The following is a 72,089-nucleotide window of genomic DNA, read 5'->3' as shown; positions in this document are numbered from 1 at the left end:
ATGAATTGTTCACCCCATAAATCACATATTTTCTTCCACTTGTAAACTCCAAGAATCACCTTAAAAATATTCCTCAACTGCTCTTGTGAATCTTACATATCTTCTTGCTTCAATACACTTGAAACGAACTCATACATACTTTAATTATAGTTTTCCTACATTCACTTATGGGGCCAACTTGTAAAACTAGTTGGTTTTGTCTACTTGTACTTTCTGGTTGGTTCATTTTGATGAAATCTTTCATATCTCATCATTCTTATGGAGTTAGAGGGAGTGAACATGTAACAACCCTAGTGAAACGTTCATGTAATAAAAGTTAATAAACACAAAAATAAGACCATGAGTAAGGGATAAGTATTCAAAGTTGAATGTTGGGCAAATATATCCTAGTGGGCATCACTAGATGTGTGTTTTGGCTAAGGAAAATTGGTAAAGGCTAAGGCAAAGGCATTAAAAGGCAAAAAGGCATTTTTGGCAGATTTATTTATGAAAACTAAAGAAATTAGGAGAAAAGTAAGGTGAAATGTCACAGGTTGCATGTGAGGAGGAAATTGAAGGAAATTAATGGAAAATGAAGAAATTAGAGGCCTCATGCATGAAAAGGCTTTTGAAGATCAGTTCATGGCTTTTGTCAAGTTCAAGTTTGGAGCTCTCTCATTATTTTCTCTCTCTCTTAGTCTCTTGGTTACTTAGATTTTTCTTGGAGCACTCTAGTTTGGAGCAAGGAAAGGAAAAAGAAAGCAAAGGAAACGAAAAGAAATCAAGGATCAAGGAAACGAAAGCAAGATCAAACAACTTCAGTAGGAATACTCGCAGGTAACCTTTTTCATGTGTGATTTCCTAGCTGGTTTGAACATGCATGGCTTTGCATGTTTGTGTATGGTTCTCTTGCTATCGGTGGCATGGTATTGTCAAGTTATGACAGTGGATTTCAGCCTAGCCTAGCCTTTTTCCAGATACCATGGTATGTTGGGATGTTATTTCAGTTTTTGAGCTTTGGTTTGCTCGATGGATTTCGGAATCCGAGGTAGAGGTGGTCTCAAGGTTCATTCCCAAAGACCTAGGAATCCCTTGACTATTTTAGCGGGATACATGGTAAATCCTAAGGGAGATGTCTCGATTTAGGGCCTAGTGATCCGGGTTTGGATTGTGGTAAAGCCTGAGAGACAGGGAGATGAAAAATTCCTCAAGGATAGTGATGGATTTTGGATGGAATTCCAAGTTCTGTTTGGTTGTGATTGGAGCATCGGTTTTGGTGTGATCACAGTTTTGTGAGGGTGGAGGTGGTTTAACCTTTGGATTCCCTTGGTTGTTCTTGGATTGGTTGTTCTATGAGATCCCACATTCATGCTTGGAATATGGCATGAGGGTGACTGGCTGAAAGAGAGATTTGGTTAAGCCATGTCTATGGCTGGGTGGTATGTGGAAGTCTGAAACTTGGTCGGATTTGCCTATGATTAATAAAAGCTAATTTATCTTACTTTTTCACTGATTTATATGTGGATTTAATGGTTGTCATATCTCTGATATTTATATGGTTTATGTTGGTTATAAGCATGGTTGAATGATTGGTTCATGTCACAGTTATTTCATTTATTTACATGTAATTGTTAAATGGATGGATGCAAGACCTAATTGATGATGTTGTAGTTCAATGGAGAAGGAGGTTCTCCTTATGGTTATGTTTGAAAAGTTGTTTTATTTGTTTGTGCTCTATCTTGTATCCTAGACCTATAGGTTGCATTGATGCCAAGTGTTTGATAGAATTTCAGTCTCAGTTAGCAATGCTCAGGTCTAGTGTTGAGGGTGATTTTTGTTTGATCAAAATATTTATTATGTTTTTAATGAATTTTGGAAGTTACAAAAAGTTATGGGCAAAGGCTAGGATTTTGGGCTAGAAAAGTGGCTTAAATCCCAAGGTCGTTGGCACAAAACTGGAAATTTTGGTCCACAGTCAATGGCAGGCAAGCCTATGAGAGTGACTTTGGGTTTCTAGCAACTCCCTTTCCCATAACATGAGAGTGGCTATGGCCTAAGAGCTGCAGAATAGCAGTGGGACCCAGGGATAGGCTGTTTGAGTGCCTGACTTATCTCCTGAAGGTTATGTTGATGATGTTGGATGACTGTATGTGATGTTCTGTCAATTCCACTTCCTTAAGGTGACATAGGAGGTCGAATCTTATTGTAGTAGTATCTCTCCTCATGTTTACCCCGGTTGGCATGGTTACTTTGGGTAGCCATGGGAGGGGGTGTTACATATTGGTATCAGAGCATGGTTATGCTCTCTTTGGGTTATATCAGGTGCTACAGAAATGGGTGAATGTGTTGGTCATGCATGCATGTCAGTTGCGTGTGTGGCTCTTACACTTGCATTCCATGTGATTATTGCACAGCATCATATTGATTGTGTTAGTAGTAAGGTTATCATGAGGAACTTGATTTCGGTTTTATGGAATGCATCGACATGAGTATATGACTAGTTATACAATTATATGTAGCATGATTACATCCTTATACGTTGGGTTGCATTCTTGGTTATTTAATTACATGCATCAGAGTTGTAGGTTGATTACAAGAAATGATCACTTATTCTCGACTACATGTGGTTATGCATATGTGTAGTTGATTAGATATTTCTTATGCAGGTGGATAGTTACATGAGGAAATGTGTATACTGGAGTAATGGTTGTTGTCATGCATGAGGTCATAACATGCATTGTTGATATGGCCTTGAATTGACAACTGGACCCTAGTTAGTATGATGGTTATGTGTTGATGCCCTTATTGGTATATATCTATATGTTAGTATGGTTATGTTGTACATGCATCATGCTGATTTGATGATCTTTGAGACAACGTATCCTCCCTAAGTATGCTAAGGTATGTTGATTTATTGTGATTTCGTTTAGCTAACATAGTATTCCTAGCAGGAAAGAGATCAGATGGCTAGAAAGGTGGTAGACTACATATAATCTCCCTATGCATCAGATGGGCAATGTGGAGTGGGGCTCTTATGTCTTGGAAGACACATGTATTGCTCTAGTTATGGTTCTAATAGACATCATGATTGTCATCATTATCATCTGCACATGAGGAACGATAGGGGATAATTGTCGGAAGAGTACAAGAAGGCAAAGCTACCTACCTTTGATGGAGAGATGAAGAAATCACAAGATGCGGAGGCTTCGTTGCTTTGCATGAGGAAATTCTTTAGATTGCATGATTACTCAGAAAACATGAAAGCAAGGATATCCCTTTTCAGTCTCAAAGGTAAAGCAAATATTTGATGGGAAGACGTGAAGAAATCCAAGGACATACATGAGGATGATTTGACTTGGCATGCATTTGAAAGGCTCTTCAAGAAGAAATACTTGTTTGAGAGGTATTATGATGACATAGCTAAGGATTTTTATGAGTTGCGGATGGGTTCTATGACAGATGAGGAGTATACTAGCAGATTTTTGGATTTGTTGTGATATGTGCCTTACCTCAGAGAGGAGAAGGCAATAGTTCAGAGATTCATCAGTGGATTTCTAGTTGCATACAGAGACTGGATTGAGTTCGATGATCCTAGATCGTTGGAGGAGGCCATCCAAAATTTGAAGCATTGTTATGAGCAGTCGAAGCGCAAAGTTGAGCCAAAACATGACTTGAAGAGAAATTACAAAGCTAAAGGAAAATGGTCTCCAAAGAGAGGAAGACCTCAAAATGCAAGTGAGAAAATAATGCAGTTCCTTACAAGAGATTCAATACAACTGAGAAGGGACATGGAGAGCAGCAGGCTAGAGGCGGTGGTAGGGAACCATTGTAGTGTTGGATATGTTGTAAGGATCATTGTAAGGTGGATTTTCCATAGTATCAGAGTGGTGGTAGATTGAAGATCTACAGTGCTCAGGAGGCACATACGGTTGGTGATGTTGTTCATAGCATTCCTTGGATTTATGCAGTTGTGGAAAACAAGAAGGAAAATCATCAAGCATCGATCATTAAGATGGACGGTAAGATTTCTGATCAAGTTGTTTCTATTTTGATTGATCCTAGATCTAACTATAGTTATATTAATCTTGACCTGGTGGATAATGTGGTTTGAGAAAAGAAGTGCATGTAGAATCTTGGTTGGTACAGTTGGCTACAAGTAATAAGAAGCAAGTTCACCTTTGGGTAAGAGCTTGTGCATTTGATTTAAATGGTATGCCTACAACAACGCATTTGAATGTATTTCCATTTGGATCATATAGTATGATTTTGGGAATGGATTGGCTATACCTTCACAGAACCAAAGTGGATTGCTTCGACAAGGCCATTGAGTGTGTGGATGATAGTGGGGAAAAGAGGACCTTGCAAGGAAAGAAGAAGCCTACATCAATGAGGATGGTTACCGCTATGCATTCTAAGCATAGTTATAGAAAATTTTGTGTGATTTTTACAATACATATCTCCAATGACAAGGGTAAGGAGGTTGAGGATGCGGATGTGTTGAGTAGGTACCCAATATTACAGCAGTTTTGGGATGTATTTCCTAAGGAAATTTCAAAGTTGCCACCTCACAGGGAGGTAGACTTTTATATTGAGTTAGTGCCAGGGGTAGCTCCAGCATCGAAAGCACCTTACAGGATGAGCACACCTAATTTGGTAGAGTTGAAGTTGCAGCTAAAGGAAATGTTGGACAAAGGATACATCAGACCCAGTGTGTCACCTTGGGATGCACCAGTGTTGTTCGTAAAGAAGAAATATGGTACTCTCAAATTGTGCATTGATTACATGCAGCTAAAAAAGGTAACAATCAAGAAATAGTACCCTTTGCCAAGGATTGATGATTTGTTTGATCAGCTAAAGGGAGAATCAGTGTTCTCTAAGATCGACTTGAGATCGGGATACCATCAGTTACGCATCAAGGAAGAGGATATCTTCAAGACTGCGTTTAGGACCATGTATGGGAATTATGAATTTGTTGTTGTCCATTCGGTTTGACTAATGCTTTAGGTACATTCATGTGTTTGATGCATAGGTGTTGCATCATACTGGTATATTCTAAGAATGAGGAAGAACATACCGAACATTTAGCAATAGTATAGAGATTTCTAAGAGAGCATTAGTTGTATGCTAATCTTATCAACTACATCTTCTTTCAAACTTAGGTACACTACTTGGGACATGTTGTCTCCAAGGAAGGCATAGCAGTAGATCCAGAAAAGATAAGGGCCATAACGGAATGGTCATCTCCTAAGAATGTGGATGAGATGAGATCATTCATGGGATTGGCAGGTTACTACAAGATGTTCATCAAGAAATTCTCACGCATTTCATATCCTATCACATCATTGCATCAAAAAGGTAAGAATTTTGAATGGACGGCAAAATGTGAAGATAGTTTTGAGTAGCTTAAGCAGTTGTTGTCACATGCACCAATGCAGTGTGTACATATGCTTGCAAGATGGGACTTGGTGGAGTTCTCATGCAAGAAGGGTAGGTAGTGTGTTATGAGTCATGGAAAATTAATGAGCACAAGTAGAACTATCTGACCCATGATCTTGAGATAGCAGTGATTATACATGCATTGAAGATGTGGAGACATTATCTTCTGGCCAGGAGGTTTACATTGATGAGAAATCACAGTGGGTTGAGGTATTTGTTTGATCAACCAAATCTAAATGCCAGGAAATCTAGATGGTTGGCTACCCTTAGCGAGTTTGACTTCAAGATTAGATACATCAAAGGGAAGGAGAACTGGGTTGCAAATGCTCATAGCAGGAAGGTATAGGTAAAGCATATGGCATCTATATGCTCCTATGGGACAGAGTTATAGGATAGGATCTTGCAAACAGGATAGCGAGATGAAAAATACATGGAGATTATTCATAGGTTACAGCAGAGCACAGGTACGGGTACAAGAACAGGTATAGGTGCAGGTACATGTATATGGGATTAGGATGCAAACTATCGTCTCACAGTAGATGGCTTGGTGAGGTTCCATGATAGGATCTAGGTTCCGAATTACGGTTAGCTTAGGAAGCTTATCTTGAGGGATTTTCATGTGAAACTATATTCGGGGCACCCAAGATATCAGAAGACATTGATGACAATGAAGAAGTTTTACTTTTGGCCGAATCTAAATAAGGAAGTGGTAGAGTTTGTGGCTAGATGTTTAGATTGTGAGTAGGTAAAGGCGATATGCAAGCATCCATGTGGTCTACTACATCCTATTATGATTGCGGAATGGAAATGGGAGGTCATTTCCATGGATTTCATCACAGGACTTCCATGGACAGTGAAGCAGCATGATTCTATTATTGTTGTGGTTGAGAGGTTGAGTAAGGTAGACCACTTCATTCCGGTGAAGACTACATATTCAGCCAGTGAGTTAGCACAGGTGTTCATCAGAGAGATAGTGAGACTACATGGTGTGCCAAAGAAGATTGTGTCAGACAGGGATGAAAAGTTCACTTCCAAGTTTTGGAAGGAGCTATTTGAAGGCTTGGGTACAGAGTTGGACTTCAGTACAACTTATCATCCACAGACAGATGATCAGATAGAGAGGATCAATAGGATCTTGGAAGATATGTTGAGGATGTAAGTGATGCACCAACAAAGGAAATGGGAAGAGTATCTACGATTGGTTGAGTTCGCATACAATAATTGTTATCAAGAGTCATTAAGGATGAGTCCTTTCGAGGCATTGTATGGACAGAGTTGTAACACTCCCATCAGCTGGAGTGATCCAGTGAACAAGATACTTATTGGACTAGACATGTTGACAGACATGGAGCAATAAATGCAGGTTATAAAGAAGAATCTAAATGCAGCACAGGATAGACAAAAGAGTTATGCAGATCAACACAGGGTGTTCAAAGAGTTTCAAGTTGAGGAGCATGTGTATTTGTGCATCAAGCCCAAGAAAATCTCTTTGAGGATTGGTTCATGTGCCAAGTTGGCACCATGGTATTGCGGACCTTTCAAGATCCTTGAGAGGATTGGACCAGTGGCATATCAACTTGCATTGCCTCCAATAGTGAAATTCCATGATGTTTTCTATATTTCATTACTTAAGAAGTATATAAAGGATGTTGATCATGTTATTGATTGGTTTGTATTGCAGGTGGAGAAAGAAGGAGAATTCCAGCCAAATCCTCAGTGCATATTGCAGCGGAAACATCTCATGCTCAGGAACATAGCAATAGAGCAAGTTAAAGTGAAGTGGAATCACTTTAGTTCTAAAGAAGCTACATGGGAGATGGAAGATTAGATGTGAGCCCTATATCCTTCATTGTTTGTCGGTTGAGGCAAAGTAGTTTTGGTTTGATGTTGGTTTATGTTTGGCATATGTTTTTCTTATGTTTTGATATTTGTATATGTATATGTATATGTATATGGGTATAAATACCACCATGAGCTAAGTTATAAATCTCCAATAAGCAGTATGGTTATTATCTTTTCATGTTGTCATGATGTTTTTATTTTGAGCAAGTTCTTCATTATAAATACTGCAACGAGCTAAGTCATAAAGATCCATAGGTAGTATGTTTGATTTTCAATGGTTTTGTTGAGGTCCTAGTGTGGTTTAACACCAAGGATGGTGTTCCCCAAGGGGGAGGGTTCTGTAACAGCCTTGGTGAAAATTTCATGTAATAAAATTTAATAAAGGCAAAAATAAGACCATGGGTAAGGGACATGTATTCCAAGCTGAATGTTAGGCAAATATATCCTAGTGGGCATCACTAGATGTGTGTTTTTGCTAAGGAAAATTGGCAAAGGATAAGGCAAAGGAATTAAAAGGAAAAAAGGAATTTTTGGCACATTTATTTATGAAAATAAAGGAAATTAGGAGAAAAGAAAGGTGAAAGGTCACACATTGCATGTGAGGAGGAAATTGAAGGAAAATAATGTAAAATGAAGAAATTAGAGGCCTCGTGCATAAAAAGGTTTTTGAGGATAAGTTCATGGCTTTTGTCTAGTTCAAGTTTGGAGTTCTCTCATTGTTTTCTCTCTCTCTCACTCTCTTGGTCACTTAGAGTTTTCTTAGAGCACTCTAGTTTAGAGCAAGGAAAGGAAAAAGTAAGGAAAGGAAAGGAAAATAAAGCAAGGATCAAGGAAAGGAAAGAAGGCTCAGGCAGCTTCATTATGAATACGCGGAGGTAACCTTTTGCATGTGTGATTTCCTAGCTGGTTTGGACATGCATGGCTTTGTATATTGGCGTATGGTTCTCTTGTTGTTGGTGGCATGGTCTTTCCAGGTTATGACAATGGATTTCAGCCTAGCCTAGCCTTTTTCCGGATGCCATGGTATGTTGGGATGTTATTTCATTTTTTGAGTTTTGGTTTTCCAAATGGATTTCGGAATCTAAGGCAGAGGTGGTCTTAAGGTTCATTCCCAAAGGCCTAGGAATCCCTAGGCCATTTTGGCAGGATACACAGTAAAGCCTAAGGGAGATGTATCGATTTATGGCCTAGTGATCCAAGTTTGGATTGTGGTAAATCCTAAAAGATAGGGAGACAGAAAACTCCTCAAGGATAGTGATGGATTCTGGATGGCATTCTAAGTATTATTTGGTTGTGATCGAAGCACCAGTTTTGGTGTGATCATGGTTTGGTGAGGGTGGAGGTGGTTTAACCTCTGGATTCCCTTAGTTGTTCTTGGATTGGTTGTTCTATGAGATCCCACATTCATGCTTGGAATATGGCACAGGGAGTGACTAGCTAAAAGAGAGATTTGGTTCAACCATGTCTATGGTTGATATGTGGAAGTCACGAACCTAGTCGAATTTTCCTATGACTAATAAAAGTTGTGTTCTCTTAAATTTTCACTTATTTATATGTGGATTTAATGGTTTTCATATCTCCGATATTTATATGGTTTTATGTTGGTTACAAGCATGGTTGAATGACAGGCTCATGTGATGGTTATTTCATGTATTTACTTATAACTATTAAATTGATAGATGAAAGACCTAATTGATGATGTAGTAGTCCAATGGAGAAGGAGGTGATCCTTCTAGTTATGTTTCACAAGTTGTTTCAGTCATTTATGCTCTGCCTTGTATCCTAGTAGGGTAGCTTTCATTTACGCCAAGTGTTTGATAGAATGCCAGTCCCGGTTGGGGACGTTCAGGTCTAGTCCTAAGGGTGATTTTTGTTTGATCAACATTTTTATTATGTTTTTAATGAATTCTAGAAGTTACAATAAGTTTTGGGCAAAGGCCAGGATTCTGGGCTAGAAAAGTGGCTTAAATCCCAAGGTCATTGGCACAGAACTGTCAATCTTGTTCCACAGTCGCTGGAAGGCAGGCCTATGAGAGCAAATTTGGGTTTCTGGCCACTCCCTTGCAGATAGCATGAGAGAGAATATGGCCTAAGAGCTGCAAAATAGAAGTGGGACCCAGGGACAAGTTATCTGAGTGGCTGACTTGTCTCCTGAAGGTTTTGTTGATGATGTTGGATGACTGTATGTGATGTTCCATTGATTCCACTTCCCTAAGGTGACATAGGAGGTCGAAACTAATTACAGTAGCATCTCTCCTCATGTTTTCCCCGGTTGGCATGGTTACTTTGGGTAAACATGGGATTGGGTGTTACAGAACATATGCTTCTTCTCATCTATAATTTTCATTATCCACAACCATTCCTCTTGTTTGGAATTTCTCCTCATTTTTCATATCAAGGGAAAATTGTTGTTCCCCTTGAACTTATGCATTGGTGTTAATTGAAATACATCATTTACTTTATTTTCTTCACACATCATCTGTTATCCGCATGTTATAGACTTTCCAAATCATCATTCCTCTCTTGCATCTTACATTCTAATGCTTCCATATTCTTGATGAGACTTGTTTCCTCTTCCTTCACTTGAAGTTATACTCTCTTTTTTTATGATGCCACCAATCTTGTTGAACCTTATTTTGTTATTTCGCACCCTTTAGAATGGAATTTGATATCACACCCTTGATAATCCATTTGACTTACACTCAGTACATTATGCTTTAAACCTTAATCAAGCTAAACATTTTGAGTTTTTTTCCCTTCTATCATCGAGATTGATTGAGCATTTTCCAATTATACGTCTTGAATTATTATTTCCAAGAGTGAAATTTCCCCCTTTTACCTCCATTAGAGAGATGAATTTTATTTTATCTACTATCATATGACTTGAACATCCACTTTCTATATACCATTGGCTTTCCTTATTTTTAACAAATAGAGTTGGACCACATTTTTCCTACTTCTCTTGCTTCCTTATCCATACCTTTGTTCTTTGATTTCTACTTTTGATAATATCTTCCTCTACTTTGATTTGGAGGCCTCAATGTATTGCTTCTACAATCATGAGCTTTGTGCCCAAAATTATTGCACTTGAAACATTCAACAATATCTAATAAATGGGCAAATGAATTGTAATTTTTGACAGAATTCTCATTAAAACTTCTAGGATTTCTACTCACACAATCATTTCCTTAAGATATTGTATGATCCCGTGCTCCTATTCATTATAGAATATTTTCTTACATTAGCTCTAAATCTATTTCTTTGTGACCAAAATTATTACTTTAAAAGAAATAGACATAAAAGAGATTTTGATCTTCTTCGTGGAGAAAATCTTTTGAATCCATACTTAGGTATATGTTCATATTTGTTTTTTTGTATACTGCTACTTATATTTCCAATGATATCGTCTCTCTATTGATCCTCACATTTTTTCCTATTGTTATTTTCATTGATAAATCTTATGAGCAAATTAACACACCTCTCAAGTTCATGTTTACATTTCTTTTTTGATGTCATTGAGCTTGATTCTCCCTTTGCATTTCATGATAACTAATACCTGTTTTAATAAAATGAAATCTTTGGAAACTAATAACATAATCTAAGATTTCATTACTCTTTCCAAACTTAGAAGTTTGATTCAACTGATCATTGGATTTTTATAAATCCTTTCTCAAGGAAACAATCTCAACTTCTAGTTTCTCACAATGTCCTTCCTTTCCTTCGAGTTGGATTAGCAACATTTCTTCTCTTTCCTTTCCCTTTTCTATTTGTAACTTCATGAGAGAGATTATTTATTCATCAAGATCATGATTCTTTTCTTTCTCATGTGCTCGCAACATCTCCTTATACTCTTTATTTCTTCTTCTGAGTCTTTCTATTTCTTCTAACACTTAGATATGTTCTCCCTTAATAGCATCAACATATTTTTCCTTTGAATATGACTTCTCCTGATCAAAGTATTGATCCTCCACGGTCATGAGTAGGAATCCATTTTTTTCATTATTTGATGTATATACATTACTTTCTTCTAATGAGCCACATCCTTCCCTTTTACACTCATAATATTATCTCTTATCCTCATGTTCTTCTTCATCGTGATTATTTTTCAAAATAACATGTGGAAATCTAGAAGAAATGTAACTTCTTCTACTAATAATATGACAGAGTATCATCTTACCTGTGGATCAAGGAAAAATTTTGGGGATAATACTCAAATATGGGTTAATTTCCATGCTTTTTCAGACAAACAAAAAAAGATACACTCATTTCCATTTTTTCTAAAAAATATTCACCCAAATTTTATAGGATAAACTTATTTTACTTTAAATATCGCGAAAATTTGATATATACTACTTAAAATCATAAGAAATTTGAATATTTTTACAAAAGGATCATAAAACATTTTACAATTTTGTGTATTAGGGATTGGTATGATTCAGCAAAGTTTGTAAACTTTCAAGATAAATTTTCATCCTTAATATTTTCCCTGTTGTGGATTTCACTTCTTTTGCATATTCTTCACCTTCAACTTCTTCATCTAAGTATGAATATTCATTTTGATGATCAACAACTTGAGAATTCATGGCTAGGAAACCTCCTTCATCATCATTATCTTCCAATTTTTAATATGGACATTCAAAAGCATAATGACATATCTAACACACTTAAAAAATTTCGATAACAACTAACCTTTGAATTTTCCAGATCCTCTTATCAGTTTTTTTTTTTAATTTAGCTTCTTCATCATCAAATTGATAACTGGATCAATCATAGGCTTTTAGATTTTTTGTCTTCTTGGAATATTTCAAATCTTCTTCCATCTTGAGATTATTATTTTTCTTTGATTTCTTCAACTTTGCCTCCTTTATAAGTGTTTTTAAAATTATCCCATATTTCTTTTGTTGTTTTACAAACTATCAACTTATCAAACTCTAATTTTTATAGGCCACTCAAGATGGCACTCATTACTTTTGCATTATGCTTATTTTCATTCCTTCCATCTACTACATATTTCCAAGCATTGACACCATAATACATTAGATATATCCTCATCCTCTTATTCCAAAAGGAATAGTTTGATCCATCAAACATAGGAGATTTAATTGAACCTTCATGAATATCCATGGTCCCTCTTGGATCTTTCTTATATTGGCTAGATTGCTTCTGAAGGAACTTTATCTTATATTAATTGTTGGATTCACACTTATACAAAGAGTGGGGTGAATTAGTATAATGAAAATTTTCACTTATTTAAACATTCAAACATCATAAAACAACATTCTCATAAATTGAAAAAATAACACAATATATACATGGGAACCCTTACGAGAGAAAACCACAAAAATTATTTATATGCAAGATCTTGTAGGAACAAACCTACTATCACATCAATTTGTAAGCACCAACCTCTAGGATACACCAATCCCCTTTGCTACATTAAAGGCACCAACCTACAGTAGATACGAATACCATTTTCTACTTTACAGGAACCAACCTACAAGAGAAACCAATCCCTCCACTTATTTGTAGGCACCAGCCTACAGGAGACACTAATTCCCTGCGTTGCTCCTACTTTCACCAAGTCTTCTTGCTACTTCTACCTTCACTAGGTATACTTGTTGCTTCTTCCTTCACTAGGTCTACTTCTCTCAAAACATTTATTTTAGATTATTCCCAAGAATAAACTTGAAAAACATGCCACATATTCAATTTTACAAATATGGATCTGAAGTTTCTATTACAGATACCTAGATATCTCTTCTATGTCCCCTCCATATTTCACAGTTTGAAAAATATGAGAAGAAAATTATATCAAAAATGCAAAGCTGGCCTATTTAAAGCATGTTCCAAAAGCATTCAGGAACACTAACTTCGTCCTATTATATATCTGAAATTATAGTGAAACAATATATGAAATTTATGTCACATGTACCATGATCTATGGTATGAAAAATATTATAAAGAAAATAGCCAAAATTCCAAGCTGGCTCATTTGAAACATGTTTCAATAAAATTTAGGGACACTAACTTTCTCATATAATATATCCAAAATTATAACAAAATAAAGTCTAAAATTATACATGTACCTTAAGATTTATTCTTTTACTCCTTCACATTTGACAGCCAAGAATATCACAGAAAGAAAACTATGGTGAAAATACCAAGCTAACTTTTTGAAGCATGTTTAAAGAGCATTCAGGAAGCCTAACTTTCTCAAATCATATCTCTGAAATTGTAGCAAGCCAAGATCTGAAATTTTTACCACAAGTACATGATTATATTTATCTATATCCTCCAAGTTTCACGGTCTGGAAAATACCAGAAGGAATGTTGTAGTGAAAATTCCAAGCTAGCTTATTTGAAGCAGATTTCAGAAGCATTCATGAAGCTTAACTTCCTCAAAGAATAACTCTTGAATTATAATGAATCAACATATGAAATTTGATCCAGAGGTATGTTGTTGTTGTTTTTGTTGTTGTTGTTGTTGTTGTTGTTATTATTATTATTATTATTATTATTATTATTATTATAATATATCCTTCAGGTTTCATGGTCTAAAATATCTTAGAAGAAAATTTGTAGCGAAAATTCCAAGATGGTTCGTCACCCCATAAATCATATTTTTTCTTTCACCTTTAAACTCCAAGAATCACCCAAAAAATATTCCTCAAATCCTCTTGAAAATATCAGATAATACACTTCAGATAAACTCATATATCCTTTATTTATAGTGTTTCCACGTTCACTTATGGGGCCAACTCATAAAACTAGTTGGGTCGTCCTACTTGTACTTTCTAGTTGGGTCATCTTGATGAAATTATTCATATCGCTACATTACTATGGATTTAGAGGGAGTGTCATATAGTGTTGGAGAGGTATTGGAATAATATTTCTCACTATGTATACTATTCTCTTGTATGAGCTATGTAATTGGATTTAAAAGGAGTTCAAATATAGGGTATCCAAACTAGGCATTAAAAGTCCAAAAATAATATTCCTAACAATATTCACTCTAATGTTTATCTTGGTCATATGTAGCCTTCCCCTATATTTGAAATCAATGATGGCAATATTTCCAACAATGTAAAAACATACAAGCACACAATGATATAATTTTATTCAAGTTACAAAATTTACTTGTAGTGGACACCACTACACCACATTCTCTTTCATTTGGTTCTAAACACAAAGTCAAGATGAAATGTCTAGAAAGTATTAGTTTCATATAGTTTTTCTTTTTGTGAACAATCTAAAATATGTAAATTCACAACATCCCCTTCTAGAGGACACCACTATAGCACATTCACTTTAATTTGACACTAAATCCAAAGTCAATATGAGATGTTTATGGATTGTAATATTTTTGTATTTAGAGTTTTTCTATTTTGGATTTTTTTGTCTCATCATATTTTCTAGCAACATATTTTGTAGACCCAAGGAAAATGGCTATTCTTTTCATTTAAATACAGAGAAGTTATAAAAGTAAATAAAATGGGTTAGTGGAGTAGGATCATAAATGTGGGGCATTTATGAGTTTAAATTAAAATAGTGATGACATATTTACCTTAATAAGTATTCATTAATTTCATAACGGTTGTCATTATCAACATTGGTTTCTAATTGTAATAGTTATTTATAGGAATTTCAATGAATCTAGATGGTGTGAGTGTTATTCCAACAAGTTACGGGTTATGGTTTATGTTCATTACAAAGTTTGTTCCTTTATTGCACTATCACTAGGTTTTCATTGATCATTATTCCTGTAATTTTCATTTTCAAAAAGTTGGTTTGAAGAAATTTATGGAATGAATTTATTTTACTAAATTACCTTTCACAAATATTAATGATTCATTCATCCTAATTGGGTCTGCAAAACAACATGACTAGCTATTGACTTAGGTTTTACAAGGATTTGCAACATCAAGGTTTAAGGCTAACGATGAGGTAGGAGATAAAGTTTATGGAACCCATGTTATTTTAGTTGGTTTCCACACTTGCATTAATATTATACTATTGATGTAAGCATGGGAAAAATCAAAAGAATAAAAAGAAAGAGCTGAAAAAATGAGAAGAAAATAATTATGTATTAAACAAATAAAACATGAAAAACTATACCTCAAAGCTCTTATTGTTAAAATACAAAAGAGGATAATTGAATACTAGACTTGGGGAAATCTAAGGAGTTAGGTATGCTTATCCATCTAGCTAACCCACCCTACACCCCCCCCCTCCCCACCCCCTCTCTCAACTAATACATTCTCATATTTAGTCATGCACCATAAAGGAATATGTGTTCTTTGGATAAGATTGAGAGGAATTTCTACCCAAATTCCCATGTAAAGACTAAAAATACACTAGAGACATATATTTCATTATAACATACACATTTTTCATGAAATAAAGAGTCTGATTGAAGCCAATCGAATGTTAGATTTCTCATTTGGGTTTCTAGGGTAAATATTGTGTTAATTGTGTGGTGAATTATAATATGTGATATACTATTTTTTACATGTGAGTTATCAGAAGTTTCTCTATGTTTAAATAACTATTTAAATTCATATTAATGGTTTGATGATCCATTTCTAGATATTCATCTATTAAATTCATTCATGTTTTAATTCTCCATTAGAAAAATAATAGCAATATCTCTATATTAGATTTACTCTAATATTGGAAATATGTGGCTTCCATTAATTTCTCACTGCTCTTTCTAGTGAGTTTCGTTTTATATTTGATAGCCTAGTTGTAGGTTTTAACCCCGTATAGAAATTACCTGCATACGAATTCTAAAACATAGAAAATAAACAATGCGAGAGCATAACACATAGAACACATATACACAGAGATTTCCTCTAGATCCCAAAATCGGGACTACCAGCTTGATTTTTCATTGCGTTCCTTTCAATGTTACAATGCATATTTATACATGCCGAAGCATCCAATACCATGGACCAAAAACCATTACGTCCAAAAACATGTGTGAAAATCATGCACAAAACCATAGGTGGGTTCGCCTATCCTAACATAGGATCCAAAACCAAAATTTTCCGAGGTGCTGCCTCAGACCCCATAAAGTGGGGTTACGTCTGGTACACCTCAAATAACCTGTGACCCCCCCCCCCCGCTACACAATCAGTGTAACGAAAGCGGGCGAACCAAAATTTTCCGAGGTGCTGCCTCGGACCCCATAAAGTGGGGTTACGTCTGGTACACCTCAAATAACCTGTGACCCCCCCCCCCCCGCCCGCTACACAATCAGTGTAACGAAAGGGGGCTCCGCCCCCCTCTGACTCCTTGGTTAACTACGTGGGCTAGTTGTGGAAAGAATATAACACAACCCAACATTCTCCCACTTGTTGTTTTCTTTCCACAGGGGGCCACAAGAGAGCTTAGTCATTTTTCTAGCCCTGAAACGCCCATTGTCTCTCTACACCAAGAGAACTTCTCAGAGCTCACAAATTTTTTCAATGCATCTATAGTATCCTTCAAAGTGTCCACCTTTACCAACAACACCTTTTTATCTTCTATCATATTCCTCACAAAGTGATACTGAACATCAATGTGCTTTGTCTTTGAATGATATGCGAGGTTCTTTGCCAAGAAAATTGCACTTTGGCTGTCACAGTCTATCCTTATAGCTCCTTGTACTAACCCCATACTTGAACACAATTTCTGCAACCAAACTACTTCCTTAATTGCATGAGTGGCTGCCATGTATTTTGCCTCTGTAGTTGATAGTGCCACTACAGATTGTTTCTTACTCATCCAACTGACTGCACCTCCAAATAGGTTTAACACATACCCACTTGTAGATCTTCTCTGATCCAGATCTCCAGCGCAGTCTGCATCAACAAAGCCATGAATATCCAACACTCTTTCCAATCATGGTCTTCCTTGGTAGCACAAACCATAATCACTAGTGCCACGCAAATACCTGAAAACCCGCTTCACTGTTGTCCAGTGCTCCTTCCCTGGTTTTGACATAAACCTGCTCAATACTCCCACTTCATGTGCAATGTCTGGTCTAGTATAGACCATTGCATACATCAGGCTACCGACTGCACTTGCATATGGAACACAAGACATGTCCTCTTCCTCTTCTTGTGTCTTGGGACACTGTTCAGCAGATAACCTCACACCTGCAGGAATAAGAACCTTCACCGATTTACTATCCTGCATATTAAACCTCTGCAGTATTATCTTGACATACTTCCTCTGGTTTAACCAGTGCTTGTGATTGATTGAAAATGATACCTGATAGATAATTTAATTTTGTTTTAAATTACTTTACATTAAATTTTCAATCCAGGATTGTAAATTTGTGAAGTATACGGCATAGTATACATTACGAGTTTAGCTTTCAATTCTAAAGGAAATAAATTTCAATGAAGGAAAATTCTACTTTATGAACATGAATAAAATGACATGAAATGAAATATTAATCTAGAAAAGCATTGGAGAATTAACCTAGGAAAGCATTGAAAAAATAATCTAGGAAAGCATGTAAACTTAATCTATGAAAGAATGGAAACTCAATCTATGAAAGCATGTAAACTTAATCTATTAAAGCATGGGAATATATAATCTATAAAAATGAGTAAATTTATATTGAAAATGTAACTAACTCAAACATATTACAGAAAAACACACATAAAAATCAGACACCAAAGAATTGGCGGAAAAAGGCTGAAGCCTCATGCTTCCTCAGGTATTCTCACTCTCATTCTCATTCATTAAATAATTGAATATAGTGTTACAAATAAATAGATGAGAGACAGTGTTCTCAAGATAGTGCGTGCTATCTTAGACACTTTTGGTTGAGATAATTTCTCCTTTGGTTGAGATAATTTCTCACCAGACACACACCAATATAGGAGTTACCTAAACTAACTCCTATCTTAGAGGAACAACCCAAGAGTTAGGCACAAATTCCCAACTTGGAATATTTAATTTATTTATTTATTTTTGGATTTATTATTGTTTTATGAGAGAATCTAACATTCCCCCCTTCAATGATAAATCCAAAATAAGAACAAGGAACCATATTCCAAGTTCTCATGTTGATCCTCAAAAATATTGCCTGGAAAAAACCGCCAAAACTGGATGCTGGAAAAAACTCAAATCTGAAGAGAACATGAATCAGCTGCATGCCTGATTCATCTCTGAATGTTGCTTGACAACTCCATCACGTGCCAAGCCGCAAAAGGATCCAACTGTCCTTTTTTTGAAAACAGCATCCGGTGTCCACTGACACAATTTGATGAACGCCCACTGGCGTGTTTGCTGATGATGATTGCCCACTGGCTGAAGATGTCGAAAAACAACTCAATTTTGTTTTTGCTATGATGAAAGCTGCTCACTGCTACTTTGGCTGTCGATCGCCCATTGGCGAATTCGCTGATGCTCACTGCTGATGACAAATGCCCACTGGCTGCTTCGCTGATGTTGTCGAGACTTTCAGTCTGACAACCACTTGTCAATTTCATTGACATTTTCCCCCCTTTGTCAGCTGAAAGGAGAGACAATCTTCTCCAAAATATATTTGAACTCCCCCCCTTTAGGTGTAGGAGAGTTTCACTGTTGTACTCCCTCGTTCAATTGTTTGAGAGTACCATCATCGGTTCACTGCTGGCTGCACTATGTGTGATTGTAGTCGATTGTAGAACTGAGAAAATCGTTTGATTGTGGATGACCATTCCCAAGGATCGATCCATTCATAATGTATCTTCAATCTGGCTGATTTTTGTTGGTTGCGACATTTTTCTGATGAATGATTGGGCTTACCACAATGGCAACAAGGATGGAGATCAAAACACTGATCTTCCATATGACCAGTTCTTTGACAATGAGAACACTTTGGTTGAACTTCAACTTCAGGTTGCGTGCAATTTTATTTGTCTGCAATTTTCTCAGAACCTTCTGAGGTGTGTTGTGCAAGAAATCCTACACTCACGAACTTAATTGGCTTGGAATAATCTAGGATATGTAAGTTGGTGTCATCAGTGACATGTCCTAAGCCTCGTCAATTCTTGTTATTTTGAATCTCTTCCCAGGGCTTGGTGATGGGTTTGGAAGAAATTTGAATTTGTTCATGAACAACTTCGACACTTGAAGTTGTTTGGATGAGTGATTTGGAATCAACATCTTTATCTTCATCTGTATGGTTGAATGACTTGGAAGAAGCACTCTTCTTTTGCAGCTCATCTCTTTGTAGTTGCGAATCTAGTTGAAGAAACTCAATGGTTTCATGTGTTTGTTGTAGATGCCGTGAAAGATCAGCAAGAGTTTCTTTGCTGATGTGCACCATGTCTTCATCACTGGAGATGATCAAACTGTGAAGAATATTTAACAACTGACTATGTTGCACCATCTGAACTTGCTCACTTGAAATCAGGCTCTCTTGTCATAGTTGTCGTGCTTTGAACTGTTTCACTTGACAGGCTTGCTTGCTATGGGACTTGAATGGCATGCTCGCTTGATTTGTTGCTTATTACACTTGATGAGAACACTTGCTAGAGTTGTAGAAATTTCTTGCTTAAACTCTGGAACTCACACTTGCTTGATGACGATTGTGTTTGTGTGAATGCTCACTTGCCTTACTTGATGACTTCACGCTCACTTGAAGGAATAGCTACGCTCGCTTGATGTCGATCTCAACTTGCTTGATTGGTGTTAGAGTGGAACTTGCTTGGTTGCTTTGATGATCTTCACTCTGGCTCGCTTGAAAGTTTGAACTTTGTACTGTTTTGACGCAAATTGCTTGAATGAATACTCACGCTCGCTTGCAGGAGATGTGAACTTGTTGTTTGTTTCATTTGGAGTTAAAACTCATGGACTCACTTGATTGTGCTTTAAAGGAAGGGTGTCGAACACTGTCAAAAATGCACCCAAAAAAGCTTACAATGATTTCAATTATTCACTACAATGAATTCAATTTGACTCAATTCAAGACTTGGGTGTTGGTTTCAACCGAGAATGCACCCTTACAATTCAATATAATTTGAGTTTGATTACAAGTTCAATAATGTTGATGTAGAATGTGCTCTGAAACGTTGAAGTTTACAGATTCATTAACTTGATTGTAGTGATGTAGAATTTGCCTTGAAATGCTGGAGTTTGCAGATTCATGAACTTGATTGTATTGAGTGAATTTGTTTGTTGAGGTAAAATGTTGATGTTGAAAACTTTGATTATTTGTTGTAGTGACGCAAATTCATGTGTTGAGCTTAATTATCCTTCCTTGAAGCTACTTCGTTACATGTGTTGTGCTTGCTTGTATTGAACTTTATGTGTGTGGTAAATGCGATCATTTATGTGTCAAAACTAGACACAAATCATAAGCAACAACATGAAGCCATAAAAACACTTGCGATCACAAATACACATGGTGCACCTAAGATCCCCTTATTCAATTTCGGGCGGATCTAGGACACATCAACACCACAAATAATATGTCTTTATTAAGTATTAAGGTCATCAATCTTTCATCTTTTACAACATTGCCACTGAAGCTTTCTCAAATAATGAGAATCTAACGCTTCCAAATTTTGGAAGCAAATGCGTTCAAAGAAATGCCTGCGCTGATTCAATCTCTCTCAAAGTAAAAGATTACTTTGGATTACAATAATGATTCTCACTTAAACCAATAATCCTTATCGCTCCAAAATGCTAAAAGTTACTTCTTACTTCTCATTCCAAAAAACTATCTCTTCAAAATATTACAAAATATACTCCTTTTTAAAGTTCCATTAAAAAATAATTTAATGTATTTTTTAACGAATTTTATGGTCACTTTATCAGAAGTGAATTACGGTTGTATTCATTTAAACTTTACATTTATCCATGTAATTTTTCATTGAAATCACTTTAAAAAAATGATTGGCACATTTCAATATTTATATTATAAAGCCATAGCTTTATGAAAATGGTTTTTTGGAGAAGTAAATTAACGCAACTTTCCTGGAAAACGTTGGTTCTTAGACAATTTTCTCTGGCAAACGCTGGCAGCTTCTTCTGGCAAACGTTGATCCTCGGAGCTGGAATTTCAAGTTCAAAATCTAATCGGTTAGAATGCATTCATTTAGGTCGAGCCCAATAAATGTGGTATCAATGACCTCAACTGGAGCTTCATCACCAACTGGTGCAAAGACATGTTATGTTCCTTCTTCCTTTTACGGTTTCAGTATCAACAACAAGAGCCTCAGTAGAAGGGGCTGAGACAGTCACCGTTCCAGATCTATTTCATATGCAGCAAAATCATAAAAATGGTGCTCCAACACCAACAACAGTAGCTCCACTAAGCAATAGTAGCTTCAATCACCAATCAAAAGAATTCTTCTTTTTCCAACTACAGGCTTTGGTCCAAAATGATTTAACCAAAACTATGAAGAATTCACCCTCTGCATAATAAATCCTCTTACATAAAAATGCATGTTCCAAGATTTCAATACACTTTAGCACGGTGAAAATCCACATCACTTAATCAGAATAAAAATTCACATAACCTTACTGAAATTTCATTAACACCAACACTCTGTTAGCCTCCATGAAATAACATGATGATTTACCTTTTGTGCTCATAGCACATTATCGCTGCTCTCTTTAGTTTCAAATCTCCACCATCTTCAGGCAATAATGCTCCTACCACAGGCTTTGTGTCACTGCAATTCTCTTCACTCAATCTCTTTCCATTGTCTCAGCATACATTATGAACAAACTCACACGGATGCGCCGAAGTGTTCAGGCCGCCAATTGAGCTTTGGAAATTGGATTCCTTGCATCACGTTATACTTTGCCACATTATTGAATGTGGATCATGGTAAACATTTCAATTTGGGGGCGCTAACATCTCTGGTGATTAGGAGTCAACAAAATTGGACTGTGCTTGTGGAAGATTAGATTCAATGGGCATCATAAACTACAGGTCATTGTATGTACCAGAATTTTGCAGACAGGGCTCTGTGTCGGTACAACAGTTTGAAAGTTTTTGAGAATGACGGACGATGGCAGCAGCGTAGTCCCCGCAGATATCATTGAATCCCTTGAAGCTATTAACACGAATTGTGAGGAAGTCGAATCCAATCTCAGAGAAGTGTTGGCGACCTGCGATCCCGATGTCTTGGCGGAATTATCCCCTCTAGAACGTGCTTAAACGTTTCTCACTTTGGCAAAGGCAGTAGCGACACTATTCACTTTGCAGTTAAGGTGCATCGGGGATTCTCTAGACCAGCATGATGTGAAGACCGAGCTGGAGAGGTTGGATCTACAACATTCTTCTCAAAGCTCTCTACAAGAACAACAGGATAGATGCTGCCCTCAAGCTTCTTCAACAAATGTCGAAGTGAGGATGCCGACCAATACGCAGTCTCGTACACAACGCTGATTTCCCACCAAACCAATTCAATTCATGCATTGATGGTCCCTGATCTAATCTCATATAATTTTATCATCAATGCTCTCTCACTCCCAAAGAGCAAACCATTAGCTCCGATACCACATATTGAAAATGAAACTAACTCAAACAGATTACAGAAAAGCACACATAAAAATCAAACACCAAAGAATTGGCGGAAAAAGGCTGAAGCCTCATGCTTCCTCAGGTATTCTCACTCTCATTCTCATTCATTAAATAATTGAATATAGTGTTACAAATAAATAGATGAGAGACAGTGTTCTCAAGATAGTGCGTGCTATCTTAGACACTTTTGGTTGAGATAATTTCTCCTTTGGTTGAGATAATTTCTCACCAGACACACACCAATATAGGAGTTACCTAAACTAACTCCTATCTTAGGGGAACAACCCAAGAGTTAGGCACAAATTCCCAACTTGGAATATTTAATTTATTTATTTATTTTTGGATTTATTATTGTTTTATGAGAGAAGCTAACAATTTAGTCTAAGAGAGCTTGTAAATTTAATCTAGAAAGCATTTGAAACTTGTCTCTATGAAAGTAAGCAACTCTAATCACAAATGAGAATGCTTTAGAATTTAGATATTTTTGTAATTTTATATTTCTCAAGCACTTGATTGCAATATGGAAAAGAATGAAGAGACTATTAGAAAATTGAAAATAAAACATCTATAACAAATAAATCAATCAAATCCTAAGTGATCATTGTAATGTAAATTATTTCTTAATTAAAAAGATTAGAGAATTGTTAGATAATTTTGATGACTTCAAAAACTAGATTGATTTAAGTTCAAAATGAGTGATCTCTTTCTTAATTTGATGAACAATTCAAATTATTTTTTCTATTGATATATTTGTTGGCCACAACACGAAATCTGAAAAATTACATTTGAAATATATGAGAATAACTCCAAAAGCGTGCATTTTTTTGAAAAATTTCTTGTGAAAAAACTAAATTGGCTCATTCTGCACAAAACCCCTATTTTAGTATTTTTTTGATCTCTCTTAGTTTTCCTAGAAAATACAAGTCGAATGGTCGCAAATTGTTACTAATATAGATCATCATCTTCAATCAAGTGTTGAAGGCTCACAATTTCAACATTAAACAAAGTGTTATTCTTGATCTGAAAAAGAAACTAATTTAAAACATAAGGAAAGTAATATAGGCTACATATACTATAAAAATACGTGAATTATAAAAACACAAATTATAACAAAACAAGAATATAAAACTATAAACTAAATAACACAAGAACTTATCAAATGTGTTTTATTCCATCATAGTTTGGAATTATGATTCAATATTTTCTTCCTTTGAATGGAGAAGGCACTCCTATTTATACGAAAACTAAGATAACTAATTAATAGATGTAGAACCAAAAATCTCTCATCGATCCACAAATCTCTCCTAGCTCCATAACTATATCATGTGGTTACAAGCATGTGTTAACATCTAGCAAGTAACATCTACATATCCTCTCACAAATATCTAAAATATTTGATAATAAATATTATCAAAACTTTCATGACACTTCCCCACCAAATGTTTTTGAATGATTATCTCAAATCTTCAAGGGTTTGAGATGAAATTCGAATTTTTGATGTAGAGTCCAAATATGACTTCATCACAACCTTCAAATATGCCTACAAACATCACAAAACTCATCCAACTTTTAGATATAAGTGAATACATGTTATTTTTCGAATATTTAACCATAAATTCACTTAAAATACTAAAATAGATGCTTTGGAAAACAATGAGTCTAAACCCATATATAATCATAAAAATGGTCTTAATGTATGGTTATAGGATAGTATAATATGGTTAAAGGTGAATGAAAAAAGGATGAAAAATATGACATTTTGGAGACCCAACATTTCCCACGAACTAAAGATGTTGCATATCCTCATGCAACCTTGCATTAATTCTCATTAACTGAATTCATCTCATTTTATGTAGCCTTTTGGAGTGAAATATTATGTTTTATTAACAACTCGTTTTGTGACTTGAGACGTTTATCCAAAATTTGTATATTTTGAAAAGTCTTCTTCAATAGTTTATGTTTCTCGAGATTGTCATTTTGGAGTCTTCTTTGAAATATATTCAAGTGACAGCTCTTACGATTGGTTCTTGTGTGGAAACCAAAAGTATTCCAGGTGTTAGTTCCTTTTTGGAAACACTTTTCTTTTACTCTTATTCTTGTTACAACAAACAATATTTTAAAATGCTTTGAAAGTGAAGACCCGTTTATATAATCTAAATCACTCCAAAACATATTCATCTTTGAATCGAAGAGCAACAATAATCAGTTAGGAGAAACATGTTGGTCAACAGTATATGAGGTTATGGAATATGGAATGGTAATGAATATCCATCCCCCCAACTTAAGGTGTTTTATTTCTTTGGAAAATTAGGAAAGATAGGTCACATGGGAAATTTTCCAAATACAAATATTTTAGCATTCAAGGAATTATTAATTAGGTATTAGAAAACAACGTATCTTAACCTACCTAAAAATTCCATAAGCTATGCATCTAGAAGATTTTGGTTGTTACTTCTTGATCATGCAATGTGAAGTGAAATAATTTGATCTGCTTCTTCTTTTCCCTTACCTGTATGAATAGAGGACGAAATATGAAATTGGAACCTTTGTACCTTCTTATTATTGGAACTAGGAAATGGATCTTGATTTATTAGAACACTACTGCAAGATCTTCTTGATATAGTAAACCATATAGTCATCACATATAACCCTAATTAGTTCAATTCAATCTATGTGAATGGATTAACTTGAATTCAAACATAGAAAGAATTAATTAGATTACCGACCAGTGATGTCAATCGTTGACCAATGCGGGACAACTCATCATTAATGTAAATGAGTGTCAAGGTACAAGAGTGCATCTTAACAAGTATGAAAGAATGTGTTGAAGTCGAGTCACTTGAAAGATCTAAAAATCAAGGGGAATTGTTGTATTCCCATTGTTGTCAGTGAGGAGGCTTTCCATTGATGTATGCAAGCTCCAAGGCACTTAAAATAATCTCTAATCTTGGTCCCAGATAAAGTGTTGAAGTCGATGGGACAAGATTTGTTGGAAGGTGAGCCTTGAGGAATCCCATATCAACCAACTCGAGCATAGAACTGAAAATGATTTGAAGAACCATTATGAAATATTGAAACCAACATGAAATTACAAAACTTATTGTGAACTTTACTCACGAGTTTCCTAGTTTTCAAGCAAATCCCATATCCAATTATGATCCGGACATATGCAAGAATGAAGAAAAACATAAACACATAGATGCAATAGAAACAAAGCTTCATTTCATTAATATCAAATAACTGAAAGATGCTTACATACAAAATGGAAATAAACTAGCTTAGGCAAAGGTAGCTTATCTCTGAGAAGAGATGTGGCGCCCACATGCCTCTAAAATATGTTACAATGAGGCTCAATGGCCTTTTTATCATTGTGAAATAATGAGAAACCCTCAACATCCAAAAACCTAACCCTAGGAGATGAAGCACCAAAAGCTTGTGGGCCCCTTGGGGTAAGTTGGAATGTCAACCTCCCAGGGTCGTAACTTTGGCACACGATCTCCATTTGGCTATCATAATACCTCGTTTCAAATATTTCGAAGAGGAGGCTGAAAAAAAATCAATAAATTGATTTGGAACTTTTAAGTCTCTCCATTTTCCCTAAAAATGTCTTTTAGACCCTCAAAACGACTTCGTAAGTTTAGGACCCGAAAAAATGCCAAAAACAGTAAGTTGTGCTACAATTAACGAAATTGAAAAGAAACAATGGTGGGGGTCCAAGTGGAATAGGAAGGTAGCTACCAATATCCACCTAGATCAGTCCTCTCCCCTTAGGAAGAAATGGTCCTCATTACATTGAGTGCCTCCATGAGATGGGGAAAATTTTGCTAAACTTGGTCCCTACTGAGCCACATGCCTTGGTGTAGGAGTTGGCCAGCTTTGACAACCTAATACAATTGGATATTCTCCTAGAAAGTGTTCTTGAAATTCATGTCCATGATCTGATCATTTGTGGCATGTTCCATGCAGTCTGGGTTTAGCTCTATTGGTGTGAGTTGTTCTGCAATATCTAATGTATCCAGTAATGGTGGAAAGTATAATTGAAGGTGCTCCACATTGAACATTGGGTGCAGGACAAGGAATGGGAGAACGTTGAGCTCAAAATAATTATCTCCCATGACCTTAGTAATGGTGTAAGGCCCATATCAAAGCGGGTGAAGCTTGTGATGGGCCTCAATGAGGCGCTCCTTCTTCAAATGTAATCAAACTTTGTCACTCACCTAGAATGTGTGTGGCACCCGATGTTGATCATGACACTGCTTGTACTTAGCATTGGCTCTGTCCAGTATGTCATGGAATTCCTAGCGGATGTGTTGAATGTGCTCAATGAAGTTGTTATCCCTGTCAGCTTCAGCCTTGACATGAGTCGAATCTACCTAAGTAGCTGCAAATGGTATGCCGACATCAATGGGACATTGTGGTTGGAATCCAAATCCCACCTGAAAGAGGCTATGGTCAGTTGAGCTATGGACAGCTCTATTGTGACTATGTTGGAAATAGGGGAGGCTTTCATCCCATGTGTGTGGATGCTTCAAGTTGTACATGTGCAGAATGTGCATGATCATCCTGTTGACAACCTCTGTTTGGCCATCAGTTTGGGGATGGAAGGTCATAGACTTAGTGAGATTGGTATCTAGCATCGACTAGAGGCTTCACCAAAATGCACATAGGAACCTATTTTCCTTATCTGATATAATGGACTGTGGGATCCCAAAGTGTACCCACACTCATTCAAAGAAGAGCTTATACTTTTCTTGTAGGCCGCTAGAATGGCCATCTTAGAGAATCTATCGATGACCACGTAAATGCAGTCGTTGCCATGCTTAGTAGAAGGAAGGCTCGAGATATAATCCATGGAGATGGATTCTTAAGGCCGACTAGGAGTAGGAAGAGGCGTATCTAGGCCTTTCTTCTTTATGGTCGGTTTGGAAACGACACAATAGTGGAAGATTTGATGTACTTCCCAACATCTTGTCAAAGGTTCTGCCAATAAAAATAATTCTACAGCACTGCCATTGTTTTTTCTACTCTAAAATTTCCAACGAGCAGTTGTAGTGCGCCTCCCAAATCATCTTGGCACGCACATTTAAAGGAACTCAGAGGTGTCCCAGGTGGCATAACAGTACACCCTAGAGATGAAAATCAAGAACTTTATTGCCTTTAGTGAGCATCTGGTATGTGTTTTCGAATTATAGATCTCTCTTGTAAAGATGTGGCCACCTCAAAGTCTCGCGTCCATAAGAGTCAAGAACAGTGGTCAGTGGCATGATCAGTGGTCGGTTGAGGCACTCTCCAACATTATTAGTGTTTCCCTTCTTGTACTTAATGTTCAAATGGAACTGTTGCAAAGATTTAGACCATTTCTGATGGAAATCGTTTTGAAACTTTCCTTATGTCTGTATGAACTTGAGGGAATGGTGGTCTGTGTGGATGACCATTTCCTTCCCCATAATGTAATGCTTCTATTTTCAGTGGGCTTTCATAATGGAATACATCTCTTTTTCATAGGTGGGATACTTTCAAACTGTGTCTAAAAGTGTCTCACTATGATATGCCATTGAATACCCCTACTGAGTCAGAACTACACCAATAGCATAGTCGGAGGCATTTGTCTCAATCTCAAATGGTTAATGCAGGTCTAGTAATGTGAGAATTGACACAGAGAAAAGACAATGCTTCAACTCAAAAAGCGCCTTTTTTTTGGATTCAGACCAAAATAATTTTTCTTTCGCTCCACCCTTGGTGACTTGACTCGAAGGCCAAGTGATATGAGAGAACCCCAACATGAACTTGCGGTAGAAATTAGCAAGACCTAGAAATATATGGAGCTCTTTTAGAGTGGTTGGGGATGGTTAATCCTGAATAACTTGTATCTTGGTTGGGTCCACATGCACACCTCATTCATCAATGATGTACCCCAGATATTGAACCTGGGTCATACCAAAAGTGCATTTCTCCATATTGGCACACAATTTGTATTGTCGCAAGTTTTGGAGGACCTATCGAATATGGTGGAGGTGTTCTTCATAAATTTGGTTGAAGATCAAGATGTATTCCAAATACACTACCATGAATGACCTGGTGAGGGGCCATAATATGTCATCCAACAGCCTCATGAAGGTTGTTGGGGCATTTGTTAACTTGAAAGGCATGACCAGAAATTCGAAAAGGCCCTCCTTGGATTTGAAGTCAGTCTTCCACACATCGGAGGGTTCGATTGGTACCTAGTGATAACCAGACTTCAAGTCAATCTTGCTGAAATATTTGGCCCCCTTGAGCTGGGCCAAAAGGTCATAAATTTGTGGGATTGGATACCTATTCTATCCAGCGATCTTATTCAACGCCTGATTTTCAATGCAGAGTCTCCAGGTCTTGTCCTTCTTTTGTACCAACATAATCAAGCTCCCACAAGGTGATGCAATTGGCCTAATGTGCCATTTCTGCAACAACTTCTAAATCTTCCTTTTAATTTCATAGTTCTCTATAACAGAGCATCGGTAGATCATTCCATTGGGTAGTAGTGCGCCGGTTCAAATCGATGGAGTTCTTGACCTGACAATGTACGGGTACCCCTGTGGGTGAGGTGAATATGTCCCTATACTCTTCCACAACCTTGTCCATCTGTTGCTGCCATGTGAAGGAGCCATGTGTAGAGGCTGTGGATGTGGCCACAGTCTTCTTCTTTCCCTCGGGGCGAATCATAAGGAAGAAAAATTTCCCGGTCTCAGAAATGATCTCACTGCATTGCTTCGTAGAGATCAAAGAGATGGTGGTAGATAGTGCTATCTTTGGTATCCTGTATAACTTATTTCCCAAAGAAATCATTACAGTGTGAGGTCTAGACTCATACACAACATGATGGTTCCACAAATATGGCTGGAATAATAATACATCACAAACCTCAAGTGGGGAACATCACACAATACCTCATTTGTGAAGGTCTTGATGTTGTAGAGAAGGCAACACTATTGGCTGACGCAAAGTTCCCATCCTTGGTGAAGCCACCCGATGGGGTACAGTTGCAGGTGTGGTGTGGTTAGTAGGCCCAACTGCTTCATAACCTCTGCTGAAATGAGGTTCTTTTGGCTTCCACCATCAAAAATGAACTACAAAAAAGGTACCTTCACCCACATCTATGATTGGAAGAGTCTGTTAGGCCCCTATACTACTAGTGTAACCCCTTATTGTTATTAGTATAACCCACTTATTATATTGATGTACCCATGTAGTATTGCCAACATTTCCTTCTCATAAATAGCTTGCTTGAGATGTAGCAGTAAAAATACCCAATCACTCACATCAAAACATTTTTCACTACGATGTTGATCTACCTGTTGTTTCATTTGATTTTGCACCGAAGTGGCGTTATCCTTTAAAAGTTGGAGAACTTGCTGTTGATGCTCGATATGATCTTTCTCTACTTGAACCTTTTTCTTCTTGATATGTCCTTCTATCTTTTGAGGAGTGGTAATTTCTTCCAGTCCTTTACAAGATATGGTCGGATTCATTTCTTGATGCTCGATGTGATCTTTCACTTCTTGAACATTTTTCTTCTTGATGTGTCCTTCTATCTTGATAGTTTGAGGAGTGGTAATTTCATCCATTGAATTACAAGATATGGTTGGATTCATTTCTTCTTTCTCGATGTGATCTTTCACTTCTTGCACCTTTTTCTTCTTGATATGTCCTTCTATCTTTTGAGGAGTGGTAATTTCTTCCAGTCCTTTACAAGATATGGTCGGATTCATTTCTTGATGCTCGATGTGATCTTTCACTTCTTGAAATTTTTTCTTCTTGATGTGTCCTCTTTCCAATGCCACAAGTCTGATCCAAATTGGATTCTCCAAGAAAAAGTTATGCACAATCTCCCGCAGTGACCTGATTATAGACTAGTTCAGTAGAGCGAACTTGTATGAAGTGCCACGTGTCACTGTTTCAACCTTTGACTCTGAAAAATATATAAACAGAAACTACAGTCCGTCCTCTTTCTGTACCTTCTTACTAAATTTCAATCCGACTACATGGGTACATCAATATAATAAGTGGGTTATACTAATAACAATAAGGGGTTACACTAGTAGTATAGGGGCCTAACAGAGTCGGTCCCCCTCCTCTGGATCTTCGGGCTCAATCTTTTGGAGTTTGGTGGTAGCAACAGTGGCACTAGGCTCTGCATCAATAATATGGTTCCCTTTTTCATTCCCCTTGTTAGTTTTTGACTCCATGTCAGAACATGCATCTGATTTGGAATCCTTCAGCTCATCCACCAGTGACTACTTGGATTGACACTCACTTGTGTTGTGAGTGTGGCTCTTATGAAACTCACACCATTTCCCTATGTACTTCTTTTTGTTTGTGGTGTTGTTATTTTTTTGTGGCTTTCGCATGTTGTCCTGGGTCGCCCCGCCTTGTATTTATCCTTTGTTTTGTGGTTTGGGTGTGCCTTTCTCTTGCTTTGGATTCGCAAATCTAATGTCTCGCTTCTTTTGTTTAAATTCCTACTCAATCTTGATAGCGTATCAATAGGCAGCGCCAAGTGAGGAGATGTCCAAGAACTCCATCTCGTCCTGGCTATATTTATGTAGACAGCCATGGTACTTGAGTACCAAATATCACTCAGAATCCTTGATACTCACCTTCGTGTGAAGGTTATGAAAAATAATTGTGAGCTTCGACACATCTTGGTCCTTTCCCTGCTGTGGCATGGTCCACTTTATGTATTTATCTTCGTAGCTCCCGACAGGGTAATATTGTTCCTTGATGGCGTCTCGAAAAGAATTTCAAGTGGGTGTGGTTGAAAACAGTGAGGATTCCCTTTCATTCCTTTTGTTCACAGTAGGTTTCCCACCATTCCTTGACATGGGGGGCAACTTTGAGGAGTGCAAAAGTAATCTTTTCCATATTGGAAAAGTTATGAACTGAAAAATATCCTTCCAACAAATTTAACTATCTATCTACAATGTCTACATCTATCTGGCCTTCAAATATGGGAATGTTAAAGTTAAATTGTGCCTTAAAAGGAGTGGCACCTCCAGAGTGGTTGTTAGATGAATATGCGTCACCCATGGGTAGTTGTCGAATGATCTGGCAAAAGTTATCCATCATCGCGTTCCTCTATCACTTGAGGGCTTCCTCAAGCAATATTTTGAAAGGATCTCCTACTCCCTCGTATTTCTTTCTTTCACCATGGGAGGTCGTTGGGGTTTGTGAAGCTAGTCTTGCAAAGGTTTAACTAGTTCGAGACCTAACTCCTTATACCTTGACCTAGTTGGGAACATGCAAAGAAAAACAGAGAAAGAGAAAACCACTCTGATACCACTGATTCAGACTTATGCAGGAACACAACAAAATACATATATAAACATAAACATAGAAATGCAACAGAAACAAAACTTCATTTCATTAATATCAAAGAACTAAAAGAAGCTTACATACATAATGGAAATAAACTAGCTCGGGTGATGGTAGCTTATCTCTAAGAAGAGATGTGGCAGCTACATGCCTCTGAACTATGCTACAATGAGGTTTTGTGGCCTTTTTATCATTGAGAAACAATGAGAAACCTTCAACATCCAAAAACCTAACCTTAGGAGATGAAGCACCAAAAGGTTATGGGCCCCATTAGGGCAAGTTGGAATGTCAACTTCCCAGGGTCATAAATTTGACATATGATCTGCATTTGGCTTAATACCTTGTTTCGAAGATCTTGTTAGTGTCTATCAGTCTTTCTAGTCACAAGTGATCAAATATGCTCTTACAAGTTTTTTATTAGGGTCTCAAGTCAAATTTGTATCATTTCATCAGGTTTTCAAAATAAAAATTTGGTCACTGGCTAGTGTGTCTGGGTCTATTACTGCCCCTTTCAAAAAAATGTCATGTTTCAGTCATTGTCATCACTCAGTTGGATTTGCCATCACTGAAAGGTCATCATCATCATCTCAGTCATATCATCATGGTCCTCATTTAGCTTAGTGTCACCGTTAAGTCACTAGGGTCAAAGTCATCAAAATCTATCAGTTCAATCACAACTTTAACAAATGAAGGAGTGGTGATAGGGAATTTGCTCAAAAAAAATTTGTTCCAAAGTGTAATTTATTTCAAATATCATGTAATAAGTTCTAATGCTCTAAAGCTGCATTGAATTGTTCTAAAGCTACATAGTTTCCAAGGCAAAAGTGAAAAACATATGGTGGGCCACCCTACCACTATGAAGAAATTGACTTCCACAAGCAATAAAAGACCACTCCAATTCATTTCTCTCACTCATTTCATTAGCTAAGAGCTCTCACTCACCAGAAAGCCACTTCCACAGTGTTTTCAGAGCTAAAGGACACTCCAAAAACTCAATCCAAACAGGCACGTTTTGCTTTCCGACAGCCACACTAAATGTTTAGCAATTTTGTTGTGTTTTCACTCCAACAACTATAAACTCGCTTTCAAAGGTTCTCAAATATCAATTGAAGTTTTCATCAGCATTCTACAATTTTCCAAGATGGGATTGTGTAAAAATTCCCTAGACTAAATCCTACACCCATTTCATCCCATTCCACTTCCCAAAGTTCCCTAACACCCCTACCTACTTCTCTAAATTTTCCTACCCTCATTTCCCTTCCCTAAACCCTTCATCCTATCCCCTCATCCACTTCCCCTGTTTTTTCTCACTAGGGTTTTTCTCTTGCAAGCTATCAAAATGGAGGAAGAAAAGAAATCTTATAATAAGGGAGGTCAAATATCAAGGTATGAACCACTCAACACCCATGAGTTGATGTCCTCCTCACTGTCCAAGCAATGCTTTCATAATGTAGGGTGTTTAGGGTTCTGTGAACAAGTTCAACAAGTCAAGTATCATGCCAAGTTGACTAGCTTGTTTTCCACTAATCTTAGGTGAGATAAGGTCACATTGTAGGGGTCAGTTTCACCATTTCAACTGAAGCCATAGCAGCAGCCACATGGATACCAAATAGTGGAGAGAAATGGTTTAAGAGCTTGGACTTAGATGTGAAAAACTACAAACCTTTCATCAAAGGTCATTACAAGAACAACATTAAGAAATTTTTTCTTTTGGAAAGCCCCTTGAGAATTTTTCTCCATTGATGAGGATCATTATGAAGTATTTTACATGTGAGGGAAGATTTTCAATATTGTACAAGTATCATGTCAGATTACTCATGCATTTCATAGGGGTAAAACCACTTAACCTACCCTACTACCTCTACAAGAGCTTCGCTAAATGGCAGAGAAGGTGTAGCATAAACAAAGTGATCTTAAAACCAGACTTTTTCACCATGCCCTCGTCAAAATCATTGTATTCCATCATCTTGCACAAAAGAATATAACTTGGGAGACATTCATTCAGTCAAATGTCTTTTTGCCTTCTGCTAGTGAGTCTACAAGCCAAAGTACACCATCAGCACCATCCAAGCATATAGATATTGGCTCATCTAGCAGAATGTCAGTCAAGAGGACACCTAGGCCTGAGGTGACTCAAACATCTTAGAGAGGAAGGAGGCTTGTGTTTGCTCCAAACATTGTGGAAGGGGTCAAGCCTACATCAGCAAAATAGGGATCACCTTCACAGCATGAGGCACCTTTGCAAGATGAGGAGCCACTCCATCTTGACATTGATCTAGTAGACTTGAAGGTTAATGAATAGCATAAGACAGTAAATCAAGTCATCATGGAGAAAGATGTTGAGATAAAAGAGCTTAAGGACAACTTCTCTAAGGCTAATTTCATGATTTCATTTCTAGAGCAGGAGAATAAGCAATTGAAGGTAAATCAACTACTCTTGGATAAGCATAAGTTGATGTTAGCAAAGAAGATGTAAAGGGAAAAGAAATAGTTGACACAGATGATTCAAATGAGCATCAAGATCAGGTGACAAGGAAGAGGCTAAGGGCTAGAGGCTTCAAAAGGGCACTTCAACAACAAAGAGAACAAATGTCTTCAGCTGACCTAATTGCAGTAGAAATCAATGAAAATAGGGAGTTTTGGCTTGACAAAGTGAATTTAAATTTGGAAAATCTTCTTAAGAGGGCCAACAAAGACAACAGATTGCAAAGGCACATGGCTGCTCATTACTATACAAGGAATCAGGTCTCCAAAGTCAATATCAAGCAGTTGAAGGAAAAACTAAAGGAAACCCTAATCAGGAAAAAAGAGAATTTTAAGTTGGATTTTCTTGTTGATTCTTCCCTCGTAGCATAGCATACCTTTTCAGGTCTTCATGGAGCAACTCTAGACCAATTTTGAAGGAATTTGGAGAAATTTTGGTTTTGGTGAATTTTTGGAAATTTTTGAGACAATCACTAGGTCAAAAACTCAGTGTACCCCACGCTGCGCTTTTGATGGGTAGCTTCAAATGTCATTTGGTTTGCATATTTGGATTCCTTATCACTTGTACATCACTTCTAGCCCTTGGGAGAAAAATTTAAGCGGTAGGTGGAAAAGGCTAAAAACTACTCAAAAATCACCTCTCTGCCCTCTTTTTGAAGAGCTCACTACGCTTTTGGGAGTACCTCTAGGAGAATGAATTTTTGGTGGGCTAGGAGTAACATTTTTCAGTTCTTTAGGATTCTATCCTGTAGCAGACATCCAGGGCTATCTCTGACACTTTTCATATCAGAATTTGGACCTCGAGAAGGCCTCCAAAAGTCAATTCTACCATTTTCATTGTGCTTTCTCCTAGCACGCTATGCTTTTGCTTGAATTCATTGCCCTTTTTCCTGAAAATACTATTTCTCAATTTTATCAGGTAGATTTTGCCTGAAACTACTGTTTCTTAGTTTTATCAGCTAGATTTGAGTTATCATGATGTAATTACTTGTATTTGGTGTAATAATGATGTAATGAAAGGTAAATAAGCTTGTTAGGTTGTTTTCATGTAAATTTAGGCCTCATTTATGAGAGCAGTTCAGTCAAAGTTTAAATGGAGGATTTGTTTTAACCTCCCTAGACATTAGGGTTTTGTTTGAACACCTCATGTAATCAGTTCCTAAACTGAAGGATTCGACCCTGAGAGAGGGGAAAATGGTTTTGGTCTATATGTATCTAGTTTTCAGTCATAGAATAGGTTGGACATCAGTGAGTTGAACTCTTGGAGCTTGTACTTCATCATTTTTGCAGAAATTCAAAGGACAGTTGTAGCTATTATTCAAGAATTCTTGTGTTGTGAGTTTGTGATAATTTTTTCTCTCTGTTATAGTCTTATATGAATGATAATTTCATTCTCTTTCCATGCCTATGCTTTTCAATGATTTTCCTTAAAGGTTATAAACAAAATTCTTAGTTTTAAGCTTTGTTTTGTTAGGAATTTCATGTTTATGTCACTTGTATTCTAATAAATGAATTCATGCTTTCCATGATCATTTTGATCTCTACTTTTCCACCCTACACTACATCGACAAAACCCCAAAATATCACAAAAGCATACCTACCCTGCTCCTTTATATCTCTTGCAGCTAAAACCTTTGATCTGTTGACCTAGTTCCCTGATTCTCACTCCTAATCCAGCAAAACCCTAAACTTTTCAAAACCCTAGAGTTGAACATATCTAGCCTAACATATTTTACCATTCCATTCATCATTGGTTGTGAATTCATAGAGAGATCCCTCTCTAGTTTAGCAAGGCTAGCTGTTGAACCATAAGTGGTTTGAGGTTACCTCCTTCGATCTCCCTTCTCAGCCTTGGGATATTGTGGAGGATAATAGATCTCAAAGAGAAGGTTGAAAACAAACAAGTAAAATAGTTTTGTGCTTTTCCTATCTCTTTGTTTTCCCTAAGAACATCTTTTATACCCTCAAAATGGCTTCGGAAGTTTAAGACCCGAAAAACTACCAAAAATAGTAAGTTGTGTTACAATTAAGGAAACTGAAAAGAAACAATGGTGGGGTCCAAGTGGAATAGGCAAGTGGCCACCAATATCCACCTGGATCAAATTGTGCCAGTAAACTAGTTTTCACAAGTGGGATTTTTTTTTCTTTTTTTTCTCCTTTTCTCTTTACCTTTTTTTTAATTCTATCCTATTCTACTTGAGAATGAATATCTCTTTCAAGTATAAGAATACTTCCAATGGAGCCATGTGCATAACAAGATGAAAAATAAACTCATATGTAGGTTTAAAATATATACTTTGATATATACCACAACATGAGGGACCAATTGCTTTGATTTAGATGATGTAAAGAACTATTGAAGAAGAGAGTGGTGCTATATCTTAATGATTTTCTGGAACCAAAGTTCAATATAGTTGTGATTCTTTTGGTTCACTTGCTCATCTAGATCATTTTGTATGTCTTCTTCTTCCATGCCATTTGAATCTTATACTATCTCTTGATTAGCCTCTTGAACTCATAATGTATTTAATGATACGCATTGTAGAAATTCCTCAATCTCAAGCTCCAATAGCTGCTCTCCATCAAATGTGGTCCATGACTCTTGAGTCTTCTCTGGATCTTCTTCTTCTAGATTTTGTTCTTCAAATGGAGCTAGATATTCTTTTACAATACTCTTGCTAATATAAGATGAATATCATTTAGATCAAGAGGAGTTGTTTGAAAAACAATTACCTCGACATTGTAAGTGGGTTGAGTTATTTTATTGTTGGGGTTCAAAAATGGTTGTGCATGTAGTGGAGTGGGAATGGGTATTTTAAGTGGTTGAGTAGGTTGTAATGGGATAGGTTGACTACAAGTCAACTGAGGGTGAAAATTAGGTTGTTATGGAGGTGAATGGTATGGATAGTATTGATATTGGTATTGAGGATAGTGAGGAAAATATTGAAGAGATGGTGGATTTCTTTTGTAAGGCCCTTTCCAACCATGTTGCCAAGATTGGTTTTGAGGTTAGGATTGAGATGACCAATGTTTCCGAGACAAGGGTGCATTCTAATTACTTTGAGATTGTTGTGCATAACCTTGAAATTGTGAATTATAATCTTGCATCATATGTTGACAAGGATGCCAAGGTTTTCTTGGAGCTACATAATATAGTTTATATGGGTCATAATTTGCTCCACTATTTTCTTGGTAAATTTCTTTCAATGCTAATAATGATGTGCAATCTTTCGTAGCATGTGATTATGCACAAATGACATAAATTTCAATACTATCAAGTGGACATTCATGCATGGCATGTTTCTTTCTACATTTAGGGCAAAATATAGCCAAACCAACATTCTAAGCCTTTTTCTTATTTTGCATTCTTAGCATATCAATATGTTCACTTAAATTACCAAGAATATCATATTTAAAATTATCAAGAAAATTGCCAAGTTCAATTCAATTTACCAAGCTTGATATTGTCATACATACTTTAGCCATAACTGGATCTCGAGGGGATCTACCATACTTTGCATTTCCTCTTGATACGTGCCTACATAATTCACAAATATCTTGAAATGATAATTGAGAAACATCTCCTTTACCCATGATATTAAGAATATCAATCCACTTGTCTCTAATTTCTCTAACTAAGAGGGTTTTTAATGTATCAAATCCTAAATTATGCTATTTTTCCCTCTTAACATAATACATAAATCTTTCTACCATATACTCAAGGATCTCATATTCTTTTTGAGTCATTTTAAATATTTCCTCTTGAAGCTCATGATGTATACAATAGTCCTTATATTTTTCTAGAAATATCATCTTCATATCATCCCATGATCTTATTGAATTAGTCCCCTAAACGCATGAACCATTTAAGAGCTCTATCCTTCAATGTAGCTGGAAATAATTTCAATTTTTGAGCATTTAATAAGTAACCATAATATCTACAAAGTATTTCAAATTCAAAAAGAAATATTTTCGGGTCTTCTGATCTCATACCATGGAAGTTGGGAAGTACAGATGGAGAGATGTTTTTCATTTTAACATTTATATCAATATCCTAAATGGGAAATCCAAAGGGATCTCTTTCATTGTCATCATTTCTATCCATTTCTTCTACCTCCTATGCCACCTCTTCCACCTCCATAAGGCAGTGTTCTTATACCTACAAAAAGTAAGAATTTATGATGTGGATGGTGATGTGGTTTTTATTGCACCATGTGATCTAGTGGGAATGGTAGGTGATTGTGAAATTGAAGTTCTTGGAGTTTTTACTCTAATGAATCTACCTATATAATGCACTCTAAAATGAATGAAATTAAACTTATGCAACTAAAAATGAATGCAATTAAGAATGAGATGCAATTCAACAACTAAGGTTAAGAAAGACCTCACAATGGTGATGTGCAGTTTCTTACCTCTCTTCTTAACATCTCACTTTTCCAAAGTTGTGTAAATTAAAGAGAAGTCTAAATTGAAAGCCAAATCCTATGTACACTCCCTTGGAAACATCGCCAAAAATGTTGAGTAATTTAATTGTACTTTAAATTAGTTTACATTATATTGTCAATCCAAGATTGTAAACTTGTGAAATATAAAACATTGTATATGCTAGGACTTTAGCTTTCAATTATAAAGGAAATAAATTACAATGAAAGAAATTTATACTTTATGAAAATGAATAAAATGACATGAAATGAAATACTAATCAAGAAAAGCATTGGAGAATTAATCTAGGAAATCATTGAAAAATAATCTAGGAAAGCATGTAAACTTAATCTATGAAAGCATGGAATCTTAATCTATAAAAGCATGTAAACTTAATCTATTAAAGCATGGGAATCTATAATCTATAAAAGTGAGTAAATTTAATCAATAAAAACTTGGAAATTTAATATAGAAATCATTTAAAATCTATTTCTATGAAAATAAATAATTCTAATCACAAATGAGAATGCTTTATAATTTAAATCTTTTTGTAATTTTGTATTTCTAAAGCACTTGATAGCAATATGGAAAAGAATGAAGTGACAAATAGAAACTTGAAAATAAAGCATCTATAACAAATAAATCAATCAAATCATAAGTTATCGTTGTAATGTAAATTATTTCATTATTAAAAAGATTAAAGAATTGTTATAGAATTGTGATGACTTCAAAAATTAGATTGATTCAAGTTCAAAATGAGTGATCTCTTCTTAATTTGATGAAAAGTTCAAATACTTTTTTGTATCGATATATTTGTTAGTTGCAACACAAAATATAAAAAAAATTACATCTAATTGCAACTAAATTGGCTCATTCTGCACAAAACCCATGTCTTATTTTTTTGAGATTTGTCTTAGTTTTCCCATAAACTACATTAGAAGTTGACTTGTTGAAAATTGCTACTTATCTAGATCAACATCTTCAATCAAGTGTTGAAGGCTAACAATTGAAACATTAAACAAAGTGTCATTGTTGATCCGCAAAAGAAACTAATTTAAAACATAAGTAATATAAACTACATATATTATAAGAATACGTGAAATATAAAACTACAAATTACAACAAAATAAGAATAAAAAAACTTTAAACTAAATAACACAATAACTTATCAAATGTGTTTTATTCCATCATAGTTTGGAATTATGCTCGAAGAGTTCCTCCCTTTGAATGTAGAAGGCACTCCTATTTACACAAAAAAATAAGATAACTAATTAATAAGTGTAGATCCAAAAATCTCCCATAGATCCACAAATCTCTCCTAGGTCCATAAATATCTAATGTGGTTACAACCATATGTTAACATCTAGCAAGTAATGTCTCTATATATGCTCTTCCAAATCTCTAAAATATTTGATAAGAAATCTTATCAAAACTTCGATGATTCTTCTCCATCAAATGTGTTTGAATGATTATCTCCAATCTTCCTCAAATCTTCAAGGGTTGAAGATTAAATTCGAATTTTAGACTTAGAGACCAAATATGACTTTGTCGCAATCTTCAAATATGCATGCAAGCATCACGAAACCCATCCAACTTTTACATACAAGTGAATACATGTTATTTTTCTAATGTCTAACAATAAATTCACTTAAAATACTAAAATAGATGCTTTTGAAAATAATAATTCTAAACCCATATATAATCATAAAAAATGGTCTTAATGTATGGCTATAGGATAGTGGAATATGGCTAAAGGTGAATGAAAAGAGGATGAAAAAGATGACATTTTGGAGACCCAACAATACCCATGAAGTCCCATCAATGGGGAAATTTTAATGGAGTATGGAATGAAGTATTATACCACCATTCTTCCAAGGGTGTCCACTTAAACCATTGTGTCTATTTATCATATGCAATGTGATGAAGATATAATTCTAGACAAATATTCACAATCTCAGTTTTCCCATCAAATTTCAGTTGGAAACAAGAGCTATGAGCCAATTGAGTACCCAAACAAGAAAATAATTTATCAAAAACAATTCTATTTAAAATTGGATCTCTATCACTTACAATAATCTTGGGAATTCCATGTAGTTTTTGAATTGTTTCCATGAATGTTGTGGCCATTGTGCTTTATTTCAAAGGATGGGAAAGAGAAAAAATATTGGTATACCTTATAATACAATCCACTACTACCATGATGACATTTTTCCCTTCATAGTTGGGTATACTTGTAATAAAATCCATAAAAACCTATTCCCAATGTTGAATTTGTATAACTATGGTTGTAGGAGATCCAAGCTCTTAATTTTCTGCCCCTCATTCTGTTGGTAGAAAACACATTCAACCACAAAATTTTGGACAAAATTTTCAATATATTTCCAAAAAATATCCCTCTGTATCATGTGTTAATTTTTCAAGAACCCCAAATGTCCTCCTATAGGAGAATTCTACAATTCCCAAAGGATCTCCTATTTTAGTTAGAAATTCTTACATAAATGTAGGTGATCTTAATCCCACCGAAAATATTTCTTCCATTCAAATTTATTTCATGCAATTAAGTCCTCTTGTAGTCTTTGAATGATCTCGCATACCTTTTAATATTGCTTCCATTATATCCTTTCTTATTCCACCCAATTATATTATGAAATGGAAATAGCATATATTAAACCCTCTAATTCTTCTTCTTTCCTTGAAAGTGCATCTTCCAAAATATTATTTTTTCCTTTCTTGTGGATAATTTATTTTTATTTCTTTTGTAAGTTCAATAGTGGTAAGGCTACATCATGGCCATGTTTAAGAATAACACCTGAATAGGGTGGGGAATTGAATTGGTGAATTAACCTCTTGGAGTGCCTTAACAGCACACCCAATCACCATCTATCCAAGACCCCATGGAATTCTTGTAGATAATTTCAAAATCATAACTTATCATCTATGTAACCTACTTTTTTTTCTCTTCCAAATATAATCATTTCTCTAAGAAATACTTCAAACTATCATGATTTAGTTTTACCTTGAATTTTCTTCTTATTAGGTAAGGGAACCATTTCTTCACTACATGTAATATGACCAAATTTCCTTTTTATAAATGGAGTTGAGTATCTTATTTCCTTCAAGTTGATTACTTTCAAGGGCTATGGGTCCTTTTTCTCACATTAAAACTACACCACATTCCATAATAATGGTTTTTACAGAGTTATGCATGTCCAAGATAGGGAGTGTACACATAGTCTCCTCAATTTTTTCAAAAGATTTGGTTGCTTCTTGAGAACAAGAAAATGCCTCCTTTTTTAAATAATATTTCTATATGTGTTAATATTTAACGATAATTATTAACAAACATTTAGTAATTGCCTTTCAATCCTAAGAATCCTCGAAGATTATTCAAGGTTTTTGGAATTGTCCATTCCATCATTGCTTTAATTTTGTTCGGATCCATGTTGACACTTTCAAGAGATGTAATATGACCCAAATAATACGTTGAAATGGTTTGCATATACTTTTTGTTGGGATGTTATTGTTACCATTGATGTCGCTTGATGTAGGGCGTTGTAATCATGAGCTTAAATTCTTGTATTGAGTCCCATGTATGCTTTCAAAAGGTTGTCATGTTTTCAAATTATTTGTGGAAGGTTGCCATGATGCCACAAGCTCACTCCTAAAGTTGGTCTATAAGATTCCTTGAAGAAGGTTATCTTATATGGAGTAACACAGGTGCTTTGTTGAACACGGAGTGTTATGACATTGGAGAATAACCGACTGCGGTGCTTTATAACACTGGAGAATATCATATTGGGTTGTGTTATGCCTTTTAAGTGATTTTTCTTGATTTATGTGTTCACTTCGGATATTTCCATTGGTTGTTCCTATGGTTTTTTCTCTTAGTTTTTAATCAAAACATTCGAGAAGGTTTGTCTCTCTTCTAGAAGATGATTAAAGTAGAAAAATCCCTCTAATTAAATGAGGATAGTGGCAAATCAAGTCAAGCATAAAATTTCAATGATACAAATCAAATCCATTGTATGAACATAGTTGTTGAGTGCTCCATCACTCCGATTGCATTTACTAGTTTAATCATCTCAAAAAATTAATTGGAGGAGGAGGATATGAGGATTTTTTATTGGTTTTTTGTGTACGTGAGAGTTGATATGATTTTTGTGCTAAGAGGAGAATAATTTTTTTTTCAATGGCTATAGAAGATGAGTGAAAAACTCCAAAATATTTTCAAAGATCGGATAGAAATTGTTATTCATAATTTTGTGCAAGAATGGAAGACTTGATTGGAGGAAATATTGAGCATAATTTATTTATCATTCAGAGAAGTGGCTTAGTGGCATTTGAAGGGTTATTCATAAGATTCATCATTTCTATTTTGCATTGTTGTTTCAGTCCAAGAATTTCCTCATAAACTTCAAAATTGTCTGTATATTGAGGTTGTGCCCTCAAGTAAGTGAATGTTGATCGTTCTACTATAGGAGTTGTGGCTCCTAGTTGGTTGTGACCAACTAAATCAATTTTGGAGTAGGGGATCATTGCTAGTAGAGGCTAGCTAAATAATGTAAATGAGAAATTTTTAATAAATAGAGAATAAGAATAAGCAAATAGTTCAGTGGTTGAGGAAGTAACTAATTTGATCAAGGGTATAAATGAGAGTTTGAAGATGATATCATTATTCATAAAATTTTGAGTTCCTTGCCATCAAGGTTCAATCCATAAGTCTTTGAAATTGAGGAAATGGTTGAAATGAACACTATCACCATGGAAAAACTACTTGGGACTCTTACAACATATGAGATGTGCATTGGAAAGGAGAAATCAAACTTCAAATTCTAGTGAAGAAGCATTCATAGTTTCCAAGAAGTCCAAATAACACTCCAAGAAGATGAACAAATTCTCCAAGAAGGTCAAGGAAGAGGAAGAATACTCCAGTAATGAATCAAATCAAGAATTTTCTTAATTTTCTAGGAAGCTAGAAAGGGGATCTAGAAAATACAAAGGCAAACTTCCATTCAAATTCTTTGATTACAGAAGTGTTGTAAATTTTGCAGCAAAATGTCCATTAACAAGAGGAGGAAAAGAGGAGAAAAATAAGGAAATGAAGAGCAAGAATAAAATTTAGAGGTATCAGAAAAGGAAAGCTCAAAAGAAAAAGAGTTTTTACTCCAAAGAAAAAAGTGACTCTCGAAAAGATATTATTGATCCATAATCATGCGAAGAGGAGCATAATGAATGTGTTCTTATGGAATTTGAATCTAAATATGAATCTAATCTTGAAGAAGAAAATATATATTATGAAGGAGATCCCATTAGTGCACTAGATGAGCTAAGAAAGGTAAGAAATAAGAACAAATCGTTGAACGAGGAAATGTGCAGAATGAAAGGAGACAAGACTCGTATTTTTTATGAGTCCTTGAACATAGAAGTAGAGGATATTTAAAAGTTCAAAGAATCTTTGCTTCAAAAACTATTGAATTAGCAAAACAACTTGGTCGACTTTGAGGCCGAGAATGGGTCGCTAAAACTGAAGATATGTGGGGATCAGAGTTCATGATCTCATGAAGAAGATATAATTTGTCTAAAAATATATATAGAGGATGAAAAAAGGAAGGAATATGTGCTCACCAATCAATTATGAGATTGGAAGAATAATTTCCACAAACTTGAAGAAGAAATTGTTCCCTTAAGGTATGATATAAAAAGGCAAAAGCTCAAGAATATATGAATCAAAATTTTATGAAGGGATTTGAAAGCTTAAAATACATTGTTAGTGTGCAAAGGTGTCCAGAGGAACAAATTGGTTTCGGGTTCGAACCTCCTCAACAATATGGAAAAAGTCAACCAATCTCTAGTTATGCATATGTTCTAAAAGGAAAAGATGGTCAAGTGAATACTTCACCCAACAACAAGAGAAAACAAGAAAATGGTGCTCTAATAAATCAATAAAAAACCATCATAGATATTCCAAAAACAAACAAGTAAAGCAACAGAGGTCTTCCAAATCTACTCCCCCGAGAGGTCAACACAATGTTAGGTATCGGACCTTATTTTACAGTTATTGCTTTACATGTCACAATTTTGTACACAAGGCCATCAATTGTGGAATGAAGTTGTTTTCCAAAAGAAATGATGATATATCAAGATATATTGAGGGCTCTAATAGCTTGCATGCTAATGGTAGAAATCCTTTTGCTCCACTAACAAATGAGATCGAGTGTTTCAGATGTAACAAATTTGGTCATAAAGCAAGTGAATGCAAATCTAGCTTCTCAAGTTCTTCCATGTACGATACATAAGAGAGGCCAAGTTAGCAAAAAGTGGTGTGAATATAGAAAGAAAAATCTGAAAAATGTGGGTTAGCATTGACAAATCATGATCAGTATGAGTAGTGCCTTATTGACATTGGATTCTCCAAGCACATGACAGGTGATAAGAAAAATATCTTGCATCTAAAGGAGTACGAGAAATGAAATGTTAGATTTGAAAATGGCATTGTTGTTAGGTCCCTATAATACTAGTGATTCCCCCATTACTATTGTCATTGTATCCCTTATTGTTATTATTGTGCCCCTATTGTCCCCATATTGTTATTAGTGTTCCCCATAGAAACCCACTATCGTTATTGTTGTGCCCTTATGTTATTATTGTTAGGTCGGCTTGATTATATTGTGACCCCTTAGACTCGTATATATAGAAGGGAGGTTTAGTCATTTGTATCATCCAAGAATTGTTCATTTGTGTAATGTAAAGGAGGCTTCCCCCTCAACAAGGCTGAATTCTAAGGCATTGATCTATCTTTTCTATCTTTTTGTGAGATGGTTTCCTAACATCTAGTATCAGAGCTTTGGATTCTAGGGTTTCACTGCTCCAAACAGGTCATCGTGGCATTTTCTTTATAAAAATTTTTCTACGACATTTTAGAAGCTAAAAAAAAAACTCATTTGAGCCGAAATTGTTCTGAACTTCGGATCTGAATTTCAGAGCTTGTCTTGCTATATTTTCAGAGATATGATCTAAGGAAGTTAGGGTTTTTGCAGACTCCTGAATCACATTCCAAACAAGAGACCTGGGGAAGCTTATCATAACTTTTTTTATGAGCATCAGATTGAAATTTCATAAGAAGTTTCAGAAAGAGGACGGCCTGCAGTTTTCTGTATATCAGTTTCAAGTACTAAAGTCAAAAAAATGACACATGGCACTTCGTACAAGTTCGCTCTACTGAACTAGTCTATAATCAGGTCATCGTGGGAGATTTGGTGTAACTCTTCCTTGGAGAATGCAATCTTGATAAAACTTGTGGGGTTATAAAGAGAACTCAAAGGGCTACTATAGGACGCGATTTCAAATATTCGAGATCCGTAGTTATAGAGATACAACAGATTCAATATTGAGCTCTTACAAAGTGAAAAAAAGGTGTGTAGTTTGTTTTAAATTTTGCATAAGATTGGTTTGAAAAATTAGTTTGAAGGAATTCAAAGGGAATAGTGAAGAATTATTAGCATTAATTGATTCCCCAAAGAAAGAAAATGGAAACACCTAGTAAGAAACCTGAAATCTCTAGCATGACTCATGAAGAAGAGGAAGAAATTCAACATGATATATCAAAATTACAAGACCAAGTACAACAAATTTCACTCTCACGAAAGGTAACTGAAGCCAAGATGAATGGCGTGGAAGCTAATATGAATGGCATGAAAGTTAAGATGGATGGCATGGATGCTAATATGAATGGAATGGATGCTAAGATGGAAGAATTGAAGATAAATTTGAATAAGTTGCTACAAGAAATGGTTACTAATGGTGAAAGGGTAGTAAAGGAAACTCATGATGAGAACAAAAGAAATGTTAATCATGATTTCACAGACTCTAATGTTGGATTGAAGACCCACCATGCTCCAAAGATCGATATGAGGAAGTTTGATGGCAAGGATCCCGGAACATGGATACTACAAATGGAGCAATTTTTTGATCTCCATAATGTGCAAAACACACAAAAGGTACGTATTGCAACTTTATATTTGGAACCAAATCAGTTTATATGGTATCGATGGCTTTTCTCTCGCAAAAAATTGTCACTTGGGAAATTTTTACAAAATAAATGATAGCACATTATGATAATACAAAAATCAAAACCTTTTTTAGCCAATTGATAAATCTCAAACAAAAGGGTTCAATGATGGAGCACATTGAGGACTTCCAAAAATTGAACATAAGGGTAAAATACATTACAAAGGATCATAGGATTGATGTGTTCATAGGGACTTTAAAGGATAATATCCAACATGATGTTTTCCTTTGGGAACCTGATTCATTGGAGAAGGCATTCAGGTTAGCAAGAAAAATGGAAAGAAAAATTATGGCAACCAGGAAGCCTGCCACTCACAACTATAAAGATGGAAGTGTTGTTGCCCCTAGCCTTCCACAACCTACAAGGTTGATGCCACAACAATTGGGAGAAAAAAGAGCAAAAGGGCTTGGTTAAAGTTGTGATAGCAAATAAACTAAAGGTCATAAGTGTGTTGACAAGAAATTATTCTACATAGATTGTAAAGAGGAGGAAGAAAAGGAACAAGAAATGTTAAAAGAAGAGGATATACTCCAGGAACAAACCCTAGATAAAGAAGAAATGAATCCAACCATATCTTGTAATGCATTGGCTAGAATTACCACTCCTCAAACTATCAAGATAGAAGGACATATCAAGAAGAAAAAGGTAATAGTGTTGATTGATTCGGGAATACCCATAAATTTATTCATTGTAAGATAGCCAAGGAATTAAATTGCTTCCTATATCCAGCACCAGAGTGTCAAGTGATGGTTGCAAGTGGAAGAACCATAAATTTCTCTGGAAAGTGCCATAATATCAAGTTATCCATGGGAGAATATGTATTGAATAGCCCAATGCTTTCCATTCCAATGGGTGGTGCTGATGTTGTACTAGGAGTCCAATGGCTACAATACTTGGGTACAATAGCTTTTAATTTTCAATAAATTTTCATGAAATTTTGTGTGGAAGGAAAGGAAGTTAAATTAAGGGGTATTGCATGGAAACCAAGAAATATAATCAGCTCTAACGGTATGAAAAAGCTTCTAAAGAAGGAAAAATGAGGCATAATTGTACAATTATGTTCACTAGAGGTTCCCACATGGAAATCATCTTTTCTCCAGATCTCCAAAAATTCTTGGACAATCATTCCAAGGTATTTGAGACTGCCAAAGACCTCCCACCTATTCATGATCATGATCATGCTATTCATTTGATTCCAGGCAGTGTTCCTCCAAACATCAGGCTGTACAAATATACCTATGCCCAAAAGAGTGAAATTGAATGTATGGTTGCAGAAATGATAGAGGCTAGTATAATTCAACCTAGTCAAAGTTCTTTCTCTGCTCCAGTAGTATTGTTGCACAAGAAGGATGGATCACTGCGCATGTGTTCGGATCATAGGGAGCTCAAAAATATCACTATTAAAGATAAATTTCCCATTCTTGTCATTGATGAATTATTGGATGAATTACATGGATCAATTTACTTCACCAAATTGGATCTTCATTCAGGATATCATCAAATCAGAATTAAGACTGAAGACATTCCGAAAACAACATTTAGAACTCATGAGGGTCATTATGAATTTTTGGTCATGCCTTTTGGCCTTACCAATGCACCTTCTACATTTCAAGGTTTGATAAATTCCATTTTCAAACCCTTCCTTAGAAAATTTGTGTTAGTATTTTTTGATGATATACTAATCTACACCAAGTCTTGGAAGGATCATGTTGAACATGTTGACAGGGTGCTCAAACTATTGAAGGAGAAACAATTATATGCAAAAAGCTCCAAATGTTTCTTTGGAGTACAAGAGGTGGAATATTCGGGTCATATTGTATCACATGAAGGTGTTAAGGTAGACCCTAGCAAAAATAAAGCCATTAAGGAATGGAAAATCCCCACATCCATAAAGCATCTGCTAGGATTTCTCGGGTCGATAGGGTATTATCGCAAGTTTGTTAAGAATTATGGGAGAATAGCAGCACCTCTAACAACATTATTGAAGAAAGATTCATTTTCATGGACTCCAGAAGCAACAAAGGCCTTCGAACATCTTAAAGAGGCAATGTGCCAAGCATTGGTCTTAGCTACGCCAGACTTCACAAAAACCTTTATTGTGGAATGTGATGCTTCATGAAATGGAATTGGTGTTGTTTTAATGCAATATGAAAGACCCATTGCTTTCGAAAGTCATCCAATCTTAGGAAAGTATTTACACAAAGCCATTTATGAGAAGGAAATGTTGCCAATACTACATGCACTTAAGAAATGGCGACCCTACCTAATGGGAAGACACTTCAAGGTAAAAATGGATCAAGATAGTCCTAAATACTTTTTAGAACAAAGATTATCCTCTAAAGAGCAACAAAAATGGGTCACAAAGATGTTGGGTTGTGACTTTGAAATCATATACAAAAAAGGGAAGCAAAATGTTGTTGCAGATGCACTCTCAAGAAAGTATGAAGATGTGGAAGCATTGTTGTGCGTCATTTCTATTATCCAACCAAATTGGATAAACGAAGCAAGGGATGAATGGAAGAATGACGAAGAAGTGTCGGCACTCACTCAAAAGTTACAACAAGATCCTAGTACATCTGATACATTTAGCTGGAAAAATGATTCGTTATGGTATAAATATCGCTTATACCTATGTAAGAATTCCCAACTCAAACAAAAGATTCTTATGGAATTACACACTCCTCCCTTAGGAGGGCACTCAGGGTTTTTTAAAACTTACCACAGGGTTAAGAAGGAATTTTTTTGGGATGGCCTTAAATCAGATATTCAAAATTTTGTGGCAGAATGTTTGGTTTGCCAACAAAATAAAGTTGAAACAATTAAGGCCCAAGGTCTATTACAAACTTTATCCATTCCAAGCCAACATTGGGAGGAGGTTTCAATGGATTTTATCATAGGTTTACCCAAGTCCGAAGGAAAGAGTGGCATCATGGTGGTAGTTGACAGACTTACCAAGTATGCACACTTTTTTGCATTATCGCATCCATTTAAAGCCAGTATAGTTTCTACTGCGTTTCTGGAAACAATTCAAAAGCTACATGGAAACCTAAAGATTATTGTAAGCAAAAGAGATCCCATTTTCACTGGAAATTTTTGGACAGAATTATTTTCTTGTCTCAGTACTCAGTTAGCTCATATCTCATCTTACCATCCTCAATCTGATGGGCAAACTGAGATAGTAAACAAATGTTTGGAAGGATATCTTCGTTGCTTTGTATGTTATGAAACCAGCTCAAGAAAAGATAGAAAAGATAGATCAACGCCTTAGAATTCAGCCTCTTCGAGGGGGCAACCTCCTTTACATTACATAAATGAACAATTCTTGGATGATACAAATGACAAAACCTCCTTTCTATATATAGGAGTCTAAGGAGTCACAATATAATCCAGCCGACCTAACAATAATAATATAAAGCCACAAAAATAACAATAGAGGGATTCTATTGGGCACAGAAATAACAATATGGGGGTAATAGGGGCACAACAATATAAATAAGGGGTATAACTACAATAGTAATGGGGTAATCACTAGTATTATAGGGACCCAACATGCCCCTCTCCTTCAAAAAAGTGTTGTCCTCAACGCTTGAGTAGTTCTGGATACTTCTGCATAAAATTCTCATCCTCCCATGTGGAATCTTCAGCGGATAAGTTCTTCCACTTGATAAGATACTCTGAAATTGATCGATTTCGTAGCTGTCGAGTTCTTGTTTCTGTGACTGCTTCCGGTTCCAATATAATTTTTCCTTCCTCGTCAAGTTCTGGCAATATTGTTTGAATTGGGAGCTTGTCACCTATAACCTTCTTTAAACATGAAACATGGAAAACTGGGTGCAATCGAGAAGCTGCAGGAAGCTCCAATTTGTATGCCATAGTACCAATCTTTTGCAACACCTTGTACGGACCATAATACTTTGGTGATAATTTATTATCCTTCTTAGCTTGCTTTAGGGACATTTGCTTATATGGTTGTAGCCGTAGGAATACCCAATCACCTACATCAAAACTTCTTTCACTGCGATGTTGATCTGCCTGTTGTTTCATTCTATTTTGTGCCAACACGAGGTTATCCTTTAAGAGTTGGAGGACTTGTTGTTGATGTTCGATGTGATGTTCCACTGCCTGAACCTTAGAATTTTCTCTTAAATATGATGTGATGGATGGTGGTTGATACCCATAAAGTGCCATAAATGGGGTCATTTTTGTTGCTGTATGGAAGGAAGTGTTATACCACCATTCAGCCAGAGGCAACCATTTGACCCATTGTGTCTGTTTATCAGATACAAAGCAACGAAGATATCCTTCCAAACATTTGTTTACTATCTCAGTTTGCCCATCAGATTGAGGATGATAAGATGAGCTATGAGCTAACTGAGTACCAAGACAAGAAAATAATTCTGTCCAAAAATTTCCAGTGAAAATGGGATCTCTGTCACTTACAATAATCTTTGGGTTTCCATGTAGCTTTTGAACTGTTTCCATAAATGCAGTAGAAACTGTACTGGCTTTAAATGGATGTGATAATGCACAAAAGTGTGCATACTTGGTAAGTCTGTCAACTACCACCATGATGACACTCTTTCCCTCAGACTTGGGTAAACCTGTGATAAAATCCATTGAAACCTCCTCCCAACGTTGGCTTGGAATGGATAAAGGTTGTAATAGACCCGGTGTCTTAATTGTTTCAACTTTATTTTGTTGGCAAACCAAACATTCCGCCACAAACTTTTGAATATCTGATTTAAGGCCATCCCAAAAAAATTCCTTCTTAACCCTGTGGTAAGTTTTTAAAAATCCTGAGTGCCCTCCTAAGGGAGAAGTGTGCAATTCCATAAGAATCTTTTGTTTTAGCTGGGAATTCTTACAGAGGTATAAGCGATCTTTGTACCATAACGAATCATTTTGCCAGCTAAATGTATCAGAAGTACTGGAATCTTGTTGTAGCTTTCGAATAAGTGCCCACACTTCTTCGTCATTCTTCCATTCCTCCCTTGCTTCGTTTATCCAATCTGGTTGGATAATAGAAATGGCACACAACAATGCTTCCACATCCTCATCCTTTCTTGAGAGTGCATCTGCCACCACATTTTGCTTCCCTTTTTTGTAGATGATTTCAAAGTCATAACCCAACATCTTTGTGACCCACTTTTGTTGCTCTTCAGAGGATAATCTTTGTTCTAAAAAGTATTTAAGGCTATCATGATCCGTTTTTACCTTGAAGTGTCTTCCCATTAGGTAGGGTCGCCATTTCTTAAGTGCATGGAGTATTGCCAACATTTCCTTCTCATAAATAGCTTTGCTTAAAAACTTTCCCTTGATTGGACGACTTTCAAAAGCAATGGGTCTTTCATCTTGCATTAGAACAGCACCAATTCCATTTCCTGAAGCATCACATTCCACAATAAAGGTTTTTGTGAAGTCCGGTGTAGCTAAGACCGGTGCTTGGCACATTGCCTCTTTAAGATGTTCAAAGGCCTTTGTTGCTTCCGGAGTCCATGAAAATGAATCTTTCTTCAATAATGTTGTTAGAGGTGCTGCTATTCTCCCATAATTCTTAACAAACTTGCGATAATACCCTGTCAACCCAAGAAATCCTCGCAGATGCTTTATGGATGTGGGGATTTTCCATTCCTTAATGGCTTTAATTTTGCTAGGGTCTACCTTAACTCCTTCATGAGATACAATATGACCCAAATATTCCACCTCCTGGACTCCAAAGAAACATTTGGATCTTTTTGCATATAATTGTTTCTCCTCCAATAGTTGTAGCACCCTGTCAACATGTTCAACATGATCCTTCCAAGACTTGCTGTAGATTAGTATATCATCAAAAAATACTAACACAAATTTTCTAAGGAATGGTTTGAAAATTGAATTCATCAAACCTTGAAATGTTGAAGGTGCATTGGTAAGGCCAAAAGGCATGACCAAAAATTCATAATGACCCTCATGAGTTCTAAATGCCGTTTTCGGAATGTCTTCAATCTTCATTCTGATTTGATGATATCCCGAACGAAGATCCAACTTGGTGAAGTAAATTGATCCATGCAATTCATCCAGTAATTCATCAATGACAGGAATGGGGAACTTATCTTTAATAGTGAGCTTGTTGAGCTCCCTATAATCCGGACACATGCGCCATGATCCATCCTTCTTGTGCACCAATACTACTGGAGCTGAGAAAGAACTTTGACTCGGTTGAATTATACCAGCCTCTAGCATTTCTGCAACCATACGTTCAATTTCACTTTTTTGGACATAGGGATATCTGTACGGCCTGATGTTTGGAGGAACACTTCCTGGAATCAGATGAATAGCATGATCATGATCACGCATAGGTGGGAGACCTTTGGGAGTCTCAAATACCTTGGAATGATTGTCCAGGACTTTTTGGAGATCTGGAGAAATAGATGATTCCAATGTGGAAACATCTAGCGAACATAATTGTGCAATTACACCTCTTTGCTCCTTTTTTAGAAGCTTTGTCATGCCATTAGAGCTGATTATCTTTCCTGGTTTCCCTGCAATACCCCTTAATTCAACTTCCTTTCCTTCCGTAGAAAATTTGATGAAAAGTTCTTGAAAATTAAAAGCTATTGTACCCAAGGATTGTAGCCATTGGACTCCTAGTACAACATCAGCACCTCCCATTGGAATGGAAAGCATTGGGCTAGTCAATACATATTCTCCCATGGATAGCTTGATATTATGGCACTTTCCAGAGCAATTTATTGTTCCTCCATTTGCAATCATCACTTGACACTCTGGTGCTGGATATAGGAAGCAATTCAATTCTTTTGCTACCCTACAATGAATAAAATTGTGGGTGCTTCCTGAATCAATCAACACTATTACCTTTTTCTTCTTGATTTGTCCTTCTATCTTGATGGTTTGAGGAGTGGTAATTCCCGCCAATGCATTACAAGATATGGTCGGATTTATTTGTTCTTCATCTAGGCTTTGTTCCTGGAGTATATCTTCTTCTTTTGACCTTTCTTGCTCCTTTTCTTCTTCCTCTTCACAATCTATGTAGAATAATTTCTTCTCAGCACACTTATGACCTTTAGTGTATTTGCTATCACAACTGTAACAAAGCCCTTTTGCTCTTTTTTCTTCCAATTGTTGTGGTGTCAACCTTATAGGTTGTGGAAGACTAGGGGCAACAACACTTCCGTCTTTATAGTTGTGAGTGGTATGCTTCCTGGTTGCCATAATTTTGCTTTCCATTTTTCTTGCTAACCTGAATGCCTTCTCTAATGAATCAGGTTCCCAAAGGCGAACATCATGTTGGATATTATCCTTTAAAGACCCTATGAACACATCAATCCTATGCTCCTCTGGAATATCTTTTACCCTTATGTTCAATTTTTGGAACTCCTCAATGTGCTCCATTATTGAACCCTTTTGTTTGAGACTTATCAATTGGCTAAAAAAAGTGTTGCTTTTTGTATCCTCATAATGTGCTATCAATTCTTCCGTAAAAATTGCCCAAGTGATAAATTGTTTACGAGAGCAAAGCCATTGATACCATACAAACTGATTTGGTTCCAAATATACAGTTGCCATACGTACCTTTTGTGTGTTTTGCACATTATTGAGATCGAAGAATTGCTCCATCTGTAATATCCATGTGGCGGGATCCTTGCCATCAAACTTCCTCATATCGATTTTTGGAATATGGTGATTCTTCGATCCAACATTAGCGTCTATGGAATCATGATTAACATTTCTTTTGTTCTCATCATGAGTTTCCTTTACTACCTTTTCACCATTAGTGACCCTTTCTTGTAGCAACTTCTTCAATTCTTCCATGTCTGTCTTCAAATCTATCTTCAAATTTGCCATCGAATCCTCCATCTTAGCTTCCATGCCCTTTATCTTAGATTCCATGCCATTTATCTTAGATTCCACGCCACTTATCTTAGCTTCTGTTAGCTTTTGTGAGCGTGACATTTGTTGCACTTGTTCTTGTAATTTTGATATATCATGTAGCATTTCTTCCTCTTCTTCATGAGTCATGCTAGAGCTTTCAGGTTCCTTACTAGGTGTTTGCATTTTCTTTCCTCGGGGCATCAGTTACCGATAATAATGCTTTACTATGCCCTTTGAATTTCGTTAAACCAAGCTTACACAAAAATTTTAAAAAAAACTACACACCTTTTTTCACTTTATAGAAGCCTGATATTGAATCTGATGTATCTCTGTAATTGCGGATCATCTAGTTCTGAAATTGCTACCTGTAGTAGCCTTCTGTGTCCTCTTTCCAATGCCACAAGTCTGAGCCAAATTGGATTCTCCAAGGAAGAGTTATGTGAAATCTCCCACAGTGACTTGCTTTTAGACTAGTTCAGTAGAGCGAACTTGTACGACGTGCCACGAGTCACTGTTTCAACCTTTGAATCTGAAACACACACACAAGAAACTACAGTCCGTCCTCTTTCTGTACCTTCTTACGAAATTTCAATCCGATCCCCAGAGAGAAAGTTATGACGATTTTCCCCAGGTCACCTGTTTTGAATGTAATTCAGGAGTCTGCAAAAAGACCAACTTCCTCAGATCATATCTCCGCAAATATCGCGCGAAAAGCTCTGAAATTCGGACCCAAGGTTCAGCGCGATTTCTTCTCAAATGGGTTTTTTTTGCGACTTCTGAAACGTCACAGAAAAAAAGTTATAGCGAAAATGCCACGATGACCTGTTTGGAGCAGCGAAACCCTAGAATCCAAAGCTCTGATACCAAATGTTATGAAACCAGCTCAAGAAAAGATAGAAAAGATAGATCAACGCCTTAGAATTCAGCCTCTTCGAGGGGGCAACCTCCTTTACATTACATAAATGAACAATTCTTGGATGATACAAATGACAAAACCTCCTTTCTATATATAGGAGTCTAAGGAGTCACAATATAATCCAGCCGACCTAACAATAATAATATAAAGCCACAAAAATAACAATAGAGGGATTCTATGGGGCACAGAAATAACAATATGGGGGTAATAGGGGCACAACAATATAAATAAGGGGTATAACTACAATAGTAATGGGGTAATCACTAGTATTATAGGGACCCAACATTGTATCTGATAAATAGACACAATGGGTCAAATGGTTGCCTCTGGCTAAATGGTGGTATAACACTTCCTTCCATACTACAACAAAAATGACCCCATTTATGGAACTTTATGGATATCATCCACCGTCCATCACATCATATTTAAGAGAAAATTCTAAGGTTCAAGCAGTGGAACATCACATCGAGCATCAACAACAAGTTCTCCAACTCTTAAAGGATAACCTCATGTTGGCACAAAATAGAATGAAACAACAGGCAAACCAACATCGCAGTGAAAGAAGTTTTGATGTAGGTGACTAGGTATTCCTACGGCTACAACCATATAAATAAATGTCCCTCAATCAAGCTAAGAAGGATAATAAATTATCACCAAAGTATTATGGTTCGTACAAGGTGTTTTAAAAGATTGGTAATATGGAATACAAATTGGAGCTTCATGTAGCTTCCCGAGTGCACCCAGTTTTCCATGTTTCATGTTTAAAGAAGTTTATAGGTGACAAGCTCCCAGTTCAAACAATATTTCCAAAACTTGAAAAGGAAGGAAAAATCATATTAGAACTGGAAGCAGTCACAGAAACAAGAACTCGACAGCTACGAAATCGATCAATTTCAGAGTATCTCATCAAGTGGAAGAACTTATCCACTGAAGATTCCACATGGGAGGATGAGAATTTTATACAGAAGCATCCAAAACTACTCAAGCGTTGAGGACAATGCTTTTCGGAAGGAGAGGGTCATGTTAGGTCCCTATAATACTATTGATTCCCCCATTGCTATTGTCATTGTATCCCTTATTGTTATTATTGTGACCTTATTGTCCCCATATTGTTATTAGTGTGCCCCATAGAAACCCACTATTGTTATTATTGTGGCCTTATGTTATTACTGTTAGGTCGTCTTGATTATATTGTGACCCCTTAAACTCCTATATATAGAAGGGAGGTTTAGTCATTTGTATCATCCAAGAATTGTTCATTTGTGTAATGTAAAGGAGGTTACCCCCTCGAAGAGGCTCAATTCTAAGGCATTGATCTATCTTTTCTATATTTTTGTGACCTAGTTTCCTAACAATTGCAATCCTGATCAAAGGAAAAAGGACTATAAGATTGGATAAAAAGACCAAGGTAGAGAATATGCCCTTCATTGATGGACTGAAACACAACTTTCTCACTGTGAGTTAGATGTGTGACAATGGGCATGATGTGAGATTTATATCCAAATAATGTGAAATCAGAAATTCAAAATGAGGAAGGTTGGTGGAAAAAATAATAAAAATGATAACAACATGTATATATTTGATGACACTAGATATAATTGTTGCATGAGAAAGATAGATGAGTCATGTATATGGCATATAAGATTGGGTCATGTCAATTTTGACAACCTAGTTAGGATCAACAAGATTGGAGAAGTTAGAGGCTTTCCAAATTTTTCCAAACCAGACAACACTATATGCAAGTTATGCAGCTAAAAACTAATTATTTGACCTATAGACCATTAGAGTTGGTGCGTACTGACATTTGTGGACCTACAAGGAAACAAAGCTCGAGAGGATAAAGGTATTTGATCTTTTTTATTGATGACTACAAAAGAGCTACCTGGATCATACTCATGAAGGAGAAGTCTGGATATTCCAATAAGTTTAAGTATTTTAAGGAACTAGTTGAGAATGAGAAATACTTAAAGATCAAGTGTCTAAGATATGAAAAAGGATATAATTACATGTCTAAAGAATTTGAAGAGTTTTTTAAGGATCATGGGATTAATAGGTAGTACTCCATAGCTAGAACACCTCAGAAAAATGGTATGGTGGAGAGGAAGAAAAGGATAGTCCAAGACATGGCATGAGCTATGATGGATGAGGTTGGTGTTAAAGATACCTCCTATGGATAAGTTGCTCAAACAACAGTGCATTCAGCAAACCTGATCCTACTTGGGCCAAATAGTGATAAAACTCCTTATAAGTTGTGGAAATGGAGACTAGAAAGAGTAGATCATTACAAATTTTTTGGGAGTAAGTGCTACATAAAGAGAATTTATGACAAGCTTGGAAATTATGAGTCAATAGATGATGAAGGTTTATTTATTGGCTATTCATTCAAGAGCAAGGGTTACAAATGCTACAACAAGAGGACCAAAAAGGTAGTGGAGTGCATTGATGTTGTAGTGGATGGGGCATTTCCAAAATATGATGATTCTAGAGAAGTTGTATTTGATAATGATTTTATAGAATAAGAGGACCAAGAAGTGTCAGACAAGGATGAGAAAGAGGAAGAAGAAGATAAGAACCCTTCTATAAAGAAGGCTCCACCAAGTCACATACAAAAGAAGCATCCGAAAAGTAAAATCCTTGGCAACAAAAAACTAGGAGTGCAAACAAGGAGAAAACATTTTAGCAATTCGAACCAAGCACATTTTTCTTTATTGTGTCAAATAAATCGCAAGAATTTTAGTGAGGCTAGTGAAGAGAAGAACTTGATCAAGGTCATGAATGAGGAGTCAGGCTAGATTGAGAAGAACGACACATGGGATCTTGTACCAAGGTCAAAGGACAAAAAACTTATTGGAACCAAGTGGGTCTTCAATACCAAACTCAATGAAGAAGGTAAAGTAGTGAGAAATAATGAAAGACTAGTGTGAAAAGGATATACTCAGTTTGATGGTGTTGATTTTGATGATACTTTTGCATCAATAGCTAGATTAGATGCTATTAGAATTTTCTCAGCATTTGCATGTCATATGAATGTAAAAATTCTATCAAATGGATCTTAATTCATCCTTCTTAAATGGTGATCTAGAAGAGGAAGTTTACATAGAAAAACTAGAAGGATTTCAATTGACTGATTATGAGAATCAAGTTTGTAGGTTGAAAAGGGTCTCTATGGATTAAAACAAGCTCCAAGAGCTTAGTATGCAAAGTTATAAAAACATCTACAACAGTAAGACTTCAAAAGAGGATCAATGGACATCAATTTATACATAAAATTTGAAGGTGATCATTTTCTAATTATTGTTGTGTATGTAGATGATATCATTTTTGGGAGAAATTTGGAGGAGATGGGACACAAATTTGTTGAAGACATGCAAAAGGAGTTTGAAATGTCTATGTTGGGTGAGTTGACCTTCTTCCTTGGGTTGCAAGTTACTCAAACAAATAAATGAATATTCATTTCTCAATCCAAGTATCTAAGAGAGAAATTGAAGCAATTTTTCATGGAGGATTGCAAACTGATTAGCACACGTATGATGAATCTCCTAAGGTGAATCAATCCATTTATCATTCAATGATTGGAATATTATTGTATTTAACTACTTTTAGGCCTAACATAATGCAAGTTGTAGGATTGGTTGCAATATTTCAAGCTAATCCCAAGGAGAATGATGTAAATGTAGTTAAAAGGATCTTCAAATATCTCCAAGGCACTCTTAACTATGGCTTACAATACCCCAAAGGTAAATATTTCAGTTTGATTACTTATACTAATGCAGATTTGGCTGGTAGTATTGATAATAGAAAAATAACTTCAATAGCAACATTCTTTTTGGGAGGTTGTTTGGTCTCTTGGAAAAGCACAAAGCAAAGTTCCATGTCATTGTTCATTGTTGAAGTTGAATATGTAGCAGCAACCACTTGTTGCACTCACATACTATGGATGAAGCAAACTCTTCAAGCTATCAAGATTGAATATATTGATCTTCTTCATATCATGGTTGACAATACTAGTGAAATCAACATCTCCGAAAATCCAATCCTCCATTCTCAGGTAAAGGACATACCAATCAAATATCACTTTCTATGAGATCAGGTGGTCAATAAAGTTCTGGGATTGGACTATGTAGCTAGAAATTAACAAAGTGAAGATATCTTCACTAAGCCACTTCCAAGGGAGAATTTTAAGCATCTTAGACAAAAAATGGGTGGTTCCCATTTGAAGGCATTAGAAAGGACTTCTATGGAGCTATAAGTTGTCTCAAATATGGATCATGAGCAAAAATCAGCTACAAAAAGTTTGAAGAGTTGGTGGTGGTTTCTTGGCCACATGTATTCCATTGCATTATAAATTATTTTTTTGTGCTTCTTCTTTCTCATTTCTCAGAGATATATAGTTTCTCATTCATGTAGGGGAGAGTGTTCAGTAACTCAATGGGAGTGTATTAGGCAACCCCTTAGGGGGAGTATGTTGAAACTAGCCATGTATCTTGTCTTTCCATGTATACCCCATGTCCATTGATGTCAAATGGGGAGAATATTGTGCTCAACTTCATAAGTTAGGTTCAAGAGGGAAGATCAAGCTCAGGTTGACATCAATATCAAACGGGGAGCTTGTTGGCATGTTGGTGTTTCCATTTATGTCACTCGATGTATTCCTTGGAATCATGAGATTTATGTCTTGCACTACGTCCTATGTATGCTTCCAGAAGGGTTTCATGGTGGAAAAGTGTTTGTGGAAGGTTTTCATGATGTCTCAAGCTCACTCCTGAAGCTGAGCTACAAGATTCCTTGAAGAAGATTGCCTTATATGGACTAACACAAGTGCTATGTTGAATGCAGAGCATTATAACACTAGAGAATATCCTATTGGTTTGTGTTATAAATTTTGAGAATAACCTACTGGGGGGTGTTATAGTTTTTAAGTGATTTTCTCGATTTATTCGTGCACTCCAACTATTTCCATTGATTTTTCCTATGGTTTTTTCTCTTGGTTTTTGGTCAAAAAAATTGAGGAGGTTTGTCTCTCTGCAAGAATATGATTAAAGTAGATAAATATCTCTAATAAAATTAATATAGTGGTATATCAAGTCAAGGAGAAAATTTTGATGATTCGGATCAACTCCATTGTATGAACAAAGTTGTTGAGTGCTCTATCACTTTGATTGCATTTACTAGTTTAATCATCTTATAAAATTACTTATAGGAGGAGGCTATGAGGAGAAATCCAGAATATTTTTAGGGATTAGATAGAATTTGTTTTTCATAATTTTTTATAGGAATGGAAGACTTGATTGGAGGAAATATTGAGCAGAATTGATATATGGTTCATAGAAATGGTTCAGTGGCAGCTGAAGGGTTATTCATAGGAGTCATCATTTTCATTTGCAGTTGTTGTTTCAGTCCATAATTTCCTTGTAAACTTCAGAACTATTTGTATATTGAGGTTGTGGCCTCAAATAAGTGAATGTTAATCATTCTATTGTTGGAGTTGTGGATCCTAGTTGGTTATGGCGAACTAAATCCATTTTGAAGGAGTAGGGTCTCCTTGCTGGTGGAGGTTAGTTGAATAATGCAAATGAGAAATTTTTAATCAATAGAGAAGAAGAAGCAATAAATAGTTCAAGGTTTTTTACCCGAAAAATGTTTTCCGCCTAAAACATTGGTGTCTTCGTGCACTGTTATTTGTGCATGATTCTTTGCATGTGTTCTTGAAGTTTGAATTTTGAAAAAGAAAAAAATTGTTGAAAATATTGTAATTTATGCAATACTTATTCAGCCCCTGACCCTTCTGAGTATTACTAGTTGCTAACAATCATTTCTCTTCTAATAGTTTAATACCATGTATATTTTGTTCATGCTCTTCCAAAGGTTTTTTGTAGATTAATATATCATCAAAGATGACTACTACAAATTTTATGAGTAAGGGTTCAAAAATAGAATACATCTAGCTTTGAAACATTGAATGTGTATTAGTGAGGCCAAATGGCATCATAAAAAAGACATAATGACCTTCTTGTGTTATAAAGGCTATTTTAGGAATTTCCTCTTGCCTCATTATGATTTGATGATGTCTAAAGTGGAGTTGCGACTTACTAAAAAAATGCTCCTTGCACTTCATCTAGTAATTCATCAATTGTTGGAATAGGAAACTTATATTTAATGGTTATTTTTTTAAGTTATCTATAATCTAGATCCATACACCATGAATCATCTCTTTTTGTAACCATCACCATTAGGGAAGAGAAATCACATTTCCTAGGTTGAATGATGCCAACCTCTAACATTTCTTGTGTTATATGCTCAATCTCACTTGTTTGTGCATATATGTACTTGTAAGGCCTAATGTTAGGTGGTAAACTTCTTGGTTGCAAATGAATATCATGGTCATGATCTCAAGAAAGTGGAAGACCCCTTAGGCATCTCTCCAAATACCTTGGAATGATGTTGTTAACCTTTTAGAGATCCATTAGAGGAAAGGATATAGTTTTGAACATCTAGTGAGCACAATTTTTCAATTAAACCATGGTGTCCCCTTTTTAAGTAACTTCGTCATGATGTTAGAAATTATCTCTTTCAATGGTTTCCCTTGGATACCTATTGTTAGGTCCCTATAATACTAGTGATTCCCCCATTACTATTGTCGTTGTATCCCTTATTAATATTGTTGTGCCCCTATTGTCCCCATATTGTTATTATTGTGCCCCATAGAATCCCTCTAATGTTATTTTTGTGCATTCATATTATTATTGTTAGGTCGGCTTGGTTATATTGTGACCCCTTAGACTCCTATATATAGAAAGGAGGTTTTGTCATTTGAATCATCTAAGAATTGTTCATTTGTGTAATGTAAAGGAGGTTGCTCCCTCGAAGAGGCTGAATTATAAGGCGTTGATCAATCTTTTTGTGAGCTGGTTTCAAAACATTTGGTATCAAAGCTTTGGATTCTATGGTTTTTCTGCTCCAAATAGGCCATCATGGCATTTGCACTATAACTTTTATTATGTGACGTTTCAAACGCTAAAAAAAACCCCATTTGGGTTGAAATCATTCTGAACCTCGGGTCTGAATTTCAAAGATTTTTGTGCTATATTTGTGGATATATGATCTACGTAAGTTGGCCTTTTTGCAAACTCCCAAATTACATTCCAAACAAATCCTAAGGTCAAAACAGTGACACGTGGTACTTCATACAAGTTCGCTCTTCTGAAAAAGTATATAATCAGGTCATCTTGGGAGTTGTACATAACTCTTTCTTGGAGAATCTAAATTGGATCAGACTAGTGGCATTGAAAGGAGGATACAGAGGGCTATTGTAGGTCACAATTTCAAAACTGGAAGATCTAAAATTACAGAGATACATTAGATACAATATCAAGCTCCTACGAGGTGAAAAAAGGTGTGTAGATTTTTTTAAATTTTTGCATAAGCTTGGTTTGAAAAATTAGTTTGAAGGAATTCAAAGGGCATAGTGAAGCATTATTATCAGTAATTGATGCCCCGAAGAAAGAAAATGGAAACACCTAGTAAGCAACCTGAAAGCTCTAGCATGACTCATGAACAAGAGGAAGAAATGCAACATGATATATCAAAATTATGAGACCAAGCGCAACAAATGTCACTCGCACAAAAAGTAACAAAATATAAGATGGATGGTTTAAAGAAAGATGTTGAAGCTAATATGTATGGCATGGAAGCTAAGATGAATGACGTGGAAGCTAAGATGGACGATTTGAAGATATATTTGGAGACAGATTTGAAGATAGGCATGGAAGATTTGAAGACAGGCATGGAATATTTGAAGACAGATTTGACAAAGTTTCTACAAGAAATTCTTACTAATGACGAAAGGGTAGTAAAGAAAAATCATGATGAAAAGAAAATAAATGGTAATCATGATTTCATAGACTCTAACATTGGATCGAAGAACCACCATGTTCCAAAGATCGATATGAGGAAGTTTGATGGCAAGGATCCCGGAACATGGATACTACAGATGGACAATTTTTTGATCTCCATAATGTGCAAAACACACGAAAGGTACGTATTGCAACTTTATATTTGGAACCAAATCAGTTTATATGGTATCAATGGCTTTGCTCTCGTAAACAAATTATCACTTGGGCAATTTTTCAACAAGAAATGACAGCACATTATGAGGATACAAAAAGCAACACTTTTTTTAGCCAATTGATAAATCTCAAACAAAAGGGTTCAATGATGGAGCACATTGAGGACTTCCAAAAATTGAACATAAGGGTAAAATATATTCTAGAGGGGCATAGGATTGATGTGTTCATAGGGACTTTAAAGGATAATATCCAACATGCAGTTCGCCTTTGGGAACCTGATTCATTGGAGAAGGCATTCAGGTTAGCAAGAAAAATGGAAAGCAAAATTATGGCAACCAGGAAGCCTACCACTCACAACTATAAAGATGGAAGTGTTGTTGCCTCTAGCCTTCCACAACCTACAAGGTTGACACCACAAAAATTGGAAGGAAAAAGAGAAAAAGGTCTTTGTTACAGTTGTGATAGAAAATACACTAAAGGTCATAAGTGTGCTGAGAAAAAATTATTCTACATAGATTGTGAAGAGGAGGAACAAAAGGAACAAGAAATTTCAAAAGAAGAGGATATACTCCAGGAATAAACCCTAGATAAATAAGAAACGAATCCAACTATATCTTGTAATGCATTGGCTAGAATTACCACTCCTCAAACTATCAAGATAGAAGGACATATCAAGAAGAAAAAGGTAATAGTGTTGATTGATTCAGGAAGTACCCACAATTTTATTCATTGTAAGATAGCAAAAGAATTGAATTACTTCTTATATCCAACACCAAAGTGTCAAGTGATGGTTGCAAGTGGAGGAACCATAAATTGCTCTGGAAAGTGCCATAATATCAAGCTATCCATGGGATAATATGTATTGAATAGCCCAATGCTTTCCATTCTAATGGGTGGTGCTAATGTTGTACTAGGAGTCCAATGGCTACAATCCTTGGGTACAACAGCTTTTAATTTTCAAGAACTTTTCATGAAATTTTCTGCAGAAGGAAAGAAAGTTGAATTAAGAGGTATTGTAGGGAAACCAGGAAAGATAATCAGCTCTAACAGTATGACAAAGCTTCTAAAGAAGGAACAATGAGGTGTAATTGCACAATTATGTTCACTGGATGTTTTCACATCGAAATCATCTATTTCTCCACATCTCCAAAAATTCTTGGACAATCATTCCAAGGTATTTGAGACTCCCAAAGGTCTCCCACCTATTCGTGATCATGATCACGCTGTTCATTTGATTCCAGGAAGTGTTCCTCCAAACATCAGGTCGTACAGATATCCCTATGCCCAAAAGAGTGAAATTGAACATATGGTTGTAGAAATGCTAGAGGCTGGTATAATTCAACCTAGTCAAAGTTCTTTCTCTGCTCCAGTAGTATTGGTGCACAAGAAGGATGGATCTTGGCGCATATGTCCAGATTATATGGAGCTCAACAAGCTCACTATTAAAGCTAAATTTCCCATTCCTGTCATTGATGAATTATTGGATGAATTGCATGGATCAATTTACTTCACCAAGTTGGATCTTTGTTCGGGACATCATCAAATCATAATGAAGACTGAAGACATTCCGAAAACAGCATTGAGAACTCATGAGGTTCATTATGAATTTTTGGTCATGCCTTTTGGCCTTACCAATGCACCTTCTACATTTCAAGGTTTGATGAATTTCCTTTTCAAACTCTTCCTTAGAAAATTTGTGTTAGTATTTTTTGATGATATACTAATCTACAGCAAGTCTTGGAAGGATCATGTTGAACATGTTGACAGGGTGCTCAAACTATTGAAGGAGAAACAATTATATGCAAAAAGCTCCAAATGTTTCTTCGGAGTACAAGAGGTGGAATATCTGGGTCATATTGTATCTAGGTGTTAAGGTAGACCCTAGCAAAATTAAAGCCATTAAGAAATGGAAAATCCCCACATCCATAAAGCATCTACGAGAATTTCTCGAGTTGACAGGGTATTATCACAAGTTTGTTCAGAATTATGGGAGAATAGCAGCACCTCTAACAACATTATTGAAGAAAGATGCATTTTCAAGGACTCCAGAAGCAACAAAGGCCTTCGAACATCTTAAAGAGGCAATGTGCCAAGCACCAGTCTTAACTACACCAAACTTCACAAAAACATTTATTGTGGAATGTGATGCTTCAGGAAATGGGATTGGTGTTGTTTTAATGCAATATGAAAGACCCATTGCTTTCAAAAGCCGTCCAATCAATGGAAAGTATTTATGCAAAGCTATTTATGAGAAGGAATGTTTGCAATACTACATACACTTAAGAAATGGCGACCCTACCTAATGGCAAGACACTTCAAGGTAAAACGGATCATGATAGTCTTAAATACTTTTTAGAACAAATATTATCCTCTGAAGAGCAACAAAAATGGGTCACAAAGATGTTGGGTTATGACTTTGAAATCATCTACAAAAAAGGGAAGCAAAATGTTGTGGCAGATGCACTCTCAAGAAAGGATGAGGATGTGGAAGCATTATTGTGCGCCATTTCTATTATCCAACCAGATTGGATAAACGAAGCAAGGGAGGAATGGAAGAATAATGAAGAAGTGTAGCCACTTATTCAAAAGTTACAACAAGATTCCAGTACATCTGATACATTTAGCTGGAAAAATGATTCGTTATGGTACAAATATCGCTTATACCTCTGTAATAATTCCTAACTCAAACAAAATATTCTTATGGAATTGCACACTTCTCCCTTAGGAGGGCATTCAGTATTTTTAAAAACTTACCAAAGGGTTAAGAAGGAATATTTTTGGGATGGCCTTAAATCAGATATTCAAAAGTTTGTGGCAAAATGTTTGGTTTTCCAACAAAATAAAGTTGAAACAATTAAGACCCCAAGTTAATTACAACCTTTATCCATTCCAAACCAACGTTGGGAGGAGGTTTCAATGGATTTTATCACAGGTTTACCCAAGTCTGAAGGAAAGAGTGTCAACATGGTGGTAGTTGACAGACTTACCAAGTATGCACACTTTTCTGCATTGTCACATCCATTTAAAGCCAATACAGTTTCTACTTCATTTATGGAAACAATTCAAAAGCTACATGGAAACCCAAATATTATTTTAAGTGACAAAGATCCCATTTTCACCAGAAATTTTTGGACAGAATTATTTTCTTGTCTTGGTACTTAGTTAGCTCATAGATCATCTTATCATCCTCAATCTGATGGGAAAACTAAGATAGTAAACAAATGTTTGGAAGGATATCTTTGTTGCTTTGTATCTGATAAACAGACATAATCGGTTAAATGGTTGCCTCTGGCTGAATGGTGGTATAACACTTCCTTCCATACTGCAGCAAAAATTACCCCATTTATGGCACTTTATGGATATCATCCACCATCCATCACATCATATTTAAGAGAAAATTCTAAGGTTCAAGCAGTGGAACATCGCATTGAGCATCAACAACAAGTTCTCCAACTCTTAAAGGATAACCTCACATTGGCGTAGAATAGAATGAATTAGCAAGCAGATCGACATCACAGCGAAAGAAGTTTTGATGTAGGTGACTGGGTATTCCTACGGTTACAACCATATAAACAAATGTCCCTCAAGCAAGCTAAGAAGGATAATAAATTATCACCAAAGTATTATGGTCTGTACAAGGTGTTGCAAAAGATTGGTACTATGGCATGCAAATTGGAGCTTCCTGCAGCTTCTCGAGTGCACCCAGTTTTCCATGTTTCATGTTTAGAGAAGGTTAAGGGTGACAAGCTCCCAGTTCAAACAATATTGCCAGAACTTGACGAGGAAGGAAAAATTATATTGGAACTAGAAGCAGTCACAGAAATAAGAAGTTGACAGCTACGAAATTGATCAATTTCGGAGTATCTCATCAAGTGGAAGAACTTATTTGCTGAAGATTCCACATGGGAGGATGAGAATTTTATATAGAAGCATCCAGAACTACGCAATCATTGAAGACAACACTTTTTGGAAGGAGAGGGGCATGTTAGGTCCCTATAATACTAGTTATTCCCCCATTACTATTGTCGGTGTGTCCCTTATTAATATTGTTGTGCCCCTATTGTCCCCATATGGTTATTATTGTGCCCCATAGAATCCCTCTATTGTTATTTTTGTGCCTTTATATTATTATTGTTAGGTCAGCTTGGTTATATTGTGACCCCTTAGACTCCTATATATAGAAAGGAGGTTTTGTCATTTGAATCATCCAAGAATTGTTCATTTGTGTAATGTAAAGGAGGTTGTTTTTGAAGAGGCTAAATTACAAGGCATTGATCTATCTTTTTTATCTTTTTGTGAGCTGGTTTGATAACACCTATGAGCTCAATTTCCTTTCCTTCTAATGAAAAAATTATGAAATTTCTTGAAAAATAAGGGTCATTGTTCATGATTATTATGGTCATTAGACCCTTAATACAACATTAAAACTATCCATTTGAATTGTGATCATGGAATTATCTAAAAGTACTATCTCATGTTGATCTTAATACTATGGAAATTTCCTAAACAATTTATTGTACCTCCATCTACAATCATTACTCAAAACTCTGGTATTGGAAACAAAGAAAATTAAAAGTTTTGTTAATTTTCAGTTCATGACGATATGGATACTACTAGAAGTGTTCGACATTTTTACCTTTTTATTTTTTGTATATCCTTCTATACATTTTTACCTTTTTCTTTTTGATATATCCTTATATCTTGTTAGTTTCTAGAGTATTGATTCCCATTAATGCATGAGAAGATATGTTTGGAGTAGTCTCTTCTTGTTCTTGATCTTCAGATGTTTACAATTCTTGATGTTCTTCCTCTTCACAATCTATGTAGAATAATTTCTTCTCATTGTATTCATGACCCTTACTATACTTTTTCTCATAACTGAAACATAGTGCATTTTCTTATTTTATCCATTTGTTAAGGAGTCAACCTTGCAGGTTGAGTGAGTTAGTAGATAAAGTACAATTCTCTCTATAATTGTTATTGAGCACTCTTATAGGAGCCATATTTTTAATTTTACATTTCATTTCCACACTAAAAGCATGATATAGGGATTTATGTTTGAAACGATGCTCCTCATGTTGAATGCTCTCCTTTAAAGTGATCATAAATAGATCTAAAAAATTACCCTCTAAAATTTTATTTACCCAGAAACTTAGTTTTTGTGATAATTGAATTTAATTTGTAATTAGTCAAAATTTACAATCATATATGAAAAAAGGAAAAATAATAGATACTTGTATGTAATGCCATGTGTCCATTATTTTTCCTTTTTTCATATATGATTGTAATTTTTTTTCCAAATACCATGCTTTGTTTTTTCCAAAGGAACTAATGGCACTCAATTTGGACTTCCCAAGCTTCATACATTACAACTCTAACAAGTACATCATTTGAGTATTTATAAGACTAGTAAAAAAACCTAACTTCCATAGCCTATGTTTATGAAATTATATTGTCTTAAAATCCAAAATTTCTACTAAAAGTACTTTGATATATATCCTTAGAATCCCAAAAAATTTGAAGTATGAAACTACATAGAAAATATTTGTAGCAAAAATTCCAGTATGACTAGTTTGAGACTAATTTCAAGACTAGTCAAAAACCCTAAATTATACAAGATATATTTTAGAAAATATAATAATCCAAAACCTAAAATTATTACAAAAATTACTTCTCTATGTATGTTATGGATTCTAAATATTTCAAAATATGAAACTCCTTCAAAGAAAGGTTATATTGAAAATTCCATGATGCTTCACTTGAAATTGATTTTAGGACTAGTCATAAACACTATTTCCATAGGATATAGATTGAAATGTGTAGTGAAAATGAAACTAAAATTTTGATCACATGTATCTTATTATTTCTCATCTTTTTTTTTTCAAATTTTCCCTGTCTTAAAATTCTTAGGAATAAGTTAGAGAGAAAGTTACAATATGTCTTGATTGAAGGAGCATAACAGTGTGATCATAGTCTCTAATACCAAATGTTAGAAAACAAACACCAAAATAGCCTTAAGATGAAACAGAAGTAGATCCATGCCCTGAGAACTAAATATGAGAATGAAATACAAGCTTTTTAAAGCGGGGAGCCTCCTTTAACAATAAAAATCAAATGTACAAGAATGAGATGATTTTATGATTCTAAAAATAGGTGTCCTTTGGAATAATGTATTTTACATCTCCCTCATTTAAATCATTTGAAATAATTGAAGGAGGTTCTAAATTTCTCAAGCTTCCATGTTGGTGAAACAAATTGGCTATAAGCCTTTCATTTATGGATCATATGGTATCAGAGCACAAGTTCAAACGTACAAGTAGAGTCGTGTATAATAAACACTAATAGTGACTACCAAAGAAGTTGAAAATAATTGTTTTCATCTCTACACAGACATAGAGGACCAACAATGACAGGGGAACATTATCAATGAGAAGAAGAAGATTCTAAGCAGAGAGTTAGATGGCTAGTGAAGAACATTTTCATACTAACATAGATGGTAACATAGCTACTATTAATGAAGGAAAAGTAAGACTTGGAAAGAAGACCATAGTTCCAACTAGGAATATCCCAAGAAAAATCAGAAGGAACTAGAGTCAAAGTCGAAGAATAAGAAAAAGATGGGAGAATTTGGCCATAGAAAAATGTAGCTACTATGCAAAGGTTAAAGTTTGTGTCAAGCCATATGTAGGAGAATTCAATGCCATCAAATTGAACCATCTATAATTAATGGAGGTGTACTTAAAGTTACATGAAGTCACTACGAAATAGAAGATTTAATTTTCCTATTTGAAACTTGAAGGCCATGCATTAGTATAGTGGAAGAGTGATCTAGTGGAAAGAGCATTGGAAAATGAGTCATTAGTAACCAATTGGAATGTTTTCGTTGACATGATAAAAGCCTATTTAAACCCAACTAGATATGAGGAGAACCAATAAATTATGTGGAATTACATTAAGCAAATGTTAGTGAAAATAATGCATGATTTCACTATAGAGTTTAAACAAAAAGGCTATTCAACAAGGTGTTTCTCTCAAAAGCCTAAATATGTTGATTAAGTATTGGGGAGCATTGCTTCCTCAAATTCAATGATATTTTATGTTTTTCAAGCCTAAGAAAATTGATGAATTGAGTGTTCAAGCATGGCACCTTGAAGGTGATCAATAAAAGTAGTCTATCATGCACAAGAAAATGAAATCATAAGAATAGTAGAGAAAAGAGTTGAAAAATAAGAAGTTAGTTGAGAATAATATATTGGCATCAATGCATGAAGGCACACCATACATTAAGAAATATGATGCTTTCAATTAAAAGGGGCATGCTAAGGAATACTATTAGATTACTACACCTTGAGAAGTGCCCCAAGAATTTCTAGAAAAGGAAGAAGAAGAAGGATTTGATAAATATAGACGAGAAGGATTTTAGGGTGGACAATATCTTATACATTCAAGGAAATATTAATTGCACCATGCTTTAGGAGGAAGTAGCACTAGTTGGTTGTAATGACATGGAAGAAAAAGGGATGACAAAGTTGATCTACATCAAGATCCATTTTAAAAAGAGCAAGGTCGATTGCATATTTGATTATAGTTAACAATCCAATTTGATCTCTTCACAATTGGTTGAGAGATTTTCTTTGATACAAATGACCATCCAAATCCATATCCCCTAGGATAAGTGAGCAATACATATGATTGATAGTGAATAAAAAAATAATATTTAATTTTAGTATTAAACAAAACCTCATGGTTGAAGTGATAAAAAGCACAGTGCCTTTAGATGTGTGTGGAGTCTGCTTTATAATACCATACCTATACATAAGATATTCCATATTTATAAGGAGATCAAACCAACATATACTTATTAACGATAGGAAGGAATTTGGAATAAATGCACACAAGCACAAGGCCAAAATCTCTTTCATCAATGCTAACCAAGAAAGGAGAACAATTGGTAGAACAGAGAAGTTTGCCTTGTTGTTTTTGAGAGAAGGAAATCATAAAAGAAGAGTCAATGAAGTGGATATGGAAGCATATTTGGAAGGACTTAGTAGCACATAACACCAACGAATACAAAAACTAATAGAGGCCTACAATGAGGTGTTCCAAGAACCTTAGGATATACCACCCAAGTGAGAATTC

Source organism: Pinus tabuliformis, chromosome 3_1 (genome assembly GCF_031772625.1).
Source record: "Pinus tabuliformis cultivar Carrire ecotype Pingquan chromosome 3_1, CPIR1, whole genome shotgun sequence".
Taxonomy (NCBI): domain Eukaryota; kingdom Viridiplantae; phylum Streptophyta; class Pinopsida; order Pinales; family Pinaceae; genus Pinus; species Pinus tabuliformis.
The sequence above is the reverse complement of the archived record's forward strand: the minus strand, read 5'-3'. Positions refer to the sequence as shown.